Source organism: Dendrobium catenatum, unplaced genomic scaffold (assembly GCF_001605985.2).
Source record: "Dendrobium catenatum unplaced genomic scaffold, ASM160598v2 fragScaff_scaffold_128, whole genome shotgun sequence".
Taxonomy (NCBI): Eukaryota; Viridiplantae; Streptophyta; class Magnoliopsida; order Asparagales; family Orchidaceae; genus Dendrobium; species Dendrobium catenatum.
In genome coordinates this window covers 463,245-535,333 of record NW_021318590.1, presented here as the reverse complement: position 1 = coordinate 535,333, position 72,089 = coordinate 463,245, and the positions used below count along the sequence as shown (strand labels likewise).

The window sequence follows — 72,089 nt, the reverse complement described above, 5'->3', positions numbered from 1 at the left end:
CAAAAAAAAAAAGATTAAGAGGTAGTTTTAATTGGACTTTATACAGGAAAGACACAAAAAAACCGTCCAAAAATTGCTGAAATTCAAGTCAAAACGAAGTGGGTCATCTCGTACGATCGTGGATCGTCCCGTACGAACGTGGATCATCCTAGATGAATTTACTTAAATCAGTTGCATATGAACCTAATGTATATTGGTACAAATTGACTTCGTACACGAGCATCATCCCGTACGAAATATATTCGTCCCGGGACGAACGATTATTTCAAGGGTCAGATCATCAAACTGCAAGACATTGTCAAAGGTTTAAAGGACAAAATATTTTGTCCTGGGACAAACTGTGGTTCATCTGGATGAAAATTTTCCAGAGAGCATTTTGAACCATCTGGTTGAAAATTTTCTAGAGAGCATTTCATCCTGGGATGAAATGAATTTTGTCTGGACAAAATTTCTTCAGAGAGCATAATTTCGTCCTGGGATGAATTGAATTTTGGCTGGATGAAAATTTTCCAGAGAGCATTTCATCCTGGAACGAATAGGTGCTCGTCTAGATAAAAAATTTCCAAAGAGCAATTCGTCCTGGGATGAATAAACCTTCATTTGGATGATTAGAACTTAGAAAAATTATCTCATCCCTTATTCATTCCATTGCTCTAACGAGGGGATAACTGACTGATCGTCTCGTATGAACTAAGTTTATCATGTACGATCAGTATAAATTTTTAATGATCTGCCCAAGTGTATGTGTGTGTGTGTGCTTATTTACTCAATTACAATCACTCCCTCTCAAACTCAATACAATGAAAAAGTACAAGCTTCAATTTACAAACTATCTCATGCTGAATTTGATTTGAAGTCTTCATTAGACTAGAGTTCGATTTTCTTGAAATATTAGTTCACACAAGAGCAAAAATAATTTTTTCTAAAAAGTGTTAGGAGAAAATAAAACTTAAAACAATAATATTTTGAATAATTAAAACTATATAAGTTGTAAGAATGTAAAACGTGCAAATAGTAACTCTCTTAACACTATCTACCTTAATTTTGGAAGATTGATAGAATTACAAATATTAGCCTAGGACTTGCTACTCAATAGCTCTATCATTTTGAAGTTATTGAGCACTATGTTCTTTAAAACATAAATGTATACAACTTCAACAATCAAAACACCCTTAGAATAAATGAAAAACCCCTAAAACACTTAAAATTAAATTCAAATCAACCTTTAATGACCTTAAACAAGTAAATTAATTATAAACAATTTATTCAATATGACTAGGACCTACTTGTGGACAAATTTAAAGTCCAAAATGCAATGTCAAATAAAATTTACTTTTAAATTTATATTTTGGATTTCATTAATCAAATATGTAGAGATGAATGTTATACCATCCTTAATGGTAGATTAATGTTTCACTATTAGTTTTAGATGAGAAACTTTCCATTCAAGATTAAATGCTATTTAGGGAACATTCAAATAGCTCCAAAAGATAAAATAAACACTCACCTATCATTTTAGTTATGAAATTATTCTATTATTTAAATCTTAGGCCTTCATTCCAAAAATCTTTCCCCTACCTTAGAAATAAACTAAGATAGGGTTTATTTTATTATGAGTTATAGACTCCATAAGGGGCAAGCTCCTATAGTTAACTATATCTCCTAAAAGAATACTCTCGTTTAAAGTGAAGACTATAGATTTCTAAAGACATATGGATATAAGGAAATATTTGAGCTAACAAGATTTAATGTATAAGATTTAGATTATAAAATCCTTAATTTTCCATAGAATTTAGATTTAGACTTTTTTTTATTTTAAATGAATTGAGTAGAAATGTACAAAGAATGAAGAGGTCTTTACAATCTAGACTTAAACTTGCTTGGATTGAGTTGCAAGTTAACAATCCTAATACCAAATCAATTTCCTTAGATGTAATGCATGATAGACTAAGCTCTACCCTAAGAGATCAAAGGATGAATCATACTTTAAAATTTACGACTTAAGATGAGTAATTTTAATTTTGAGTTTAAATGAAACTAACAAGATGACTCACTAAAAGGCTACATTTTATCTTATTTAATTAGCCTAACTAAATTTTCTAACTTCCAATATTTTAAAGAAATTTTGTCAGAATGATGACCTTATACCAAATTTAAAGTAATAAAATCCTCTGGATGAATGAGGACCCCTCTACCTTGCCCTCGTTGGCATAAGTTTTTCTTAACATAAGTTGAAAAAATATAATTCGTGCATGTATTCATGTATAAGTAAATGTATTGGCATATATGACACCAAGTACGTACTGTATCAACATATAACTAGTATACATGATCCAACAAAATATGGAACCTATATACTGAAAGAAACCTAAAAAATGTTCTACCCACTAAAGCAATCAACTACCCATTTGAATGTAATGCATGGAGTAATGTAATAAATTAAAAGCTTAATATAAAAATCAATTTCTTTATTCATTGATTTAGTAATTTGCAGCATACTCAAACTCTGTAGAAAGAAAGGTGGCTAGGCTCTACCACAATAAACCTTGATTTCTAATCCGACCATATATATAGATTAAAAAAAAACTTGCTTATGATATTTAAGCTCTATGTCTTCTATGTAATTCCAGAAGAGAGTAACCACCAAAGGAAATGATATATTCTTTTGGAGCATGTATATATATATATATATATATATATATATATAAGCATGTATATTTGATTCTTCTATAACTTAAGATGTTATACAACTCAATCTATATAAATTTTACTTTTTCAATGACTTATACATTTATACATCCTTCTTAGGCATATTATACTTTGACTCTTGTAGGAATTTAAAAAAAAATATGAAGCATATAAAAGCATGTGAAAGTGTAAAGAAGTTTTGTAATGAGCTAATACTTCTAATACAATCCTTAAAGAGCTTTAGTACACAAATAGAAATTTAAAATATAAGAAATTTAAATTATTGAAAATAAATAAACATACTCAAAGTACTCTCTAAGCAAAGCACTTAGTAAGGAAATGAAAATAGTAGTGTAGCCTATGTTGCAATCCAAGATCCATAGCTTGTAATTTTGATAATAACAAATATTATTGATTGAATATTTTATTTTTCTTAGTGTGAACACTAGATGTTGTGTTTTTTATGTGTGTGCTAATATTTTAGGAAAAAACATACACCGCTCAAGACTACTGAAGACTCAAGCTTAGGTAGAATAGTGTGTCAAGTTAAAGAGTTGGCAATTTTAATTTTTTTAATATTTTCTATTTATTTAGTCTAGCTACATAAGGGAGCATACAGTTAGTAACCATGCACACACACACACACACAAGGGGAGTGAAGAAAACCTCAGATGTTTTTTTACATAATTATATTGTATGACTAACAATCATACTATATGATTAGTAACTCAAAAAAAAATTTATCAGCTAATTAAATAATTAATGGTATTGAACTAATCATACTATATGATGCGTATCATACTGTATAATTTATTTTGATTTGTAAACCCTAAAAACTAGATAAATTATGTAATAAATTCAAAAATAAATTTTTTGACCTAGTCATGCTATATAATTCTAATCTTGCTATAAGAAATGTTGTAATCTTACTTATAATTTCTCCTACAAATAGCCAGTCAATCATGGTTTAATTAACGATAGAAATTTGTATTGTATGATCTTAATTATACATTAAGATCTTAATTGTACCATATGATTAACAGAGATGAAATTTGGTCCTCCCTAATATCAAACGAAATGAATCCATAATTTCTGAACTAATTGTATTGTACAATATTTACATCAGATTGGTTGGCCCTTTTGAAATTAACTAATTTTATTATACAATGAGACTAGTACAAAATGATTGATAGAAATAATTTTCTATCATCCCATAGATCATCCCTTATAAATGTAAAGAAATTAAATAGATAATAAATACGAGATGAGCTCATGATCATATTATACAATGTGTTCAAAAATTTGAATAGTTCGTCTGAATGACTATTTGTATCATACTAGATTGGTCTAGTTTTTTTGAACTTTTCATACTAGATGAATTTCGATCATATTATACAAATAAATATGACCAACTTAAATTTTTAGGGTTTCTTGAAGCCTAATACTTATGTAATGCTTGAAAAATCTCTTGGTAAAAGAGAGAGGAGTATATGACTAGGAAATTTGAGAGAGAATAATTTCTTGAGAACTCTTTGGTGAGTGAGAAAGAAGAGGGTGAGGTTGAGCATGAGGAAGAAGTAGTGTGAAAGGATCACATGGTTTCTCCAGGCTTACCTGCATTTGATTCTTCATGTGGCTTTGTGAGTCCTTGATGTTTCTCTTGGGAGAGAGGCTTTAAAGTTAAATCCTGTGGGTTCTCTTCCTTCTCAATGAGGGAGAAAAAGAAGTTGAGGTTCTCTGCTTTCTCTAAGAGGGAGAAAAAGGAGCTGAGGTAATATGCATCTCCAGTAAAGAGAAAGTGATTGAAGGTTTGCTGCCATCTTTAGGAGGGTGACATAGCTTTGGGCACTTCATCGCACCACAGTTTGGTGAAAGGGATTTTTTAAAGGCTTATCCACCTTGCTATGGGGGAAAATGGAGAGTCACTTATTTCTAGTGCAATACACAAAGTAGAGGACTCCGGGGAGAGGACATAGGCCAAGGTTGACCGAACTACTATAAAAAATTTGGTGTATTTTTTCCTTTTCACCCTTTTACTTTTTTTTTTTAATTTTTATTTTTTTAGAACTTCTCTGGAAAATTGGTGATTTTTTTTTTTTTTGAAATTCAGAATATCATCATAGTTAATTTAATATATTTGAAAAAAATCATTCATTTCTGCATTCAACTAAAATATGTTATTATCAATTTTTGAAATTTTTATTTCAAAAATATTATTATTATTATTTTGAAGTAAGAATTTTTTTTAATTACCAATTCACCTCCTCTTGATATTCCTCTGGCTAGTTCTTTGAGGTCTATCAACCTCCACTAACTTCCAACCTAGGCTAGAGTTTGTTATCCTAGCAATCCATCTAATTATATGTATAATGGTTGTGTGGCTTGGATAGTTCCTAGGCTTTATTAGTTTATACTTGTTTATAAATGAGTTTATTTATTCAGATTCTTTAAATGATAGATTGAATTTAAATTTTAATGATTTAGAGGTTTTAAAATTTTTCTTAAAGTTGTTTGATTATTGAAGTTATTTATCATTAGGTTTTAAAGAACAAAACATTCAACAACTTCTAAGTGCTAGAAGCTATTGATTAGTATATCCTGTACTAAATATTGTAATACTACCAATGCTTTAAGATTTTAATAGATTGATAGCATGGAGTCTTCTATTTTAATTATATATTTTGATCCTTAAAGCTTCCCAAGTCAATACACCTTTTCAATGCTAAAAGGAAGCAAGCACAAGGGTATAAAACCTATAAAGTCTAAGTATTTTATTAATAATTTTTAAATTAATTTAATTTAATTTATTACTAATTTATAAAGTTTATAATTTTCAAATTTACATTCTATCAAATTTGTTTGTAGTGTTATCACAATGGGAACATGTACCAAAGCCTCCTTAGTACACCTAACCCTATATTTCGAGGTAGTCCATCATAAAAAAATTCAATGAGAGGAATGTTGGTTATTTATTTAATTTTGTTTTACTAATTTATTTGAATGAATTGATGATTTAATGATTTTTTATATTTTAATAAAAAATTTAATAAATTTTACGTGGGGTCCATTTCTTGCCAATTTGATTTTCATTATTTTTCTAAAATTTTAATATTTTTATAAGTACTAAACCTTGAGATGAGTCTAATGCCTTTGAGTTTACTAAATTAATAATTTTTTGGAATTAGTTATGGATTTTATAGGTTTGATGTATTAAGTTTGACCCAAATGTTGACTATTTTGATTTATTATAAATTTTGAAGTTTGAATTTTTATTAAATAAATATTAGATTCAGAGATGAGTCAAATGCTTTTGGGTTTGATCAATTCCAAAATTAGTTATTAAATATTAAAGTTTAATGTATTTTGTAATTAATTAATTAATTAATTATAGTCATTTTCTTATCTTGCACTAAATAAATTTCAGAACTCCTAAAATCTTCCCTAAATAAATTAAATGACCTCTAGGGATGATTTCAAGTGTTTAAATTATTTTAGTAATTTATATATTTATTTGTTTATTTATTATAATTAAAGAGTTAATTTCTTTGGTTATTAAATTAAAATTTATGCCGAATGTATTTTAAAGAGTTTTAATTTTGCTTTTTTAAGCTTCCAATTCTGAGCATTTTTATATAATATATGTAATTTTTTTGAGTTAAAAAGTTTTACTATGAATTTTTAAAGGTCCTAGGTCCAATTTTTACATGAGTCTTAGGTTGGCTAAATGATAGACCAAATGACCTCCAAATGCAGTGAAATTTAAAACATAGTTGAAAAGATACATGTACAGCAAACCCACCAATTTTGGGCTCATTGAAGCCTCCCTATGTTGAAAAAATAATCAGTAAAGCTAAAATCTTTTATAGCCTTGGTGATATATTGTAGGAGTTACAGTTACTAGAATTGGGTGAAATTAGTGGCAAACTAAATCTGGCATACATATAAACACACAATAGACAAATGAAAACTTAGTTCTTAATATATGTATAGTTATGAATTTTAAAAGTTATGGGTCCAAAATGGACCCATAAACTTGAAAATTCAAATTTAACTAATGGATCTTAAGAAATTCAAGAAAATTAGAATTAAAATATTTGTGTTTAATTCAAGATCCAATGATCGAACACTCTAAGGATTATTTTTTAAAACCAAATAGAGATCAATAGCTTTCCAACAAGCCCAAGAACACTAAATTTGGATTTATAAAGAAGTTTCAATTCTTATTAAAGTTTTTGAGAAATTATTTACTTTTTAAATTCAATTTTATTGAATTTAAAATGGCACTGACTTTCTCTGGGGTTACACATGTTGGGACACGTGGAAGAACGATTGTGCTTTGTAAAATGTTACTTAACAAAGTCAGTACCATATCGGTGCCATTTGATCCTCCGCAAAGTGAATGGACACAACATATGGATCCATGTCATTGTTATACAAACCAAAAAATATATGTTCAATTCCATGGAACTTCTATGCTATTTAGTTCTTTTGATGTGGCTTATTTGGGTTTTCTGATTATGCTGAATGCCCCATTTCTTATTGGGTTGAACATACATGCATATGAATGCACTAGAGAACCAATTTAATTCAAAATGGGCTAAAATCTTTAGTTTCTCATAATTTTTTTATCTAACCATTGAAATTGGATAAAATTTGAAATATATGATCATGATGATCTAATCATTAAATCCCTAGAGTTTTGATACTCAATGCACTAAGATCTGGGATAATTTTGAGATTGATCTTAAAACTTTAAATAGGAAATTAAGACTAACTAGTGGATGGATTTTACTGATCTTGGGCTTATTTTAATGGTCATGAGCTCATCTTTAATCTTTAAGAATACCTCAAGAGTTAGATCTAGCTAGATTAGAAGATGCATATGGATTATTTTTTCTCTCTCTCTTTCTCTCTCTTCCTTGTTTTTGGTTTTCTTGAAGTAAGGAAGGTTCATAAAGATTTGGAGGAGGCTAGGGCTAGGAGTCTAGGGAAACTACTTGAGTAAACCTTAAGCCTTTGTAAAAATTTGAAAATGAACCAACCATTAAGTTGGCCACATGCATGCCATGTCACTTATCCAAGGCAACTTGGGACTGAGCTATATGAGCCAATGGATCATTATGGAAAGTATTAGCTCATCAGTCCAAGTGGCAAGGATGTTAAGCTTGAACCCATGATATGAAAGTGGTTATTTTAGATGGTTAGGGAGCCTTAGTAAACCTTGTGGATTGAGAGGGTTTATACATGTTCAATGAAGCTTTTAGAACCCACCCATGTGTTGGCTTAAGCCATTTTGGGCTAGGTTGGCATGGAGGTCCATTTAATGGGTTTTGAGAAGCTTGGTTCAACTCAGTTGTTGACCCATCAAATTTAAGGGATGGGTCTACTGGGTCATTTTCCTGGAGTATTTTAAGAGCTGACCAAAGTAATGGTTCAGGCCAGATTGGTTTAGGTAGATATTGTTCTTAAAAATGTTATGTTGGACCTCTTGGTACATCTCAATTGGTTGACTCTGGTCAAACCAGGGCTTGGGCTTCATAGGTTAGGTGTATGGGACCATTGGGCACCTACTAGAGTAATAGAAAATTTTAATTATGCAAGGGTTGACTTTTGACACATTTACTAAATTAGGTGGACCCATAGGTTGAAACTTTTTTAGTAGGTTCTTGGTGATCCAATGCATAGTCCCCAAGAGTTTGGTTCTATTGTGAATCCTAAATCATGATTTTTAAATTTATAAAGTGTATAAGGCATATTTTGGTCAACCATGTTGCAAATCTATTTTCATGACTTATGTTTTGATGATTGACAAACACTATTTCTCTTAGACTGCTTGTTGCTTCTAACTTTTCAGGAATCGAAGATCGGACGAACAAGACAAAGCCAGTTCAAGATTGCGTAGGTTTAAGATTGAGTCAGTCTGTACTTTTGTCTTTCAATTTTTGAGTCTACTTGTAATGGTCAAAGAGACTGATGCTAAGTAACCCTACACACACACACACTTGAGAGACTTAAAATTTTTGTTTTTACTCATATCAGCTAGGACGATTTTTTTATCAGCCTGGACGATTAGGCTTAAAACAGAAAGTCTAAATAAAAATTCTTAATTAAGGCAGCCGTCATTAACATATCGGCCTGGACGATACGTGTATCGGCCAGGACGATATGCTCAAAACAGAAAGAAGTTGCCTCCATAGACAATTAAGGTATACTGTATTTTTAAATTATCGGCCAGGACGATCCTTGATCGACCTGGACGAAATTATCAAATTATGCCTTAATTGATCAGGAAATCAAGGGAAGTAAATATAAGGATGATTGATACGATCATATTGTCCTGGACAATCGCAGGATCGGCCGAGCGAGTCCAGTCAAAAAACTTAAGTTACTTCAGGACGATAAATACGGCAGCTCGTATCCAGGGCTATTCTCAGGACGATTTTCCTCTAATTTGAATTGATCGGCCAAGACGATCATGATATCGGCCTGGACGATCAAGCCAAATTTTCAATCGATCCAGAAGTGTATCCAGGGCGATGCTCTGGCCGATCTTCTGAGTTTTATACTGGTCGGCCAGGCCGATGTCCAGTTGGCAACTTGTAATTAATGAGCTCCTTTGAAGCTCTTCTATTTAAGAGCTCATGTTCAACATTTTTGGAAAACCTTTGGCTGCTGCCTTGACCTGAAAGACCTTGAGGAGAGAAGAGAGAGAGGAGAGAGAGAGGATCTTGTGAGGGGGAGCTTGTGAGGGGATTCACAAGGGTTGCTTCAAGGATCGCTCTGATTGTTCTTCATCTAGAGTTTCTCGTTCCGTGGAAAGGTTGGTAGGAGGTAAGGAGTTAGCTTTTGGTCGTGGTTCTCTGCCAGCTTCAGGAGGAAGCAAAAGGAGATAGGTTCTCTGCCTTGCCGGGGTGTCAAAAAAGGAGGTTCTTGTGAGGCTCTCCGCCTAGCCTTGGGGGCTAAAGGAGAGTCACGTTTTGTAGTGAAATACTTGGGAGTGCCTCCAAGGAGTGGACGTAGGTTTGAGTTGACCGAACCACTATAAATTCTGTGTTCTTATTTCTTGCTTCCGCACTTTTAATTCCGCATTTATTTTTGTGGTGTGATTTTGGTTTATGGCAATTTTTATTCTTTGTGAAAAGAATTTTTTTTAAAATTACCAATTACCCCCCCCCCCCCCCCGTCTTGGTTAGCTTGGGACTAAGAATACATGTGCTTTAGACCCACTAAATTTGGGTTCATGAAAGTCTCCCTACATTAAAAAATCAATCACCATGTTAAATATATCTATAACTTTCATGATTTACTGTAAGATATAAACTAATTAGTATTGGATGAAATTAGTGGATAGCTAACCCTAATATACATTTAAACATGACATGGATAAATGAAATTTTAATTCTAAGTGTATGAAAAGTTATGAAATTTCAAAATGATGGGTCCAAAATGGACCCATAAACTTGAAAATTCAAATAATAGAAAATATAATTAAATCTTGATCTAAGAAAATTAGGGTATCTCAGGGATGCACCCTCATATTTACCATCCATATTGGAGGAAAATTTTGGCCATTGGATCATGAGATATACAACAAAATTAGAAAATAATCAAATTGCATTATCACAGTATGCACATTTCGAAGCTCTTGAAAATATTTTTAATAAAGAGTAGAGGCTAAGAGATTTCCAACAAGTCCAAGAACACTAAATATGGATGAATTATTTTTTTAATTTTTAGATGTTATAAGAAATTATTATTTTTATTTAATTTAAAAGAATTAATCGTGGGTGCCCAATCATTGCCTTTAATTAGAAATGAGTATGAATGCTATAATATGCCACTATAGTAACTTATCTGATTTAGCAATGCTAAGGGCTTTCATATTGCACAAAGTTTAGATAGAGTTCTAGGATGTGACAAAGTAGCTCGCTAGTAGGATTAAAGTGTCTTGTTTGAATTCTTTTGAATGAAAATTTTCTTTGATGTATTATCTTATCAGCCGATCAAATTACTTGGATTGATTGAAGGACTTGAACTCATTTTAAACTTGAACTTTAATTTCTTAAATCATTCGATCAAACCATCCAAACATAATGGAATTTTAAATGTAGGATAATGGAAATCTAATCTTACAATGAATAGAGTTTAGAGGCTCCATGCATTAAGATCAATGAGAAAATGAAAATTAAATATCAAACTTTAAATTAAGATATCTCATTAATCCGTGATTAGATTTTCTTGTTCTTGAACTCTATGGAAAACTGGAGAGATCATCTTCAACTTCCTTGAAGGCTCCAAGGGCTTGATTCCATTGCATCTAATGTTGGATTTCAATTACCCTTCTCTCTCTTTCTTTCTCTCACATTTTAGTTTGGGGTTTTCTTGAACTATAGAAGGGATGGAAAGGCTATGAGAGAGTTGTGGAGGTTCCTACAAGGCTAGAAAATTATGATCAACCTCAAACTCTTGGGAACTAGGGATATTTATAGAAGACATATATATAAATTAAGGATTAAGATATTGCCGCCTTAGCTATGGTTAGTGGCTATTTTAGTAAAGGACTTGCCAATTATACCAAAGGGAAGGTTTTAGAGAGTTAGATAGCACATAGGTTGTTGGGTAAGTCATTATTGAAACAATCATTGGAGAGAGGTAGATTTAGGGAATCCTACCACCTCAGATGCTTACATGCAAAGGGAATGACATGGATTGATGTTTCAATGTTCTAGATTATATTCAATGCATTGGTTGGGTCCAAGTTGGGTTGGGTACATCTAGGATCCAAAAATATAGGTTTTTTAGCATGGTTCAACACTTACTTTTAAACTAGGTAAAATTATGGTTTTAGATTCTTGAGATGTGTGGATAAGGTTCATACACATATACAATTGCAATTTTCAATTTTTTTTTTGCAAATGGTAGATATTTAAATAAATAAAACCCTATTTTTCACACTTAGTTCGACCATATTGTTCATACCATGAGAAAATTTATCAGGAGACTCATGTGTCCCCATGATTTCGGGTTAATAATAAGGCCAAAATCATAAGAATTAAAATTTTGAAGTGTGTATGTCATGTTTATGTCAACCATGGTTGACTTGGTCAACACACTTTGACCAACAATTTTAAATCTCTACTAATTAAAAGTGATATTTTGGACATATTGGAAGTGGTCCCAAGGTTTAATAGGTTTATTCAATTAAAAATTCTTGTTTAAGGGAACAATGTTCTTTTGGTCAGCTTAGTCTGACTTGGCCAACCAAGGGTTGGAATCTAGATTTTTTTTAGTATATATATTTTTGATGGATGAAACATAGTTCAATGCATTTTAAATAATGTTTATGGTTTTTTGGAAATTATCAAAAGGTTTGGTTAGTTCTCCATGCTTGTAATGTAGTTTAAAGGGTTTAAAGAGCAATTTGGTTAACCTAGGTTGATTTGGTCAACTAGGGTTCACCAAAGTTTGGGATTTGATTCAAAGAATTCCAAATCACATTTTGGATATGTTTGTGAAAGTCTGAGATGTGCCAAGAAGGGGGGTGAATTGGATATTTTAAATCTTTTTAATGAAAAAAATTCTTTTTATAACTTAATGCAGAAGCGAATTTCATTCACATTAAAAAGATAAATTATCAATTTCACCTATGCAGTCAATCGAAATAAAAATAAATGTGAAAATAAAGGGCATAAATAATAAAAGAAAGAACACACCAGATTTATAGTGGTTCGATCAAACCTTGAGTTACGTCTACTCCCCGGAGGCAAGGTTTAATTCTACTTCCTTAAGACTAAGTTATTATACTCGTAGGCCTGAGTTACCCAGTTTGACTGATTTAATTTAGTTGGTTGAGAGTTAAGCATTAATGAATTTTAATTAAAATGATTAGTTATTCTTTAAATAATTAAACTAGAATTTTATGAAATTTTAGGATAATTATTGAATTTTAAAATTTTTTGAATTATTTTTAAATCATTTCTTAAACTGTCAAAATTTGACTTTCAAATTAAAATGATTTCTAGAAATTTAATATTTTTCTTAAATATTAGACCCTAAGATGACTAACTAGACTCTAAGTTTTTTAAATTTTGATTTTTTTACGTTAAGTTATGAATTTTTAAGTTTTGATGAGGATTTGAACCATGATGAACTGTAAAGTTAATTTTTGACTTTAATTGAATTTTGAATGTTTAACTTTTTTAGAAAATACTAAACCTAAATGTAGTTGGATGGATTTTAGTTTGGCCAATTTAGAATTTTCTAAAATTAATTATGATTTTTCAAAGTTTGGGTATTTAAAGGTTCTTCTAAATTGATTAATTAAGAAGGTTTTTAATGTTTTGATCCAAACTCATTCCAAGATACATGGAATTACTCACAAAGGTTACGGATAAACCATGAGAGTGTTTTCATGTATTTGGATATCATTCAAATTTTAAATAATTTTTAATTAATTATTAATTTTCCCTAAAATTTAAATTAAGCTAAAACTAAGGGTCTAGGCAAGGGGATTTTATTTTTCTTGAGTATAGGATTAAATTTTGGTTAGTTTAAAATATTTTTTTTAATTTAATCATTTAATTTGCATTTATTAAGACTTATTGCATTTTTGGCTTTATTAAGGGTTAAATTGGCTTAGTTAAATTTTAAGCTTAATGGATTCTAAAATAAGCAAACTTCCGATCCATGATAGGTAGTATCACATGTTTAAAAGTTTTTATTCTCATCTCTATGGTGTGTATATTTTAATTTCAATGACTTAACTAATATTTCTAAAATTGGCCTTAATTTTTGTCCTTACATGTGTCTAAGCTGTAGGGATTTGTAATTGAAATTCTCAAATCTTTAACACATGTACATCAAGACACAACATGCAAATTCTAGGTGCATAAGAATTAGCGAGTCTCCAAATATTTGGGTTAAACTTTGACTCGTACACTTGAAAGCTCACCCATTTAACCCACTTTGTTAACATTAAGATGTTAAAACAAGCTGGACACTTACAATATCATATTAAGTTAAAACCAAATGCAAATTTAAATGACTAATTGAATATCCTGAAAATTAAGGTGAGGTCTGACATACATATGACCCAGATTTACAATCAATGTGATTAATACCATTCACAAAACACTAAGCTCTTTTTAAAACTTAAATTTGGAAGTTTGATTGAATGGGATCAAGCCACAATAAACTCACAAGGGATTTTAAAAGTTAAGCCTAAGTATAACTCAAATCAACATAAAATTAAACAACACTTTAAAATAAGGGTTAAAATTTACTGGAGAAATTCTCTAAAATTCAATGATTCCCTAAAAAGAAACCAACCAAAAGATCATGACATTTGGGATTATACTTAATAAAATATTGATTAAAAACAATTTAGAGTGCATTTTAAATTACTTAACATTTATGAGAGGCCTATATCTAATTCTAATTTTAAATGAAAGTATATTTAATTCTAAATCCATAGACTCCAAAATCATAAAATCCATTAAAAATGAATTTGCTATGATTTTTTGAAGTTAAGTACACTTAAAAAACATATTTTTGAAATTAAAGTCAAATGCTATCGAAGGAGGTGACAGCGGGCCACTTGTTGCTCTCTAGATGTTTAGATAGAAGAAATGGAGATGGGATAGCCACACAATGCTCTCGGAGCCGCAGTGTCGGTATGCAATCATTACTAATACATCATCATAATCATTGGCAATCATTGTGCGACGCAACACTGTGTGTTATTTATCTGAGTCAACACTAGATCAGGTTTGCTCACCAACATGTGGTTTGGATGTGTGTCAATATCTAATCAGAAAAATGGTAGAATTATGAGATCAAATTTGTGGTTTGATTAAATTAATAAACAATAAAATTAAGATTGTTGATTGTTTGATAAATAGTCTAAAAATTGTACAAATTCATGCACACTACTGCTAACCCTAAGATTAAGGAAATCACTTTGTTCTCAAAATATACACAATTAAATGACATAAAATTTTAAGCAGAGCTTCATTTCATGAAGATAAGTTGTGGGAATTTGTTCATTTTTTGTAAAAATCACTTTATAGAAAGTTATTTTTAACCAATATTATAAAGCAAGGTTTAAGGTTTTACCTTGATCCAACTGATGGATTTAGGTTATCTTGGGTTTATTGAGCTTGTGGAGTGTTCTTGTACAAATCTCTAGAAGGAAACCTTGGCTAAAAATTTCTGGATTGGAAGCAATGAACCTTGGAAAGACTAAGGCTTTTCTCACTAGAATCTCACCACTGTCACCTATTGACCAATCTTTTTGGACTTGGGAAGTGGAGAGGAGTCTTTGGAAAGTTGAAATGAAATGAGGAAGAGCTCTGGGGAGGCTTGGAGGCTGGGTCTTGAGTGAATGAGTGATATGAGGTGTTTTTCTTTGTTTAATCACTAGGGTTTAAGATCAATGGCCCTGATGCATCAGAGCTTTTCATTAAGTGCCCTACACCTATCCCAAGACATTGGGATGACTAGGGGAAGGATAGAATAATCTCATTTCTATTGGGTGCTTGGGTAGGTAGGGGTGTAAAACCTACATCTTAAGGCTAAACCAAAAATTTAGCTTAGTTAATGAGTCTTTAGAAGAGCTTTGGTGTTTAAATTGGGTCTTAGGACCAGCTAATTTGAAGGAGGGAGAGAGCATGAGGGAGTTTGAACATTTGAATAGGTTTTATTCTTAAGTTGACTAGTTTGACCAGTTAAAAGGATAAAGGATGGTGAGTTTGTGATGGGAGGATAATTATTTACTCGCCAAGTGTATTCCAAAATCTTGAAACAATACACTTGAATCTTAGATGAAAGATTGACCATGAAAAGCTTTTCTTAAGCTTAAATTTACTAGTTGACAAGTCAAATTAATGAGGTTCACTAAGATGAAGTATGAGGAGGTGTATGCAACCTGTTTGAGTGAGTTGGAAGGAATGTGAGGCCATATGTAGGGAGTTTAAATGAATAGCCAAGTGCATGGAGAGGTTTGACCAAGTTTTAGGTTTTCTTTGGTCAAACCTAAGGATGTATTACTTGCATTAAAGTTGGGAAATATTCAAACCATAAAATAGAATTGAATTAAGGGTTTGGTATGGCTTAATTAGATTCTTGAAGAAGTTTGATCAATGGCATAAGAATTTTACCTATTCTAAATAGTTGACTTGGTCATACTTACCAAGGTCTGCCTCAAGGTGAGATGGCTGGGCTCATACTTCATATTTAAATGCACTTTAGGGTTTGATATTATTTTATTCAATGTAAAAAGGACTTCACTCAAATATGAGGAATTTGACCAAACTAAAAAAGGTTAACTTTGTCAAACTCTCAAGATTTGAGTTATGATGGATTTGAATGCACTTAAACTAAGACTTGGAGTAGGATTGATGGTTTGAGAAGGTTGATTTGATCAAATGAGAAGATTTTACCCAAATAAGACAAGTTTGACCCAACATGGGTTCAATTGACCATGCTAAATACTACCGGGGTCCATGTGGCTATTTAGGTCAAAGTCACTAGGATAGGTGGTCAGAAAGTTTGAAGAGATTGAGTCATAATTTGAAGTAGGAATGAGTGCAAAATAGGGTTTATGGTTGATTTGGAAACCATTATTGACTTGGTCAACCAGGTAAAACCAAAGCCTGGATTTGGGTCCAATGAACTCCTAATAATGTTTAGAATGTATTGGAGTATGTTTCAAGGTATGATGTGGTTGAGCCATGTTGAGTTTTAGGGAAAAGTCAAAAAAAAATCTCATTAAAGGGTATTTTATTTTTTGTCATTTTGACCCCTGTTCAAGGATGGATTAAAATAAATCCAACATATGTGAATTACTGGACAAAATGTCCTTGAAAGAGTCATTGATAAGGTGAGGGGTTTTGAAAAAGCCCCAAGGTCAAATTCCACAAGGTGGGAGGGCCTAGTGTCATAGGCTATAACTATTTGAAGGTACTGTAGCATATGGAAATAAATTTAGTTTTTAGGATTAAAGTTGTAAGATTGAGCTAAAATTTGGATGGTTTACCCTCAAAACAAGAATGATCAATATGCAACTGATAGATCATAAATTAGAAGTAATTTTATTTGTTTTCAAGGGGACTAAAAAATCACCTAGAAATGGTTTCAGGACTTGGGTCCTTAACCTTGGGATTTTGTCAAAGGACTCTTGATTTAGATTTGATTTTTGGTTTGAATGATTTAATTTGAATTATCCATCTTAATCCCAATCAAATAAATAACTAAAATTGATTGTATGGGATTTAATGTTTGACTAAAAGTTGGTTTGAAGTCTATAACAAAAGACTGGGATTTGAGTTTAGATTAAAGGATGGATTAAAATATAATAGCGATATATATGATTGGCAAGTGGACACTCTTCTATCATTAGATAACTAAAAAGGAGTGTAGGTAGGTTCTAATGGCCTCATATAAAAATGAGGAGAATAAATAGACCTGCAATATGGTAGTATAATAAGTAGTCCATATTAAAAGAAATCTAATTTGGAGTTTTAATTCTAAAGGATAGCATCACCCTTTAAAGGAAATTGATAGAGAACTTATTCCTAATAGACAGGTTTGAATTGAAGTTTAGGGAAAGGCATCACCTGTCCTTAGGTTTAAAGGATGCCGAGAGTGGACGTATTCCTAATATTTAGATTTAAGTTGAATTCAACTTAAGGCATCACCTAACCTCGAGTCTAGAGGATGTTGATAATGGGCATACACCTAATAGTTAGATTAAAGTTGAATTCTAATGAAGTCATCACGTAAACTTAGGCCTATAGGATTCCAATAAAGGACTTATACCAAATAGACAGATTAAAGTTAAATTCTAAGAAAAGCACCATGTAACCTCAGGTATATAGGATCCTGAGAGAGGACTTAAATTGAATAAATAGATTAAATTTATATTCTCATGAAGGAATTACCTAACCTTGGGTCTGCAAGATGCTGATATAGGGCTTACATCTAATAGACATATTAAAGTTGATACTAGGATGGTGTCTAAAATGGCTTATTCAATCACTAATAGATTCTAACCCCAGGGAAAGGGAAAATCTATTACTAAGGAAAAGAAAATTGAATTTAAGATTTAAGGATTAAATGAGAACAATTTTAATTGATTCAAAACATGTAAATATTTTTATTAATTTATAAGTCAAGCTACATCAAGCATAGTATTTCTTAAGGAATCGCTCATTGCCAGGTAACATTAGGTGATTTTCTTTACAATCAACTAACTGATATGAGCCCCCTTTGTAAACTATAACATGATGAAGTGTCCCTCCCAAATTGGTTAAACTTCCCATCAATCTTTTTATGAGCTAAGGTTGTCCTCAAAAGAACCAAGGCCAAATATCCTACTTAGAAGGTTTTAGGTCACACTAACTTATCATAAGATTGAACCGTTCAGGTCTTATACAATTCTAGACTTTACTGAGCTTGGAGATGATGCTCTTTGAGGACGTCAAGCTCTTCTAATCAAAGATGTGTATTATTTTTAATTATGATTTGATTTTGGATCGAAACTTTCAGCTAGGGAATATGTACTTCATGGTGGTGTACATCCTCATACCTATACACTAATGTGGATGGAGTGGATTTGGCCAAGGTCCTATAAGTGATCTGATAAACCGACAAGGCTTCCACGAACCTCTCATCCTATTAACATTTAATTTCATAGAGGGTATTTTTTATTATCTGCACTAGAGATTTCTTGAAGGCCTCAGCCAACCCATTAACTCAATGGGTAATATATTATTAAGTATCTCCAATCAATATTATGGTGCTTTGCAAAATTATGGATTTTTGTGCAGTTGAATGTAGACCAAATAGCTTCATAAAAAGTGATTGAAGGAATGCTAAACACTAGAAACTATGAGGTGGTGACTAAGTTTACTTTGTAATAATATAAACCAAAATCACTTTTTTAGAGAGAGAATTTCTTCCTCGGGTTCGAATTGAATTTTTCCCGCATTTCTCCACAGCAGTTGGCGCGGCCATTGAAGGATGATCGGAGATCTTTGCAGTTGATATGGCTGCTCTACGACCTCTAGTGTCGCTACGCACTGGTGGTAGAGGCGGTAAAGGGGTGGTGATCAGAGAAGGGATGAGACCTCCGTCTCGTCTATCGGTGGTTGAAGAAAAAGGCAAGAAGGTGATAGTGGAAGATGAAGCTATTACGAGGAATGAGGCACCGGTGATGCCAGGTACACTGAATCTTGATTTTTCGAAATCTGGATATGATTCTTGTTTGAACGGTCAAGAACGGGATGCGGTTCTTGATTATGTTAAAGATTCTGGAAGGGATTCAAAGATAGAAGGTATGGTGACGGAGGTTACAAATAAACAAGAAAGCTTGAATGAGATTGGTAATGCATGGACTAAGCCGAAGCACATCAAAATCGATTGGAATAGTGAGAAAATTGAATTATCAGAGGATGGGGTCGCTGTTATGCTAAATTCAGAGATGGAGGAGAAAAATAAGAATGTCTTAAGGCATTCTGTGGTGATCAAAGTTTTGGGTAGCGATGTGTCATTCCCTATGTGCAGCTTGGAGTTGAGAAAATAGTGGAGCAAGTATGGCAGATTTCATTTAACCTCAATTGGTATGGATTGGATCCTCTGTTCATTTAGAACGGAGGAGGCCGTAGAGGAAATACTCAATGGTGGACCGTGGTTTATCGGTGGACACATTGTTGGAATGGATCGGTGGACTCCTACTTTTGATCCTTACTCCTTCAAGGGGGTCACGACTCCCATTTGGATTCGATTCCCCTGTTTTCCGCTTTACTGTTGGGATGAAGACAACATAGCGAGAATTGCATCTCGATTTGGGACGCCGATGTACATTGATGGGAATACCTTTCGGTGCGGGAAGAGGGCGTTCGCCCGAGTATGTGTCAAAATTGACCTGGAGAAGAAGTTACCAAACGGAGTCTGGGTGGAAGGATCAGCAGGCAGGTTCTTTCAGCGGGTGGAATATGAGAAGGTGGATTTGTTGTGTTGTCATTGTGGTCGTGTGGGTCACAACAAGATGGAATGCCCTGAGAAGGTTGTTCATGGGATTACTGATCAGGCCATTTCCAAATCGGATGCAGATGAGTCCAGCAAGACTTTTCCTGAAGCCAATTCCGGGATGATCAAGTCAGAATACGGACTGTGGATACATGTACATTTCAAAAATAAATGCTTTGGTAATGCGTTTGGTGCTGGAAGAAAAATGACTGAATGACAGATTAATAAGATGGATAATATGGGGTTCAAACCTGTGCAGAAAGCTAATGCTACTGAGATAAAGAAGGTGGATAATGTAAGTAATCCGAACTTACTGTCTGATAAAATGCTAGATCAGAAGAAGGATGTTATGGGGCAGTAGAATATTGTAAGAGATACTCAGCCAATTGCGGTCAGTAACAGATTTTATGCTCTGTTGGATGAGTCTGGAGATGAACCCGTGAAGCACAGTGTGGATGTGGATAAGTTTGAGGCCTTGGTTATTCAAGGCACTGAGGAAATTAATGGGGTTGGAAATAATGTTGTGAAATTGAATGATGTAGATTTAATGCAGGCTGGTTTGGGATCTCAAAGTGGGAGCACCAAGGTTAAACTTGCCAAAGATCTAAGATCTTTGGGTCCTCTTGAAACAGGTTATAAAAAGAAGAGAAGGGATGGGAGGGTGAACTCCATGTGTGGGGAGGATTCCCCAAACAAATATTAAATGTCTACACTTCTTTTCTGGAATTGCAAGGGGGTTAGGAAGAGGGAGGCCGCCTTGTATCTAAAGGAGATGGTTAGAGAGCAGGATGTATTTTTTGTTGGTCTTCTGGAAACTAAGATGACTTGTATTGGTAGGAGGGAGGTTGATTATCTCATTGGGAATGATTGGGACTTTTATCATATTCCAGCCGTTGGCTTGTCAAGGGGAATGCTGGTGATATGGAACATAAAGTTTGTGTCATTTCTGGTCAAGGTTACTTCTTCACAAGTGATCTTGGGGGATCTTCTGATCCCAAGTATGGGCTTATGGAAGATTGCCACGGTTTATGGAAGTCGTTGTTGCAAAGAAAGGGAGGATCTTTGGAGGCAGCTTGAAGAGGGATTGAAAGAGCATTATCCCTTTATCATTGGTGGGGATTTTAACTGTATTTTGATCAAGGAGGAGAAGAGAGGAGGTAAGAAATTTGTATTTTCTAAAGGGCCGAGGGAGATGAAACAATTTATGACAAATTCAAATTTTCATGATGTAAGGAGTATTGGACCAAGGTACACTTGGTGCAACAACAAAGAAGGAGCATCTCAAATTTGGGAAAGATTGGATAGGTGTTTGGTGAACTCGATTGTTCTTCAGTGAGTTCCATCGGCTATGACTAGACACTTAGTAAGAGTGGCTACGGATCATAGTCCAATTGCCTTCAAATTGGATGAGAAGATCCAGGTCAAGAGGAAGAATATCAAATTTGAGGATACATGGAGGTCATATCCAGCGGCTAGAAGCATTGTGTATCATTCTTGGAAGAAGAATGATTTCGGTGATCCTAGTGAATTCCTTCAAAGGAAGACTTGTAGAACAATGAAGGCATTATTTTTTTGGAGCAAAAGAAAGTGTAAAAATCTGAATACTCTCAAAGAAGAGCTGAAAAAGGATATTATTGAACTCCAAAACATAGAGGCTGTTGGAATAGATTGGACTAATGAGGATCTCCTTTTTCTTAGAAGTAAAGTACACGAGCTTAATATAACTTTGAACCGGCTAGCTACATGGTGGAATCAAAGGTCAAAGGCTAGATGGCATGAAGAAGGTGACAGCAATTCAAAGATGTTCCATAACATTGCCTCGGCTAGAAGGAATGGGAATAGGGTGGTTCAAATTAGAGATGTGAATAACATATCTCAGGTTGATGATGATGAAATCGAGAAGGTGTTCACTCATTTCTTTGAAGCTAAATGGAAGAACATAACTTGTGAATTAACAGGATGGCCTGTTGTTTTGGAAAAATAGAAGTTGAGCCAGGGAGCTGTTGATGAATTATGTTTCGAATTTACTTTGGCTGAATTTCAGGCTTTAGTTTTTCAACAGGGTAACAATAGAGCTCCAGGTATGGATGGAGTTACCTCATCTTTTTAAAAATGCTATTGGGATATTGTGTGGAAATCCTTATGGGAAGCTATTAAGAGCTTCCTTAATTCCGGTCAAATGAATAGGACTTGGAAGGATACTCTAATTGTCTTGATTGCTAAAATCAAATGCCCTTTAACTCCCTATGACTACAAGCCGATCAGTTTATGTCAGACTAACTATAAAATTGCAGCCACTATTCTAGTTAACAGATTGAAGAAATGCATTTCCAATTTGATCACTGAAGAGCAAATGGCCTTTATGCCGGGAGGGAAGGTCTATTTCTGAACATTGCTTGTTGGCCCAAGAGGTATTTCACAAATTTAAATTCTCCAAGAACAAGAAGGGATTGATGGCTTTGAAGTTACATATGGAACAAGCGTATGATAGCATGGGATGGCCTGCAGTTGATCAAATCCTTAAAGGGTATGGATTCCCTTGTATGTTTTCTAAACTTCTCATGGATTGTGTTGTAGGTGTAAGATTCTCAATCATTATTAATGGAAGGAATTCTGAGTGGATTGATGCTCATAGTGGCTTCCGTCAAGGATGCCCACTATCTCCTTATCTCTTCATTATGTGCTTCCAGTTGTTTTCTAACTCTATTGAGTAGAAGGGTCAGGACCTTGGCATTGGAGTCTCTCCTAGAGGCCCTAGGATTACTCATCTTTTGTATGCAGATGATGTGCTACTCTTCTCCCATGTATCCATCTTTTTAGCCAAATCATTAAAGAAGATTGTTCAAGATTTTTGCAATTGGACGGGCCAAAGGATAAATGTTAATAAATCTCATATTCTATTTGGAAAGGCAGTTGGGTACCCAATTAAGAAGAAGGTTATCAGGTTGTTTGGCAACAAAAATATGAAGGAGATGAACTACCTTGGGATCAAGTTGTCCTTAAATAGATTGAAGTTGGCTGATTTTCAAGATATGTTAAGCAAAGTTATGGATAAGCTTAATACATGGGGCAAGAAGATATTATCATTGGGAGGTAAGATTACTCTTATCTCTAGTTCTTTGTTATCTATGCCAAACTTTTTAGTAACTCACTCCTTAGTTCCTAAGAAGTTGTTATATGAGATGGAGAAACTCTGTAGAAAATTTCTATGGCATAAATCGGGCAGAGAGCATAGTATGCACTATGTGGCTTGGGAAGAATTGTGCAAACCGAGAAGTTTGGGAGGAATGGGACTTCATTCTCCTTTGTTGAGGGTGAGCTCTTTGAGATCCAAACTAGCTTGGGACTTTTATCAGAAAACTGAATCTGTTTGTTTTAAAACCATCATGCACAAGTATGGAGAGGACTTGATGAATGGAACACAGAAGAAGATAACTTCAAATGCATGGAAAATTTTAATTGATGGGGGAAGATAGCTGCAGAACATTACCAAATGGGTTGTGGGAAGTGGCAATAATATAAACGTTTTAGATGATATCTGGGTGCTGGACAAGAGCATTAACAGATGGCCTACTCTAGTGGATTGTGTAGCTTTGGAAGGGATGAATGTCAGCCAACTGTTATCTAGTGAAGGTCATTGGAATTATGCACTGCTTGAGGAAGTTTTTCATCCTGATTTTATCATGTTGATCAACAATATTCAGATCTTTTCTTGGATGGAGGATCGGAGAGAGCTGCTGAGGATGTTTTCGGGTAAGTCTAACTCGGCAATGTCCTATGAATTTATGATGAACTGCACTTACAATTTGGATTGTGAGGATTACTACTCATGGCTGTTTAAGCTCAAGCTCAACAAGAAAGTCAAAATTTTCTGGTGAAGGCTCGAAATATCTGCTGTTCCCACAAATGTTTTTCTGCACTACCATAGGCTTGTTATGGATAAAGCTTGTGTTAGAGGATGTAATAATAATGAAAGTTATGAGCACATTATGGTACATTGCAAATATTTGATTGAAGTCATGAAACAGATGCAAGATTGGGGCATCTATACTCCAATTTTTCAGTCTCTTAACTGCTGTCTGCAGGAATTGAGGAGAATGACCACCCGTAATCTCGATACTGTGAGGATTTACTGCACTATTGTTTATTTGTCTTGGAGGAATAGAAACTGTGTGAAGCATGGGAAACCTGCATTGTCTTCTTCTGTGATTGCTTCTAATGCTTTGGCATTGGCTAGTAATAAAGATAGTCCTTATCTTTCAAACTGGGGAACCAATCTCCTTAGGGAGTCTTGTGAGTCTTGGTGCCCTCCTCCGAAAGACTGGATGAAGATAAATGTTGATGCTTCATTGCTTAGATCCAACTGAGCTGGAGTTGGGGGAATCTTTAGAGACCATAAGGGGAGGTTTATCCTTGCTTTTGGGGAGAAGAAGATTCATTGGGACATTACTAAACTTGAAATGGAGGTTGTTTACTCGGTTAGAGAGTATATTAGGAGTTGGATGCTTGAGTACAAAGGGGTGATTATTGAGAGTGACAACATTAATGTCATAAGATTCATTCAGGACTCTTCCAAGAAGAATAAAAAGATCGCTGACAGGTGGCCTTTGGAGGATATGCTCTTTGTCAATGATTTTCATAAAGTGGTCTTTAATCATGTTCATAGGAATTGTAATAAGGTGGCCAACTTATGTGCTACCATGGCTCTTAATAGTAGCTTCTTCTTTGATAGTTTTACTTTTGGCAACATTCCTTCCTTGCTTTTATGTTCTATCAAGGAGGAATGTGATACTTTTCATTCTTTTAAAGTGTAATTAGCTTTACTTTGCTTTCTTAATGCAAATGATGCATGTTTTCAAAAAAAAAAAGAAGAATGTAGACCAAATAATGGATATGATTCTATTGGGTATGTTGAATCAATATATGATATGATCATGAAAGAACTTTATGACATGGTGTGATGTTATGTTTCATAGGGGAACTGCTTCCTCCCTCTTGGAAAAATAATCAATCGCTGCTAAAAAAAAAGCGATGACCCTTCGAGCAAGGAGGGTTAATAGGCCCAATAAAATATGTGCCCAAACTCTCAAAGAAACACAAAACTATCATGGGATGCAACTTATTAGGTGGTCAATGTAAGACCCCACTATATTTAGCTTTGAGGATAAGGTTTTGCAACATTCAAGAAATCTTCAATCATTATAGACCAGTAGTATCAAAGTCATTTAATTTTCATTTTCTTCTTAGGATTTAAATGATGAGCACCATATAATCTAGAGGGAACCACATTGATGATATCTAGGGCCTCTCATTTGTCTAAAGAACATAGCCACATCTTATCAAATGTTTCGTGGTATAGTGTATTATTCACATGTGCATATAAGATTGCATAATTTTTTATTTGAAAGGTAAGGATTTTTTTTTGATTTTTTTTTTCTTCTTGAAGGTAGTCAATGAATGGTTATCTCCAATCGCCTTCTTCATTAGTTGTTAAAGAAACATCAAGGACCTAGGAAGACTACTTATTGATGTGCTCCAAATCTCTAAGAGATAGGACTTCATGACCTTGAATCTCTATAAGAATTTAGGCTTCTTCTAGATATGTGAATTTCTTTTTGATCTTCACTAAGGCATCTGCCGCATAATTGCTTCCATGAGAAATTCTATACAAAGTTACAATAGGAATTTGCTCGAGCAGGTGGTAGGTGTATTTGTGATATTTGAGGCATTTCTGATTTAAAACCTTATAGGTTCCTACAATATGGTTGATCACTAGTTCAGAATCACAAAATATTTTAATCTATTTATTCTCCATCAGAGTTATATGATTCATAGTACTTATTAGAGCTTTATGAAAGTTTGTTAAGGATGTTAAGCCCTATAGAACTGGCCCAAGGCTAACCAAGAGGGTGGGGGGGTGAATTGGTATTTAAAAAATTCTTTAGGAAAAGCACTAATACAAACCAAATCACCAAAAAAAAAGTGCGAAAGAAAATAAATGCGAAAGCAGTAGAAAATAAAAACACAAGGGTTTATAGTGATTCGGTCAACTCGACCTACGTCCACTCCCTGAGGCGCCCTCCGAGTATTGCACTACAATCATGACTCTCCTTTAGCCCCCACAGCTAGGCGGAGAAGCCTTTACAAACACCTCTTTTTGCCACACCTGGCAAGGCAGAGAACCTTCCTCCTTTTGCTTCCTCCTGAAGCAGGCAGAGAACCTCGATCGCTTGCTGGAACTTACCTCTCCCAACCCTTCCAAGGACAAGAGACTCTAGGGAAGAAGAAGTGGAACAATGCTTGGAGCAACCCTTGTGAATCCCCTCACAAGCTCCCCCTCACAAGATCCTCTCTCTCTCTCCCTCTCTCTCTCCTTTAAGTTTTCTCAGGTCAAGATAGCAGCCAAGGATGTTCAAAAACGTTGAACAAGAGCTCTTAAATAGAAGAGCTTCAAAGGAGCTAATTAATTGCAAGTTGCCGACTATATCGTCCAGGATGATATGGACATCGTCTTGGCCGATCAGTACAAATCCCATGAGATCGGCTAAGGCATCGCCCTAAATATAAACTGGATGATTAAAAATTGGCTTGATTATCCAGGATGATCACATGATCGTCCAGGCCTATCAGTTCAAATCAGAGGAGAATCGTCTAGAGCATCTTCCTGAATTTGTGCTGACCGATATTTATCGTCCAGAAGAAACTAAAGTTTTTGAATAGATCGTCCTGGCCGATTCTGCGATTGTCCAGGACGATGTGATCATATCAATCATCCTTAATTACTTTCTTGATTTTTCTGATTAATTAAGGCATAATTGTGAATATTGTCCAGGCCGATCCAAGATCGTCCTGGCCGATTGCCAAAATTACAGAATACCTTAATTGTTTATGGCGGCAATTTCTTTCTATTTTGATCCTATCGTCCTGGCCGATACAAGTATCGTCCAAGCCGATTTGCTAGTGACGACTGCCTTAATTAAGAACCCTTGATTAGATTTACTATTTTAAGCTCGATCGTCCAGGACGATGTAAATAACATCTTGGCAGATTTGAGTAAAAACAGAAATTTTAAGTCTCTCAAGTGTTTGTGTATAGGGTTACTTTGCATTAGTCACACCAAAGATTACAATTGACTCAAAAAGGGAAAAATAAAATTACAGTCTGACTCAACCATAATATACCCCATCTTTAGCTGATTCTGATTTCCGTTCGATCTTTGAGTCCTGAAAAGTCAGTAGAAAAAAGCAGTCATAGTGAAGCAAGATTTGTTTGTTATCATCAAAATCATAATCTAAAAACATGTTTGTAACAATCTACCCCTTTTTGATGATGGCAAACATATCAAAAATTAATTTCTAACTAAACAAGCTTTTACCAGAACAAGTACAAACATACTAATCAAGAGAGCAAGTACAAACACACTACTCCCCCTTTTGACATTTAAAAAAGAGGAGGAAACAAAAAAAATTGAAGAAAAAAACATAATACAAAAAAAGGAAGCAATCCACAGAAAACAGAAACTACAACTAAAAAAACGAGGGATCCTGATCATCAGATGGAGGTGGAGGTGGTGGAGCTTGCTGAAAGTAGCTGGCTAGCGTAGTAAACTGAGCATTGAACCAGGCTATGTCCTGGTCGTGTTGCTGCTGCTGGTGAGTAATGTAGCTGTCAAAATGGGCTAAGTCCTCTATGCGGTGCTGCTCATAGCGGGTAATGTCCTCAGAATATTGCTGCTCCTGTGCAGCAACGTAAGCATCAAAATGGGTCTCCCAATGATCAAATCTCTCCACTAACTAGTCAAGCTGTGAGTGCTATCGAAGAGGAGTAGGATCAGGAACAGGAGCGGGAGCAGGAGCCTCCTCCTCCTCAGCCCCCTGAGGTTCCTCATCCCCTAGGTGGAGACGAGTACTGTGAAGGATATTGAAGGAACTGTTTGAGTAGAAGAGAGTTGGGAGGTTGGGAGGAGCAAGATATTGAAGTTAATATTTTGTTTTAAGGACATAGGCTATGAGGTGTCCTAAAGCCATATTGGGTTTCCTCTTATGACCTGGATCGCGGATTGTGGTTAAATGATCTATGTACCAAAAAATTAAGCCTGCAGTATTAAATTCTCTATATGCCATGATGTAAAAAGTAGTCAGAGAAAGTAGAGGAGTGATGTGGATTCGGTCCCTAGCTTTTAGAATAATGGAGGTTCGAAGGACATGTTGAATTGTCCTAGCATCTTTGACTAAAGAGCTAGTCTCTCCAACATGAAAAGGTGCATTGGTGTGGCGAATGAAATGATTTTCCGTGGACCAGTTAAAGTCAGGATATGAGATGATTATATGCAGCTTATCCCCGTTGGTGGATAGTTGCACTAGTTCAGCACAGTCCTAATATGTGATTTCGACCGGGCGTCGATTCAAATAGGAGGTTAGGGTTGTGAAAGTAGGATTTAAGCAAAGATTTGTGAAGAATTCACGAATAAGCTCATAATGAAAGGGGACAACGAGAGAAAGAATGAAATAAAGAGAAGTGTGAGCGAAGAGATCCATTACCAGATACGAAAGGTGGTCAGGATTGATGACTCTGGAGACAGTTATCCCACATTCTTTATATCGATGGTAAGCAGCTTCATCTTCTGCCTCCCTAAAATGAGGGTCAATCCTAACCCTCGAAGAACTCCCAGAAGTTTGTCGGACTCGCTTCCCACAAGCCATAGCAAGAAACTAGTAAGAAAACATAAGAGAAGAAGAAGGTTGAGGCGAAAATAATGGCTGGAATGGCCTGAATTTAAAGAAACGGCCATATCGTCCAGGACGATCACAGAATCGTCCAGGACGATTTAGATCAATTATTTTGTACAGGCCGATTGGTCAAAAAGGCAGTCTGATCGGTCGGGGCGATCAGATATCGGCCAGGACGATTAGACACAGGCAATCGTCCCGAGGAGTCAGGAGTCAAGCCAGACGACCTTTGAAAAAGCAGATAGTCCGGGCTGATTAGGTGTATCGTCCAGGACGATACACAATAATTGATCGTACTAGACGAAGTTAAAACATTTTAAATCTGTGCCATGTGTATCGTCCAGGACGAACAGTGGATCGGCCAGGACGATTGTCCAATAATGGATCGTCTGGGGCTGATTTTAAGGATTTAAACGTGCTGACACGTGGATCATCCAGGACGATCTAGTGTATCGGGCAGGACGATTATCATAAGTGCATCATCTAAGACAAAAGTTATATCGGCCAAGACGATCAAAAGAGATTATAATTGAGTTCGATCATATCGTCTAGGATGATACGGGATCGTCCGGGATGATGAGTTACAGAAAGCTCAAAAAAGATTTAGCAGATGGAATTTTGAAGAGAATTTGTCATATCGTCCAGGACGATATAAGAATCGGCCAGGACGATGTGACAAGAAATTTGAATCTAAGGAAAAGGTGTTGATAATCAAATCCCTCAAAAATAAATGACTCACAATACAAAGCTAGAAACAACAATAAAAAAGGCCAAAAAAACTAGAAAGAAAAAGAAAAATGAAAGAAAGGAAAAATTTTCTTGTTTTTTGTTTTAATTTTTTTTTAATTTAGTTTAGCAAAGTATCCATATGACAAATTTCTCAAACAATTAAATTTTAGAGATTCAAAAGATCAAAGAGTTAACAAGTCAAAATCTTAAAAAGGTATAATATCCGATCTTATTAATCCCTAGCTCCGACTTCTTTCAGGGCAATAATTGTCTTTTTAAAAGCAAAAGGTCTAACTGAGAAAAACTCTACTTGGTAAAAAGAAGATCCAATCAAAACTTGGTTACAAAGAAAATATCTTATAAATAATATAACAAAGTAATTTGTCTCAATCATGGAATTTGAAATCAAGCCTTTGAAAGCATCAAATAACCAATGAGTTCTCTAAGTTTAAAGAGTTCAGAAAAGAGATAATAGCTTGTATTTAGTGGGCTCATTTTATGCCTCTTGTATCTTTGATTTGGCTCTTTGAGCATCTTGATTTTTTATACACATTTGTATATATATATTTTTCATTTCAAATTTGCATCTTTTCCACTTTTCCTCTTATTTTTTTCAAGCTAAATTCTCTTTAACAAAAACACCTAAAAAGAACCTTAGTTGTGAGTATATCCTCCAAATATTATAGAATAGGAGCTCTCTCTCTAACATAGGGAAGAACAACCCACAAAACAAAATCATAATCATGTGATAAATGCAATGGCAAGATTTCTATTAACTTGAAAGATATATAAGAACAAGCTGAATAATGAAGTCTGAGAGAGCAGTAAAAAGCTTCTCCAAATCCCAGCCATTAGAAGAAATAAAAGTTAACCTTCACCATAGCAATGGAATACGTGTTTAATAAAGAATCAATCGACTAGCCATTAAGCCACCAATCTTGCCAAAAAGAAAATATTGCCATTACTAAGACCCCAAACTAAAGAAGGCTCCACCTTCCATTTAACTTAGCAGAGCCTATGCCAAACGTTAGAGTGGCCTTTAAAAAAGCTACACATGGAAGGATGTCTCCCCTCATAATACTTGGCCATCTTAAAATTGGCCCAAAGGCTCATATTAGACCTAAGGTTATACCATAGCTTAAAAGAGAAAGTAGAGGCCAGATTAAACATAGTCTTATAACATAAAGCCCCTTCTTACAGAGTACCACAAAAACTACCCTAAGACTTCCAATGAATCATAGAATTATTCCCGTTACCTATCCAAAAAATTTTATTAATAATTCTATCACTTTTATGGCACACATTCTTTGTAGGAAAAAGAGTTTGAAAACTATAGAGCGGAATAGAGCAAAGAACACGTCAAATGAGAGTAAGATGACCACCAAAGCTTAAAAAGTTAGAGTCCCAAGAAGACAAGTTGTTCTGAACCACAAAAATTAAATTATTAAAAAGAAAGGACTTCTTTCTGCCCTTAAAGAGAGGAATACCAAGATATTTTAAAGGCAAATCACCTTGAGTAAAACTAGTAAGATTCTTAGATCAGGAGAAACATTCTTAGAAATATTTAAATATATGCTTATTAAAAGCCAAACCACTAACATATCCAAGCTGATCAAAAAACCTCAAAATTTTATCAGTCCTATTATAATCCCAAATTTTATTTTTACATTACACATCTTTTATTTTTTCTTTCAATCCTTTTATTTGTAAGATTATCTTCCAAATAAAAGAGAAGCATAACTCACTCCTCTTATATAGGGAGGAATAATCTACAAAGAAAACTCAAGCTTTTCTAATATGAATAAAAGCATGATATTGAAAAATAATGAATTTCATTTGTCAAATTTGTAGAATATATCCATGATATAAAAACATGTAGTAGAGTAAATAAGATTTCATTTCAACAATATTAATTCTAATTTAATTTAGATTTTTAAAGCATACACAAGGAATTATCAGGCAAAGAAAATAAAATGGGATATGTAAATTCATGAATTTTGATCCTATTAGTTTAAAAATTGTTAGTAATTACTTATTTAAACCTTTTAAGTAATATTAGAGGTATGTTTACACAATTAGAAAAAGCACAGTTCATGCCAAATCAAGTCATATAGTATGATTTTTGGTAAGAATAGACTTTGGCTTAAATTGAAAAGACTTAAGCAAGTTTTGAATTGGTGGAATCATAATATTTTTAAGGATATTTTCTCTAATATTTTAATTACTGAAGACAGGGTTAATTTGTTTGAAGATCTTTGTCAGTACACAATACGCCCAGATAAAAGATGTGTTATGATTCAAACTGCACAATGACACCAAAAGTAAAAGATGCATTAAGTGTATCAAAAATAAAATGTGTAATGTTCCCATAAAACTTTTAAAAGAGGCACAAAATGAGCCTAACCTAAATTAGCTTATCTTTTTGGTAAATCTTAAAGTCTTAGAAAATTTTGATATTTCATAATATGTTTAATACTTCATTATGGAAAATCTTAGTTCTTTATTCAACACTTTTACAATAATATTCTATTTGATATATTTCATACAAGCAGTCTAAAAAGGCTAAGTTCCTCTGTCAAATTATAATTCTTGAATTAGATTTTTTGTTCAAACAAAAGATTATAGCTTGTGAAGTTGATAAACTGGATGTGCAAACTCTGGAATATGAATCCTTCAGTTGCAAGATAGTCAACACCTCTCTTATTTGTCCTTTTTATGTGTAGAGTAAGTTTATTATATTCTAAAAATGTCCATGCAAGTTAATAAAGGTTTTATATTTTATGTTGTTAGTCTTTTGCATTTGTTTGTTTCCTAGTTTTATTTCTATTTCTATTCTTGCATCTATTTCTATTCTTCTCTTTTTTTCTATTGTTTCCCTCTTGTGATGTCAAAAGGGGAGTAGTATTTTGTTGTTTATTGTTATTGTTGTTTGTAACTATTGTTGTTGTTTCTTTTTACACTCCTTGTAGTTGAAATTTATTTTCATCAAAAGCAAAGACTTGTGGTTATTGATTATTTCTTTATTTTGGATTCCTATATTTTATAAAGGGGAAATTTAGAAGAAATAAGTTTCTATAAAAAACCTAAACAATAATGATTTCTATCGTAAAAAAGGGGGAGTTTATTACAGATTTGATCAAAGCACTGTATTTGTGTTTTTATGTTAACAAGTATTATTGTGTCTAATACCACTTTCTACTATTTCTATGATGTTGTGTTTTGTTCTGTGTGTACTAACATTTCAAAAAATCAGTCCACTATTCTTGCAATTTTGATCAGCTCGATACTGGGTATACTAGTGTTACAGTCTATTATTTTCAATTTATTCTATTTTGTTTTCTTAAGTCATATCATGTATTTGGATGGATATCATTGCTAAGCAATATTGCACACACAGAAGATGAGAGATAATTATTAGTTTTTAAATAGTTTTACTTTTTAATTAATTAATATTGTATGATTTTTCTTTGTATTATACGATACATGTATCATATTGTATACTTTTAAGTAATACCATATAATCTGTTGTGCTATGCCAAACCCTAATTTAAATTTTTCTTAATTAATCCTATGATATCAGTCAATCAAATCAAGGACAATTATTATAATTGACCATACTATATGAAATAGTTCTTATTGTATGATTACCTATGTACAAAATTGCTCATCCCTTGGATCATACCAAATGAAATCCAAGATTTTTGACTGATCATACCATACAAATTCCAGAGTGATGGATGATCCCCCATATACAAAGTTGGCCATCCCAAGGATCATCCCAAACTAATAGAAAGAATTTCTACATATCATACTATACGACTTGTAATCTTATTGTACGATGTATTATAAAAGTTGAATAGTTCATCTGAATTATATTATTGGATGAATCTGAATTGAACTGATCATAATGTATGATATGTGTATCATACTATACAAATAGAAGATGGATAACTTGTAATATAAAAGTTTAATAGTTCATCTTGTTGGATGGTTAGCCTCATGATTAGTTCTTTAGGGTTTAACACCCCTCGTGAACTATCACATGAAAAAATTATGATCATAATAAGAAATAGACTGCAAGAATTATAAAGATGAGAGCCAAAATTATAGGCCTTAAAAAACCTAGCTCATGTTCTATATTCTTAGAAGCCTTCTTTTTCTTTTGGAAATCAGCAATAATGTCAAGGCACATGAATTTTTCCAAAATATCCAAATCTTATTGGTACAGTTACCAAAAGCCAAATCAAAACCCAAATTGGAACTCATCGAATCAATAAAAGAGGAGGAAATTAAAGGCTCATTTAAAATAAGTAGGTGAATATTATGGATCATACATAAGTTTCTCACCCTATCCTTAGATAAGGAAGCCCCCACCCCATTGACTTTCCAAATGAGAGCCTTAACCATTAGAATCAGCAAAAATATTTGAAGCTCTTGTTGTCATAGATGTACTACCACCACCATTTTTGTTATTCCTAGTTTTCTTTTTGGAAGCTTTAACAAAATCATCTTGAGAAATCTTTTTGTTCTTCTCATTCTCTTTAGTAGTTAAAACCACGTCTTACTTATCCATAAGAGACTCATTCTCTTGAGCAGGAATATCACCTTCCTCATTATTATCCTAACCATTTATACCATTAAAATCATGCCCGACCCATCTAATAATGGAAGTATTTTACATATTTACATTGAGACTAATCAAGGGTTCAGTTTCATTATTGTCATCAACAAATATATATACTAATGATCAAATTCTAAGATCTCACCAATAGCCTATTTATCACTATCATTTACACCATGAAGAACCTTCAAATTAGCTTCTTTATCCTCTTCCCCAGTGTTACGTTCTGCCGCAATATTAGAACTTTTTTTTTTTTTTAAGTTTTGGATGAAGCACGAAGCATTAATTGATTGAATGTTCGTTGACCTTACAATGATTACAAAAATCAAGAACATTTTTAAATTCAACTTTTTTAAGATAACTATAAGTTTTCAAACCAAGCCAATTCTCCTCAGAATTCTTCTTGGCAATGTCCAAATTTAATAATATCTTAGCTACAGAAGGCCTCGAGCGCGAAGTTGTAGCTTAATCGAATTGCAACGGCCTACCAAAAATGGAACCCAAAGTATAGAGAACATAAGAGTTAAAAAAAATGTAATTGTAAATTAGGGAAAGAAATAAAAATAGGCACAATAGGATAATCTTCTGTAACATCAAAATATGGTGTCCATTTGAGTAATCTTATTTGACAGTTATTGATGTAGTAAGATTTCCTAGAAAATTCACGACTATAATCGAAGTCATTTCTTTGTTGGATCACAACATGTCTTGCATTAAGAAGAATAACCAAAATAATATCGGATAATTTCAAATTCACAAAAAAATAATAAATCACATCTAAATTAGGTCTACGTACAAAAAAATTTCCCACAAGCATAAAATTATAAGGACTATCAAGTTTAATAATGTCTTCATCAATCATTAAAATAACAGGAACACCTTTCCAAAATGATTTATTGAAAGAAAAAAATGGATCAATAGATGAAGAAGCACCAGCAACCACATCACAAAAGGAATGGGATTTAATAGAGTTATCAAAACTATTAGAATTAAGAAAACCTTTTGATGAAATAGAATCTCTAGTCGAACGCACCCCACGGGTTTGGGTGTATGATAAAGGATTTGCTACCATCTAGTAAATGCAACGAGACCATAAAGCTGAAAGACCTTGGGTAAAATATCTAAAAACCACTAATAGGTAGAGATCTTAGTAAATAAACCAAAAAACTTGAATTATGACACCTATCCAATAGTATATGCCTCAATCACTAGAGCCATGGAGCATAATAATGAGAGAGAATATATACGTTTGAATTAGGGACACGATCATTTTTTCCTTTTTTATTTTATTTTTATTTATTTTTTATTTTTTTTATGATCAAGATGGAGTGGCATGGCCATTTGAAGATGTTTCATGATGGTGTAAGTGTAGAAAATATTAATAATAAAAATTTTATTGTAATTTAAAATTAATTTTTTATGACCTTACTTAACAAGATTTGTTCTATAGGATCGTACAACTCCATCTTTAACGATCATTTGTTTTCCTTTTTTTTTTTGGGAAAATGGACGGAGAGCCTATGTGTTAATTAAAAATAAGGATTACAAGTTCCTTAAAGGGGATCTTCAGCTCACTAATTCTCTAAAGATCTACAAAAAATCCCCAAAAAAAAACTTAAGAGCCTATAGTCCCCAAAGCTATAAGAAACAAAAAAACTTAGTAACATTCTAGGGCCGCTAGAGAAGAACACCAAAAAAAGAAAGACAAATAAGTAAGGACTAAGCGCAAACTTTCTCCAAAAATTAAAAAAAATCTCCATCAACTTCATATTTCCAAAAACCTGCAAGAACAACCAATAAAAAAAGAAAACCCAACAATGCAAAAAAAGAGTATAATATAAAGTAGAACATTAGATAAGATATTATACCCAAGAAACTTAGCAAACAAGTAAATAGAGATACTCCCATCATCATAGTTGCTGATAGTGCCATAGTACCCAACCATAAAAACACAAAGGATAACAATTAACATGCTACAAACCAAATTAAAAGCCACCCAAGCATAGCAAAAAAAAATAGCAGGCCAACAGAACAAATGGCAGAGTCCACAATCAAAGGAGAAGCCTAAACTGAGGCTAGTCAAGTAACCAAAAATAATAATAAAACTAAAACAATCTAAAAGAAGTGTGATAATGGTAGCAAAGAAATCAGGGCCAACAAAGCTCAGGAAGATAGACCTGCCATAAACATCATAATTATAATCCCAATGATGCTCAATTCTAATCCCATACTCATTCTAGCAAGAGGAGATGCAGCTTAAAAGAGTAAAGGATCCAATAGGCTAACACAACTAAAATGGTAGTAAATGAAACCTTCCAGAACCAAGGTGACATTTAATAATTTAAGGAAGAAAGAAGGAAACAAATAAAAATAAACAAAAGTAAAACAAAATAAAGTGGCTAACCCATAAAGTAGCCAACATCAAACCCCTAGAGAATCCACTGGTAGTGACAATCCATCCAACACCCCCTCAACAACAAGCAAAAGAAATCCAAAAGTCTTTAGAAATACAACCAATTAGGCTCAACTGTCCAACATGCCTTCAACAATAACTAGGATAGATAGGTCGACAAAAGGCACCTGGGAAAAGAAGAGAAACAAAGGGGCTAATAATTCGAGAAAGAAAAAATACAATCATTGCTTAAGCCCCAATTTATAAGCCATAACATCCAAAAAAGGATAAAATCGAAGACCTCAAAACCAACCAACATCACGACAGGAAAAACCACAAAGAGAAAACAAGGGAAAAATAGCAGAAAAACACCTAAAATCTAATATACATTAATCCCATTTTATTTAACTTAATCATTCCTTTGAGAAGATTAGGTAGATTATTAATAGAAAAGTCAATTATAACATCCAAATTGCACCCCAAATTAGCTAGAAAATTAGCACATGAGTTCCCTTCCCTAAAAACATGAGTGATAGTAAAGTTAAAAAAGATTAATAACTGGTTAATCTCTTGGAAGATGTCAAAAACATTTGATTACAAGTACTCTCTATTTGCTTCATCAGATAATGGATACTAGACAAAGCATCCACCTCAATCAAAATATTAGTAATACCAAGAAAAATACAAGCTTTAAGACCATAAAAAATAATAGCTAGTTTAGCCACAACCACCAAGAACTTCTCCAAAGGGGAAGCAAAGGCCAAAACCAAGTTCCCTTGCTCATCCCTAATAATCCCATCACACCCATAAGAGTTATTCTTCACTGCCTCATCAATGTTTAACTTATACATATTCTAGGAGAGTTTGATCCACTACACCAGCTTAGGATCCTCTAAAGTGCTTTTATGATGCAAAGATATGCCAAAACTTTAAGCCATGAAAAAGTAATTCTTAAAATTCTTGGAAGATAAAAGGTTGACATTAAAGAGCTTGCACACCTCATCTTTAACACTCCTAATAATATGGTGAGAATCTATCTTATAGTTATTAAAAATAGAATTATTTCTATAAGCCACAAAATCCATAATATAGGAAAAGGAATAACATTTCTAGTATGCCCTTTAGAGTTAATAAACTAATCATCAAGTAAAGTATTAATAGAAATATGAGTGCTAAACTTGTTTAACTTGAAAATATCTTCAAAATAAGACCAAGTTTAAATAACAATAGGACCAAAGATAAAGGTATGATGCATATTTCTTCATGAAAGCAACATTGGCAATTGGAAATAATAATAAAACCTCACTTTCTAAAATTGTCATAAGAAGGAATATAATTATGCATGATTCTCTAAACAAACACAGAGATAATTTAAAGTATACTCTTATGCCAAATCATGGAAAAAAAAAATTTAACACCAAGCTTCTCCCTGAAATCATGTCAGTCTTCTTTCAAAGAGAACATATTATTATATGATAAATCACTTAATAAGTAATCCTCAGCATCAAAATTAATAGTCAAATTCAAAATTCTAACAAAAACATTATTCGGTATAAATTCAGTTGTTTTATTGTAATCCCACATATTATCAGAAATAAAAGCATCAACTTTAGTGGCAGATGTGAAAGATGAATAAAACAAGGAATCAATGGACCGGCCATTCAGCCACTGGTCTTGCCTAAAAAAAAGGTTTGCTTTGCCCAAACCCTATTTTACATGTTGTTTAGTATACCACTTAATATTGCACATCCTTTTCCAAACCTTAGAATCACCTTTCTTATAAAAACACATAGTGGGGTGCTTACCAACACAATATTTATCAATCATAAAATTAATCCAAAGAGAAGGATTGGACAAAAATTAAACCAAAATTTATAAGAGAAAGCATAAGATAAATCCCACATAGTATTACAACTCAAAGCCCCTTCTTCCAACATACCACAACATTTGTGCCAAGAGAACCAAATCACTTTGCAATTTACATTGAAACCATGCCAAAAAAAAAACTTATTAATATGCTTCTCAATCATGTTACACACAGCATGGGTAGGTTGCAAAGTTTGGAAAATATACACAGGTAATGAACACAAAACACTTTTAATAAGGATAAGTCTATAGCAAAAGCTAAGGAAATTTGAATTCCCCTGGTTAAGCTTTAATGTGAATATTATGAATAAGATCATCAAAAAGAAAAGTCATTTTCCTACCCTTGTAAATAGGCACCCCAAGGTACTTAATAGGAAAAAAAGCATTGGTAAAACCTATACAATTCTTAACAGCAAGCATTCTATCATAGGAGACTTTATTAGAGATAAAAAAATAGCTCTTGTGTTTATTAATAGAGAGACCACTCAAATTTTTGCAAGATCATGAGTCTTTTAACCCTATTAAGCGAAGCATTTGAAAATATAATGAAATCATCCACAAAATAAAGGTGAGAAATAGGAAAACCCCCCAAAGTTTTGTAATAGTTTCTAGGATAATTCTCAAAGAGTTTGGAAATACCTCTAGATAAGAAATCCAAAGAAATAATAAAAAGAGCATGAGAGAGAGGATCACCTTGTCTCAACCCATGGGAAGACTTCAACAAACAGTTACTTTACCATTAATGATAATAGAGAAAAAATAATTTTCAATAGAATTTTTAATTAGGTTCATGAAAACATTATTAAAGCCAAAAATGCTCAAAACATGGTGAAGGAAAATCTAGTTGATGTTATCATAAGCTTTGGTAATATCTAACTTAAAAATAATATTACCCAAAGGCACCTTGACATCTAAATCATACACAAGCTCCTTGGCAAGAAGAATGTTATCTGAAATGGATCTACCTTGGATAAAGCCAACTTGGATTGTCGTAATAATTTTAGGAAGAAAATGAGAAAATTTGTTCAAAAGAATCTTGGAGATCAGCTTGCTAAAGAATGTGCAAAGACTGACAGGTCTGAAATCATTCTAATTACAAGCACTAGTGATTTTAGGAGAATGCACAATAGAGGTAGAAGAAAAGAATTTAGGAATAAAATTCCCATCAAAGAAATCATAAATAACATTAAACAGGTCATTGTGAATAATACCCCAAGTGTTTTTTAAAAAATTTTGTAGTAAAGCCATCCAGAGCAGCAACAGACTCAGTATTTAAATCAAAGACAATATTCTTAACTTCCCCCAAAGTAGGAAGCATAGTAAGAGCCATATTATCTTCTTGGTTAATAAGGTGAGGAATAATGTTGGGAGTTTCAATAGGAGCAGGAATAAAAGATTTATTAAATAACCCTTTAAAGAATTCCACACCTGATAAGCAATCTCCTCAGCATCCTTAGTGGAGGAACCATCAGCAAAGTTTATTTTATGGATCCAACTTCAGGCCCTGTTCCTCTTAATAAGAGCATGGAAATACTTAGTGTTATTGTCACCATCATTAAGATGCTTCGAGGCAGCTTTTTGTTTCCAATAAGTTTCTTCCTGGGCTTGCAAATTAAAAAGAGAGTTTTTAGCTTATTACAACTAGGAAAAATTATCATCATAAGTAGATAATTGACATAAGATATCTAAAGCATTAACCTTCTCATGAGCCTTAATAATATTAATAAAAAATTTTAAAAAAAACAATCCTATTCCACCAATTGATTTTATATTTTAACCTTTTAAATTTAAGCCAAAAATGATTCATGCCAAAAATAAAATTGTTCAGGTGAAGAGGGGCTTTCCAGTTATCTTAAACCATATAATTAAAGGAAGAATCAAGAAGCAAATATTCTAAATTCAAAAAATTTCTTCATTTGAAGGAAATTCTTAAAAAGGAAATTTTGGAGTAATAGTTGGAGGAATCTTCATTAGGTGGCTTACCTTATGATAAATTGTTTCTTCTTAAATCAAAGGTTCATGAATTAAATATTACTCTTTCTTGCTTGAGTACTTGGTGGAGACATAGAAATGGTAAAATGAATGGAAGATAGAGTTTCTAATTCTATATTTTTTTTCATGCTTTTGCAAGTGCTAGAAGGAATGGAAATTGGATTCATCAAATCAAGGATGTCAATGGAGGTACTGTTGAAGATCAGGTTGGAATTGAAGGAATTCTATTTAATTTTTTTAAGAATAAGTGGAAGCATAGGAATTATTATTTTCTTTATTGGCCCCCTCTACCTTATGTTATTAATTAAGATGATAGAGTTTTGTAGGTAACCTTATTCTCAAAGGAAGAAGTTTTTTTTTTTTAAGTGATTAAATATTTAGGCAATAATAAGTCTCCTAATATTTATGGTATCACTAACTTTTTTATTAAAAATTATAGGACCATTATAAAGAATGATGTTTAAAAGGCAATAAATAAATTTTTTATTTTTGGAGAAATGTGTGCTGATTGGAAGGATACTTTAATTGTTCTCATTCCTAAAGTTCAAATTCCTTCTTTTCCGACTAATTGTAGGCCAATTAGTCTTTAGATGTCTATTTATTAAATAATGGCTAGAATTTAATTAAATAGATAAAAACATGTGATATCCAAACTTATTTATGAAGATTAAGTTGCTTCTGTGAAGGGTTGTTCCTTACTTTATCATATTTTACTTGCTCAAAAAATCTTTAACAAATTCAAATTTTCTAAATCAAAAAAGGTCTTGTAGTAGACAAGATTGATATGGAGCAAGCATACGATAGCATGGGTTGCCCTACATTAAGGAAAATGTTTGAATATTTTATGTTTCCAAATAAATATTCTGAACTTATCTTGGAATGTCTTTTGTATCTAACATAATCAGTTTTGGTTATTGAAATAAATTCCAAATGGATTGAAGCCAAAAGTGGATTTAGACAAAATTGTACATTATCTCATTACCTATTTATATTGTGTTCACAATTACTATTTAATGCTTTTAAGAAAAAAGGTGAGAAGGTTAGAATCAAAATCACTCCCAATGCTCAAAGGATATCTTTTTTGCTATATGCAGATGATATTCTTATTTTTTATTATGCCAAGACTATAAGTTTGAAGAAGGTGAAGAGAAATTTGAATCAGTATTGCAAATGGTTTGGTCAAAAAGTTAAATTGGAGAAATCATTTATATAATTTTAGAAATTTGATAGAAAGAAGAATAAAAAATAGATTTCTTAGACTGTTGGTTTAAAGTCTTCAAATGAAATGAACTATCTACGGATCAACCACATTTTAAGAAGAGTTATTCACTTTGATTTTTAGAAGTTGATTAAGAATGCATTAAATAAGCTGAATGCTTGGGGTGCAAGGTTCGTATCTTAAGCTGTGAGATTTGTACTTGTCAAGTATACGTTCCTATCTCTTCCAGTTTTTCTATCTACACACTCTTTAGTTCCAACGGGATTAATGAACGATCTTGATAAGAAGTGAAAAAAAAAATTTGGCATAAAACAAATGGTATTTTTGGCATTCATTATGTAGCTTGGAATGTTCTTTGTAAGGGAAAAAAATCATGGTGGTCATGGTCTACATTCAGCTGCTAATAGAGTTGGTCTTTTCAGCGTGGAATTTTATTTAAAATCCTAATTCTCTTCTTAACATAAATATGTCTGAAAAATATGGAAATAATGTTTGGAATTCTATATTGAAAAGAGGATGTTCATCTACACAGAAAATCATTGTTAATGGAGCTAAATTCCTTCAACCTATTATGAAATGGAAAATTGCTACAGGTTCTTCTATTAATATATTTAAAGATGCATGGATTTTAGATAAAAGCATTATCAAATGGCCTACATTTATTTTTAATACTGTAGATATGGAATTATTTTTTGATAAACTTATATCAGATAGAGAATGGAAGGTGGAAGAATTGCGGCTACGATTCGGTGATTACCTGGTGAACATTATTTAGTAAATTCAGATCTATCTTGAGGTATTGACTTATCAAATGAAACTAAAATCCAAGATTTCTGGTAGATCCATTACTTCGTTGGCTTATGATGCAATTGTCAAAGAATATACATAAGAGAAATTAGGGAAATGGTTAAAGAAAATCAGAGTAAAACATCGGGTGGAAGTTTTTTGGGGTCATATTTATTGAAAGGCAAATCCTACTAACGAGTATCTCAGGAACAAAAGATTATTGGATAATAATTTTTGTCCTAGAGGATGTCAAGAAATTAAAATGATAGATCATATAGCAGCTCAATGTGTAAAGTTTATTAAAGCTAATTAGAATCTAAATAAATGTGGAATTATTATCCCAATTTTCATCTCTTTTATGGAATGTTGTGATAATTTGGATAGGTTAGTAGAGGAAAGTTGCTTTATGCTAATATGTATTGTAATGTTGTATTCTTTTTATGGAAATATAGAAATAAAGTAAAGCATGGAGGTAATGAAGATAGTTTGGTTAGAATAACTTCTAATGCTATCAGCTATGTTATTTCATCTCAAATATATTTCAAACAGGAAAACTAGGGTGTTAATCAACATAATCAGCTATTTAACAAATTTTGGCACCCTCCTCCTCCTGATGGGATAAAAGCTAAAATTGAAGAATCATTATTAAGATAACAAAAAGATGGTATTTGAGGAGTACTTAGAGATCATATGGGAATATTTTAGTCAGTGTTTGGGTTCAGCTGCTTACATTGGGACACAACTCAATTGGAATTAATGGTTGTTCAATCATTAAAGGGAATTATGTAAGGATGGATGTTTCAATACAATGTTTTCAACTTGAATAAGGAGCCATCTAAAATTTCCTAATCTATTTATGGCTCATCTCAAGATAACTCAATGAGAGATCAGGGTGTTCATGCTTCCAATTTGTAGAGATCTGATGGATGTGAAGAATGAGAAATCCTTCCTTCCTATCCTAATGATATTTTTAATAATGAACCTAATGTTCTTAGTTTTAAAAAGTCAAGTCGATGACATTTTGGTCTATGTGTCCACTTCTAATAATGATAATGGTAACACAGTTGATGAAGATGGTTTTACTAAGGTTGGTAAAAGAAAGAAATAGAGCTAATAAACTAATTCCCTTACCTACTTCTTAATCTACCATGTCTCAAACTATTTTGAATTATCATAAAGGTTAATGGTCTCATTTGGAATTTTAGGGGGTGGGATTTTAGACTCTAAAAGTATAACTGTTCAGATATAGACCAAAAGTCTTATGATTTTGTTGATAATAAATATAATTGGATTTCTCACTATGCTATCTCTTAATAATTGAATTTATTTCATATTTGTTTTTCCTCTACTAACTAACATTTTTGGATCACATCTCACTTGCAAACTCGATCAGCTCAAGACTAGCTAGACTATGATTAAACTCTATATTTTTAGTCTTTTGTACTTTTTACCTTTCTTATATCAATTATGTACTCTGGTGGATCCTCAAGCTAAGTAACCTTACATACGTACACTCAAGGGAGTGAGTTATTGAGTTAGAAAATTTTTTATTTTTGAACTAATCATATAGTATGATTTATATTGTACTGAACGATCAGTTAAACAAAAAACAACAATCAGGGCACCCTTTATTAATTAAGATTGCTTAAACTAATTATACTAGACGATCCTTATCATATAGGATGATCAATTATAATAATGATATTCAACCATAGATCACAATTTAGGCAATATTTTAATATTCAGATTTATATCTAATCATATCATACGATATGCATCGTACCGTATGATATATGGTAATTATGCCTAAATTAATCCTTTGATTAAGGGAATAATTATAGTTAATTTTTTTTATCAAATCATGCAGGATTATTTGATCGATCATATTATACGACCAGATTCTTACATGGAAAGATAATTAATCACTACCCATCATACTGAATGATTATCCATGTTATTTATACTAATTGAATAGGTTGATTCAACCAATCAAGCTATATGTCCAGATTCTTGCATGGTATAAAAATTAATTTCCGTCCATCATAGTGGACGATTATCCATGTTATTTATACTAATCGTACTGAATGATGCTCTAAGTCATATTGGATGTTCAATTCACTTCCATGATCTTATCGTACATAGTTTATCACCTTATAAAGTACTAATAGGAGTACTTTGGACTAATCATGTAGGATGATCTTAGATCATACTAGACGATCAGTATATGTGGATTTAAATTTAGGACTTTTTGAGAGGCTCTCCATTTAAGCTTTCACATAGTCTTATTCAAGAATTTTGCTGGTAGTGTTTTAAGTGGGATCAAAGAGGTGCTTAAGAGAGTTTTAGGAGAGAGAAGTGAGGCAAAGTTTTTGTAAGAAAGATTTGTAAAGGATTTATAAGTTTGCTCTAACAAGGTTGTTCCTCATCTTCTTCAAGTTTCTGCCTTGATCCATTGGAGGCTCAAGGAAGACATTCTATAGAACTAGGTCTTGGTTCTCTACCATCTCTAGGAGGGAGAAAAATGTTTCCAAGTTCTCTGCATTCATTAAGAGGGTGAAAAAGAGTAAGGACCTCTGCCACATCGCGTTGGTGGAAGAGATTTTGAAAGGGCTTCTCATCCTTACTGTGTGGGGAAATGGATAGTCACTCTTATTAGTGCAATACCTCGAAAAGGAGGTTTTTGTGGAGGGACGTAGGACATGTTAGATTAAACTACTAAAAATTCTTGTGTGTTTTTCTTATAATTTTCTGCACTTTTTTCTGTGTCTTACTATGTTGTTTGAAAACTCTAATTTTTTGTTATTTATGAAATTATTCCACTTCCATATTGGGGATTAAGGTATTATTTTTTAGCTTTTAAAAGGCTATAAAAAAGACTTTCTTTTTGTTAAAGATTTTTTAAAAAATAACTAGTTAAATCCCTTCTTGGTTAGCATAAGGCTGGTTATTTGAGGTCTCATGACCTCCTCAAACTTTTACGTGGTATTAGAGCTGGATTCAAAAACTAAGTTCTAGAAAACTTTTGAAAAATGATCCATTGTAATTTTGTTTATCATAATACTACATAAGGGTATTCAATCACATGACTACCTTTGTTTGATAATATTTCTTTTGATTTTTAGAAAATTCACATGTCTACTTTCTTGAAATCTATAGACTATTGGATATGGATTTTAATCCAGGAAGAATATTTTGCACCTTCACTCTTTATGAATGGCATTTAAAATGAATTACCTTTTTCTGAATGGAGCATAGAGGATAGAGATTTAGCCCATTAAATGCAAAATGATTAATTTGCTTTTTCTATGAATTAAAATCTAAAGAGTAAATGCGTGTATCTACATCCATATATGGTAAAAAAAAATTTGGATAAACTCTGCATAACCTATGAAGGAATAAATGAAGTAAAACAATCTAGCTTGAACGTTCTGCTCCATGATTATGGAGTATTTTGCATAAAACCTAGTGAGACTATTTCTGAAATGTATACTAGGTTCACACAAATTGTTACTTGAATGCGTTAGGTTAAAAACTCACAAATTTTGAAAAAGTTAAAAATATTCTACACTGTCTACCTAGTTCTTATGATGCCAAAATAACTTCTATTACTAAATCCAAGGACCTAAATGTTTATTCAATTGATAATTTACTTAAATCACTCATTGCTTATGAGCATGGAGTGAGTCAAGGTCAAATTGATGTATGTGAGAAAAGAAAATAAAAAAAAATATAGCCTTAAAGGCTGATGATTATGATAGTTATAATTCCAATCCTAAAGATGATGATGATATTACATAGATGATATAGAAATTTAAATGCTTTTGGAAGAAAAAGCAAAAGCATCGTCAACAGTGGAATAAAGGTATACATAATAAAAAATTCTAAGGTTTCTTCTGATGTCATCTACTTTAAATGCAGGGAAGCCAAGGCACATGAGGACTGACTACCAAATATAAAAGCTCACCCAATTAAGGAGAAGAGTGAAGAAAAAGCCAAATTCAAGAAGAAAAGCAACAGACTTAGAAGGCTTGTTTGGTGCACTCTGCTACAGACTCATCTAAGATAGAAGCTGAATAGGAGGTAACCAACTTTTGCTTAATGCTAGATTATCATCTTGATCATCTAATTAAAAGGAGTTATGTGAGCTTTCTTATGATGAATTATTTGAAGTTATGAAAAAATCAATAATGTATATATAAAGCTCAATAAAATGTATGCAAGCCTTAATTCTGACTTTTCAAACTTGCCAAAACAGCATGAATGTCTTAAGAAAGATCACTCTATATTATATAAAAATCATATGATCTTGCTTGATTAATTTGATTCATTAAATAAGAAGCATCTTGATTTAACTCATGAGAATGGTTACTTAAAGCATCTCATGTTGATTTAGAAAATTCATTTAAAGATTTAAAGGCATGTTCAGATGAAGCTGATGATAGGGAGCATGCATTAAAATCGACAATTCAACTCTCAAAAGTGCAAATGAATTTTTGCAAGAGAAAATAACTACTTTTAAATAAAACAAATCATCACCTACACTTGCAAAATTTCACAAATCATTATCATAGTAAACATTATTTAAACCTAAGAAGATGCACCATAACCCACACAGATTAGTAAATATATTACCTGGAGTTAGATGCTTTTCTTATGGCATGCTAGTACATATATCTTGCACTTGCACTATCCATTGTAGAACACACTTAGTGTGGAGGCCAACAATACATAAATCACAGCATATCATGCAAGCATTTCATCCATAAATTAAAGTAGGAACCCAAACTTTTGGGTTCCGAAAACTAATTGTTGTTGACATTGAAGGAACGCTCTCCCAAAAGGCTCTTTGAGAGCATGTGGTACATGTTGAGATAGTTGCTACTTAGTTTTGCATGTTTGATATTGTTATAACTTGTATGTTTTTAATGATTCCAAATACTATTGATTTGATTATTATTTCTCTTAATATATTTTAGAAGAATTGTTTTTCTCTTGTGTGTACTAACATTTCAGGGAAATCATACTCTGGATTATTGATGACTTCAAATTAAGATCAGTTTAGATTTTATTGTAATTAAAGTATGTATCTTTCATTTTATTGAGTCTGAGAGAGTGTGATTGTAATTGAGTAACTGAGCACACACACACACACTAGGAGAGAGCGTAAAATTCATATTTTTAAATTGATCGTACTGTACGATATCACTTCGTATGGGATGACCTGGTTAGTTATTTTTTCTAACAAGCAGTCGAACAAACAGAAATGAAAATATTTTTTCTAAGCATAGATCATACGAGAAGATCAAAAATTTTGTACAGGGACAAATGCCTCTATTTTGTTCTCGTACAAAGAATGTACGGGGTGATCAAAATTTTTGAATAGGGATGAACACCTCTATTTTATTCTCGGATAAAGATCGTATAAGATGATAAAAAATTTTGTACAAGGAAGAAAACATCTATTTTGTTCTCAAACAAAGATCATACATGATGAGCAAAATTTTCATATAGGGATGAACCCCTCTATTTTATTATCGGATAAAGATCATACGGGACGATCAAAAATTTCATACAGGGACGAATGCCTCTGTTTTATTCTTACATGAAGATCATACGGGATGATAAAAATTTTCATACAGGAATGAAAGCTTCTATTTTGTTCTCGCTCATTTCATCCTCATGTTTCATACAGATGAAAATTAAATTTTCTAACTGTTCATCTTGGACGAACATAGTTCATACCGGATGATGATCGCATACGAAATGATTTTATACCAACTCATAACACATTCATATGCAACAATATTTAAACTTTTTGTACGTATGAACTTACGATTGTATAGTACAATCGTACATGTTCAAAAATGAAAAATTCAGTTTTCTATATGGTTTTTCATGTCTTTTGTATAAAAGGTCCATTATAGACTGACGTTAAAAATCTTTTCTTCACGATTTTTCAAGGGAATTTGAAGGAGAGTGTGAGAGAGTGTTTGGGAGAGATTTCTTGCTAGTGGAGTGTGACTCAAAGGTAAGGATCTCTATATGTGATTTGTAATTTTCACTCTTCCACTTTTCTTTCTAGATTGCTCGTGAGAAGATCTTTGAAGAAGATCTGGTTCTCTGTCAACACTTGAAGAGTGTGAGAAGCCGATGGTTCTCTATAGACACTTGGAGGGTGTGAAAGGATAAAGGTTCTCTGCCTATACTTGGAGGGTGGGAAAGGATGAAGGTACTCTTCCTACACTTGGAGGGTGTGAAAAGACGAAGGTTCTCTACCTATATTTGGAGGGTATGAAAGGATGAAGGTACTCTTCCTGCACTTGGAGGGTGTGAAAGAATGAAGGTTCTCTACCTACACTTCGAAGGTGTAAAAGGATGATGGTTCTCTGTCACACCGAGGATTAGTGGAAGAGAGTTTTGTAAAGGCTTCTCCATCTTGCTGTGGTGGAAAAAGGAGAGTCACTTTCATAATAGTGCAATACCTGAAGTGGGAGGCTTGAAGGAGTGGATGTAGATCGTGTTTGATTGAAACACTATAAATCTTTGTGTTATTTTAATTTCTGCTTCTTACTTACTGCAATTTTAATTTCGTGGTTGAAAATTTTGCTTTCGAATAATTTCAATCAAATTGCTATGAATCGTTAATTGGTTTCAAAATTTTAAAATCCAAGAAGATAATTTTTAAATTACCAATTCACCCCCCTCTTGGTTAGCCTTGGGACATTAGTTTAGGTTTAATAACCTATTCTAGATTCAACAAGAATCAACAAGTGGTATTAGAGTTTTATTTCTAAATCAAGTGTAGACTATTTTTTGAAAAACAAGCATGGATACTTTTGGAAACCGGAACACGCCTAAAGGGTATTCGATCAATAGACCTCCTTTATTTGATAACAACCCTTTCGATTTTTGGAAAACATGCATGTCTACATTTTTAGAGTCACTTGATTATCGTATGTTGATTTTAGTTCAAGAGGGTATAAAAATTTAACTAGACTAATTAATGGTATTAGTGGAATTGCTCAGATGGCACTAGAAAGTTCATTAGGGATGTTAAGCCTTATAGAACTAACCCAAGGCTAACAAAGAGAGAGGTGAATTGGATAACTTTAAAACCAAAGATAAAACTCAAACCAAAATCACCACAAAGAAAACCAAATGCGGAAATTAAATGCGGAAGCAAGTAATAAGAAAGAACACACCGAATTTATAATGGTTCGGTCAAATCTTGACCTACGTCCACTCCTTAGAGGCACCCTTCAAGTATTGCACTAAAACAAGTGTCTCTCCTTTAGCCCCCACAGCTAGGCGGAGAAGCCCTTACAAAATCACTTCCACCTTCCCCGGTGTGGTGAGTTACCGGGTCCTTTGACACCAAAGTGAACTTCTTCTTTGGTGAACTTCCCTCGAGACAAGCCTTGAATCCGACGGTATTAAGATGCAAGCCTGCCGGAGCAACCATGTGGAATCCCCTCCACACTCCCTTGAGTCTCCCCCTCACAGGATCTTCTCCATATCAGACTTCACCCGTTCCTCACTCCTTTTCAAGCTCTCTCTTCAAGTCTCCCCCATAAGAACGAATCTACAATGGCTACCAAAGACACTTACAAAGTGTCATGCCAAGCTTAAATAGAAAAGCTCAAAATGAGCTCATTGATGCAAGTTACCGACATTATCATCCAGGATGATAGGTATATCATCTTGGTCGATCAGTACAAATTTAGCTCATCAGCCCGGGACGATTTGGGACAATCAGAAGAAAATTGGTTACATTGTCCTGGCCAATAACATGATCGTCCAGGCCGATTAATTTAAAACCGATTTCAATCGTCCTGATCATCGCCCTGAATTCGAGCTGTCTGATGTAGATCGTCCAGGACATCATCCCGGCCGATCCGGCGATCATCCCAGATGATGTGATCGTATCAATCAACCATTAATGCTTTCCAAAGATACCAGATCAATTTAGGCATAATTGAGTTAGATCGACCTGGACGATATAAATATCGTCCTGGCCGATTTCCTAAAATAAAGAATTCCTAAACTGATTATGGCGGTTGATTCTTTCTGAATTGAGACTATCATCCTGGCCGATACAGGTATAGTCCAGGCCAATCAGCTAATGTCGGCTGCCTTAATGAGGATGCCCTAATTAGGGTTTTTATTTTTGGACAGATCGTCCAGGATGATATAAATATCATCCTGGATGATGTTATCAAAAATAGAAATCTTTAGGGTACAATAGAACATCTTCCAAGATTATAAATCATCTAGTACCACACCAAATACAACTGACTCAAGAAAGGAAAAAAGAGTACAAATTGACTTAGACCTAGTCTACCCAATCTTGAGCTAATTCCAAATTGCAATCCAATCGTGTGAACCTGAAATGTCAGTATATAAGGCAGTCATAGAGAAATAAGAATGCTTGCTATCATCAAAATCATAAGACATAGATCCACAACAATTAGAGTTGAAACACCCTTTGCAGATTGGACTGTAGAAGAACATAACTTAACACAACTTAATGTAAAATATTTAAACTACTTCTTTTGTGTACTTAAGTCAAAAGAGTACATGCAGGTTTTCACTTGCCAAAGTGGAAAGGATATATGTGATATACTTTGTATTACTTATGAAGGGACTAACGAAGTAAAGCAATCTAGATTAAACATCTTATTACATGACTATGAATTATTTTGTATTAAATCCAATGAACTTATTTCTTATATGTATATAAGATTCACTTAGATTGTCACTTCTTTGCATGTATTAGGTAGGGATAACAAATGCTGAAATGGTTAATAAAATTCTTCATTATTTACCTACAGCTTATGATGAAAAAATAATTACTATTATAGAGTCAAAAGATTTAAATGTTTACTCTATTGACAATCTTCTTGGATCACTAATTGCTTACGAGCAAGGAGTGAGTCAAAGAAAGGTTGATGTATGAGAACAACGAAAGGAGAAGAATATTGTACTGAAAGTGGAGGAGCCAGAGAGTGATCTATTATAACCTAAGGATGAGGATGACATTGCCTTGATGACTAGGCAATTAAGGAGCTTTCATAAAAGGAAGCAGAGGGGACTCCAACAATGGAACAGAGGTAAATTTAATAAGAATATTAAGGTTTCTAATGATGTGATTTGCTATGAATGCAGGAAACCCAGATATATAAAATCAGATTGCCCAAACCTAAAAGCCACTCCTAGCAAGAAGAAGGTAGAGGAGAAACCAAATGAGAAGAAGGGTAAGAGGAGATTCCAAAGAGCTTTTTGGGCAGACTCGACTTCAAATTCATCAGAAATTAAAAAGGAGGAGGAAGACACCAATTTGTGCTTTATGGCCGATAATCTTGATCAATCAAATCAAGAAGAGGTATGTGAGTTAACCTATGATGAACTGTTAGAAATTTCTTAGAGGATTCTTGATGCATATAGGAAGCTAAAAAAAATGCATGCTAGTTTGAATTTTGAATTACAAGAAATGCAAATAGTACACAAAATTCTTAGAAAAGATCATGCATTGATAGGAAACAACCACATGAGCTTACTTGATAATTTTGATGACTTGAATAAGAAGAATGAAATTTTAAAATCATCCTATGCTCAATTGGAAAAAGATTTTAAAAAATTTAAGGATGAATTAGAAAATAGAGAGCATTATTTGAATTTTGATAAACATGTACTAGATGATTTGAACATTTTTTTGAAATAGGAACTGCAAGCACTCGAGGAAAATAGGAAACCACCAACACTTGAAGATTTTACTAATCCTATTTTGTATCCAAAATTTTTATAACTCAGAAAAAGATAGAGTAATTATAGAAAATTAAGAAACCCATTTTGTGGAATTAAATGTTATTCTTGTGGCATGTTTGGACATATGGCACACACCTATACTTTGGATAGGAAAACTCATTTAATGTGAAAACCTAAGATGCAAAAACTTAGACATATCATACATGCATCTACTTTTAATTTTCTAAAAGGAGAACCCAAACTAGTTTGGGTTCCCAGGTCTAATATTTGATAGTCTTATTGGAACGCTCTCACATAAGGCCTCATGTGAGCATTTGGTACCTAGATAGTGGTTGCTCAAAGCATATGACTAGAGAAACTAAGGAATTTATATCGTTGGAATCCATAAGTGGAGGCAAGGTTACACTTAGAGATAACACCACTAGGAAAGTGGTTGGATCAGGTATGATTGGAAACTTGCAAAATTTTTTCATTGAAAATGTGCTACTTGTAGAAGGCTTAAAGCACAATTTTTTGAGTATACCCAGCTATATGATAAAGGATACAGTATAAAATTTTTTCTACTAGCTACATATTAAGCCTAAATGGTAATAATGTTTTGCAAGGATTAAGGGTAAACAATACTTATATGCTAGATTTAAATTGTATTAAAACTCCTAAAGCTTTCTATTTGAAAGCTATTTCTGATGAATCATGATTATGCATAGAAGACTTTGTACTCTAGCATGAAAAACCTTAGGAAAATTACCAAAAAGGATTTGGTTAGAGGTATACCAAAACTAGACTTTACTAAGGATCACCTCTGCGATGCATGTCAATTAGGAAAACAGGTGAAGTCCTCCTTCCAGTCCAATAAGGATCTTAGAACTAGTAAACCTTTGGAGATTTTACGTATGGATCTTTTTGGACCGGTTGGAACTATAAGTCTAGGAGAGAATGTATATGGATTTCTGATTGTAGATGATTTTTCTAGATTCACTTCGGTTAAATTCTTATATCATAAGAGTGAATTATTTGAGGAGTTTAGAGATTTTTTCCTTAGATTTAGAGGAAACTAGGATGTGAGATTCTAACAATCCAAAGTGATCATGTCAGTGAACTTGAAAATGAGATATTTGAGGATTTTTGTAAGGAAAAAGGAATTGATCACAATTTTTTTGCACCTAGAACCCCTTAGCATAATGGGGTAGTCGAAAGAAAGAACATAATATTAATAGAAGCCACTCGAGCCATATTGGAAGAATATTCACTTCCTAATTTTTTTTTTTGGCTTAAGCGGTTATCACTATATGTTATGTTCTGAGTAGGGTGAATATCAAATCAAAATTAAATAAAACACCCTACGAGCTTCTTAAAAGGAGAACACCTAATTTGTCATATTTGTATGTTTTTGGATTTAAGGTGTTCATACATAAAAATGGAAAATCTGCCTTAGGAAAATTTGATCTAAAATCAGATGAAGGAATTTTTCTTGGATATTCTAGTATTCAAAAAATCTTATAGATTATTTAACAAAAGAACTTTGATAATTGAGGAGACCACACATGTTGTATTTGATGAATCTAAAATTTTGGAAGAGCCAATTTTAAAAGAGGATGAAATAGAAAATAACTACCAAAGGATTGAGAAAGTTAATTTGGAAGAAAATCTGAAGTTAGAAAACCCGATGCCTAGAGATTGAGATTTTCTAAAAACCAAACAAAGGAATTGATTTTAGGTGAACATGTTAGGACTAGGCGTAGTATAAGTAAAGAAGTCAATTATTCTGCCTTTATTTCAGTGATAGAACCCACAAATGTAAATCAAATACTTTCATATGAATTTTGGATTTTGACAATTCAAGAAGAATTAAATCAATCTGTGAGAAATTATGTTTGTAAATTAATTCCCAAGCCAAAGGATCAAAGTGTACTTGGAACAAAGTGGGTATTTAAAAACAAAATGAATGCCTTAGGGGATATCGTTAGAAATAAAGCTAGATTGGTTGCTAAGGCTTGATTTTGAGGAGACTTTTGCCCCTGTAGCTAGACTTGAAGCAATTAGGGTTTTGTTAGCCTTTGCCTATTTTTGAGGATTCAAATTATTTTAAATGGATGTTAAAAATGCCTTTTTAAATGAGGTAATTCAAGAGGATGTTTATGTCGAACAACCTCCAGTATTGAAAATTCAAAATACCCAAATCATGTTTTAAAATTGAAAAAGGCATTATATGGATTGAAACAGACACCTAGGGCTTGGTATGAGAGGTTAAGCACCTTCCTACTTGAGAGATCTTTTAGAAAAGGAAGTGTGGACAGCACTCTCTTTTTGAAGAAATTTAGAGAAGATATACTCATTGTACAAATTTAAGTTGATGATATCATCTTTGCATCTATAATTAAGAATCTTTGTGATGATTTTTTTAAAACAATGAGTAGTGATTTTGAGATGAGTCTAATGAGAGATTTGAGTTACATTCTAGGTTTTAGCATTAAGCAAATTAAGGAAGGAATATTTCTTAGTTAGTCAAAGTATATTAAGGACATCCTCAAAAAGTATGAAATGGATAATGCTAAATCTATTAGTGTACTTATGAGTTCTTCAATTCAGTTGGATAAGGACCTAAAAAGAAAATCTGTTGATCAAAATAAATTTAGGGGAATTGTTGGATCTTTGCTTTGCATGGCTGCTAGCAAACTAAATATTATGTTCAGTGTTTGTTTGTGTGCTAGATTTTAATCAAATCCAAAAGAATCACATTTGACAGTAATAAAAAATATTTTGAGATATCTCTTAGGATCCAAGAACTTAAGGATTTAGTATCCTAAGTTTAGCTCTCCATTTAAAATAATTGGATATTCAAATTTTGCCTTTACAAGTTGTAGGGTTGATAGAAAGAGTACTTCTAGAACTTGTCGATTCATAAGAAATTCTTTAGTTTCTTGGTCCAGTAGAAAATAGAATTCTTTAGCCCTATGTACTGTTAAAGATGAATACATTACCTTAAAAAGTTGTGTGGCACAAGTTCTTTGGATGAGACGACAGTTGATTAACTTAGGATTTACAATAGGCACAATTCCTATTTATTATGATAATACTATTGCCATTTGCATTTCAAATAATCCTATTCAACATTCTAGAACCTAGCATATAGACATAAGACATCATTTCATAAGGGATCATGTATCCAAAGGAGAAATTAAACTAAATAATGTTTCAAATGAAAATTAACTTGTAGATATTTTTACAAAACCACTGACCTTTGATACTTTTAGCACATTAAGAGCAAGGCTTGGTGTGATTGACCACAACGCTTAATTAAATTTTTTTGCAAAATTGATAAGTGTTTTTGTTTTTGATTTTCTATTTTTGTGTTTTTGATTTTTTTTGTTTTGCTTGATTTTGAAATGTTTTCACATTAAATTTCATGTTTCTGATCGTTCATGCAAATTTTTCTAAGTGCTATATTCATACTGTACGAAATTATTTTCTTCACGTACAAATTCAATAGCATGTTGATCATTATTTTAAACTAATTGCGTAATGTTTTTATTTTCCAATACATTTTGTGTTGTACAATCTCTATATCATCTCGAATGATGTGTATTCATTTGTATGTATGCACCAAAACAGTTATCCAGGAAGAACTAGTTATTATAACTGATCGTACATACGAACCCCTTGTTCATATGTACGAACCACGTGTCATTCAATGTGGGGGATGAATGTAACCATCATTAAAATGATCTTAAATAACTGATTGTCTCAGACGAACACCTATTTGTCTATATGATTGTATGGTCAAAAAGCCTATACGAAAGGATGCCTCATAACTTACGTGATTATGAAAAGTCATTTCATTTCAAACATATTCATTCATACATACGAAATTTATTTTCGTACGTATGAACCCATGAATCGTATTGTAAGAATCTCTTTTCATACGTATGAAAGTTCATTTTTCTTTAAATAGGAGGGATTTGGAATTCATTTCCATTCACTTCAATAGCCTTTTCCAATCCTTCAAATTTTAGCAATGGCCAGTTCTAGTAAGAGGGGTAGACTCATTAAGGGTTTGTCTTCCCAGGGAGGAGACGACAACTTTCTATCCAGGGCTAACGTGGAATCTTTTCTTAGGTTTGGTTTTGCAAAAATTATGCCCTATTGAATCTTACTTCAAGATAGTATCCATTTTCAAGTGATGCCCCTTTTCACTACCACCCAATTTGCATTTATTTTGATCCTGATTCACGCCTATAACAAAGAGACCTTCCACTACTTTTTATCAAACATTTCTTTTAGTGAGGATGTGAGTAGGTGAGTAGGCTCGGATCTCTTGTACTGAAGAAAAAGGTAGAAATAACTAAGGAAGATTTGGGAACCTTTTATTCTTAAGAACCCAAGGAGTTAGAGCCCTCACTTTGACCTATACATCTAATTTTGACTGAACTAAAATAAATAAAGTTATTAGAGGGATTGAATAAGTATGTCATTTGCCTAAGGTCTCTACTTTGAACCAAAATATAAGGATCATCTAGCATGTCCTTAGAACCTTCATAAATCTTAATGCTGGTGAACGTATTAATATTACTCCTCTTCTGTCCACTGTCACTTATCTTATCATGACTAAATAACAAATTGATGAAGCCCAACTTATTATTGATTATATTCACGGACTTTATGAAATTGGACATGTCTCATATAAGAGGAAGAAGAAGATTGCTTTAGGAAACATAGTGACCTATATCCTTGAGAAGAAGTACAATCTTGTTCATCATGATCCTCTACTTGAATTACCTATCTACTTCACTGTTGCTTCATTTTGAAGAGTTTTTGGGAGAGATGATACACGTGAGAATTTTGAGGGAGAACGGGGAGCACCTGCACCTGCGCCTGCTGATGGGCCTAATTTTCATGAGATGATCCAGCACTTTGACTGACTAGAGAATCTTTTTTATCAGCACTTTGATCAAATTCAAACTCACCTACACTAGCAAGATGCACAATACCAGCTGGACATGGGTTAGATTCGAGGTAAGTTTGAATCCGTGAACACCAATGTGGATATGATGAATAGTTATTTTTCTATCTTCAACCAACCACCTCCTCCAGACCAGGGCCCCTTAGAGTTATAAATATACTTCTTATGTGTTGTCTTTGTTAGTCTTTTAAGATGCCATGTGATGCTTTCTGTGTTTTATGTTTGAAGTGTTTGCTGTAGTTTTTATTTTGGATGTTATGTTATTTTATTTTGAGATAGATGATCTTGATATCAAATACGCTTTATTGTACTACATATTCAAATTGATATCAATAAAAAAAAATTGTTTAGTTGTTTTTGTCCTTTGTTTGAAATGTTAGTTTCCTATATAATAATCCTAACTTAATTGATCTAAAAAATATTATGTTTTGAAAAGCAATACAAAAAATTAATTTCATTAGGAAATCTAATTTTTCAAAAATATAAGTTAATTTAAACTCGATCAAGTGAAGATTATCAATCCCATGTTCTTTTTAGGCATACATAATTTTAATATTATTATTGCAATTTTGATGTCTTATTATTTTTTTTTTATCTTTTCAATATAATAATTTTTGTACATAGAGAAGTTTGCGCATTTAGATTATTAATATTGGAAAGATCAATTAAAAAAATGGAGAAATATACAAATGTACAAAAATCAAAAGAATGCACAATGGTTCGCAAATTGAAAAAAGACATAAAATTAGCCCAAATACAAAAAGATACATAAAGTGTGCCACAAATATTTGAAAAGATGCGCAATGTTGTCAAATAAGTGTATTGATAATGTTCTTTTCTCTATCCTTTAATTTTCAATTTCAAATCAATCTAATATTCAATTATATTTTATATTGAAATTTGACTTTAATTAATCTTCATTTTATCACTTTTGTAATAATTCTCCTTATCTAATTGTCTAGATTATTTCATGACCTTGATATGTTTATCTTGTATATGTTATATTTAAGCTTAAATATTTTGAATCTTTATTTTTCTCTGATGAACATTAATCTTATTATTCCATTTATAATTCAATCTCTTTCAAGATCAATTATCAAAGGTTTTTCATATGACTTCTTTCATTTCTTGTGTTTTTCCTCTTCATTCTTTTTATCGTTGTCAAAAAAGGGGGAGAAATATTGTTTGTGTGTTTATTTTTATTTGATTTTTAGTGTTTGTTAGAGTTGTTTTAATTTTCTATTTTGTCTGTTTGAAGTGTTTTTTTGTGACTGTTTGGAGCATTTTGTGGTTTTATGAAAAATTTAAATATATATATATATATATATATATATTTGTATTTAACTGAAATTCCTCTTATATTCACATGCTTATTTATTTAGAGGGAGTTAAGAAGAAATTTAAGATTTTAAATTTTATTCAAACAATAATTATTTTACCATCATCAAAAAGGGGGAGATTATTGAGATAGTTGCTACTTAGTTTTTCATGTTTGATATTCTTGCAATTTGTATGTTTTTAATGATTTCAAATACTATTGATTTGATAATTATTTCTCCTAACATATTTGGGAAAAATTGTTTTGCTCTTATGTGTACTAACATTTCAAACAAATCATACTCCAGATTGTTGAAGACTTCAAATCAAGCTCAATTTAGAGTTTATTGTAATTGAAGTCTATATTTTCCATTTTATTGAGTCTAAGAGTGTATCATTGTAATTGAGTAACTGAGCACACATACACTGAGAGAGAGTTTAAAATTCATATTTTTAAACTAATCGTACTATACGATATCACTTCATAAGGGACAATCTGGTAAGTTATTTTCTCCAACGAGCAGTCGAATGAATAGAAATGAAAATATTTTTTCTAAGTATAAATCATACGGGACGATCAAAAATTTTGTATAGGGATGAACTCCTCTGTTTTGTTCTTAGACGAAGATCATATGGGACAGTCAAAATTTTCATACAGGGATGAATGCCTCTATTTTGTTCTCAGACGAAGATCTAACGGGATGATAAAAAATTTTGTACAATGATGAATGCCTCTATTTTGTTCTCGGATAAAGGTCGTACGGGATGAACAAAATTTTCGTACAGGGACGAACGCCTCTATTTTGTTTTCAGACGAAGATCATACGAGACAATCAAAATTTTCATATAGGGACAAATGCTTCTGTTTTGTTCTTGCACGAAGATCATATGAGATGATCAAAATTTTTTACAAGGATGAAATCCTCTATTTTGTTCTTGCTCATTTTGTCCTGACATTTTGTACAAATAAAAATTGAATTTTCTAACCGTTCATCCGGGATGAACATGGTTCGTACAGGATGATGATCACATATGAAATGATTCCATAGTGATTCATAACCGGTTCGAACGCAATAGTATTTAAACTATTTATACGTATGAACTTTCGATTGTACAGTACAATCGTACACGCTCAAAATTGAAAATTTTAATTTTTTTTTGTGCCTTTTGTATAAATGGTCCATTAAAGACTAACATTAAAAATCTTTGCTTCATGATTTTTCAAGAGCATTTGAAGGAGAAAGTATGAGAGAGTGTTTGAGATAGATTTCTTGCTAAAAGATTATGAAGGGTTCACAAGGTTACTCAAAGGTAAGGATCTCTATGTATGATTTATATTTTTCACTCTTCCACTTAACTTTCTAGATTGTTTGAGAGAAGATCTTTGAAAAAGATTTGGTTCTCTGCCGACAATTGGAGAGTGTGAACAGCCGATGGTTCTCTGCCGACGCTTGGAGGGTGTGAAAGGATAAAGGTTCTCTGCCTACACTTGGAAAGAGTGAAAGAATGAAGGTACTCTTCCTATACTTGGAGGGTGTAAAAGGATGAAGGTTCTCTGCCAACACTTAGAGGGTGTGAAAGGGTGGGAAGGTACTCTGCCTACACTTGGAGGGTGTGAAAGGATAATGGTTCTCTGCCTACACTTGGAGGGTGTGAAAGGATAAAGGTTTTATGCCTACACTTTGAGGGTGTGAAAGGACGACGGTTCTCTACCGCACTAGGGATTGGTGGAAGAGAGTTTTGTAAAGGCTTCTCCCCCTTTCTGTGGGGGAAAAAGGAGAAGAACATTGGTATAGCGCAATACCTGAAGTGGGAGGCTTTGGGGAGTGTATATAGGTCATGTTTGATAGAACCACTATAAATCTTTGTGTCATTTTAATTTTTGCTGCTTACTTACTGCAATTTTAATTTCATGGTTGAAAATTTTACTTTCATATATTTTAAATTAAATTTCTATGAATCATTAATTGGTTTTAAAATTTTAAAATCCAAGAAGAGAATTTTAAATTACCAATTCACCCCCCTTTTGGTTAGCCTTGGCACATTAGTTTAGGTTTAACAACCTATCTAGATTCAATAAGAATCAACTGTACATGGACAATAGATGATCTTGGCACATTATTAGAGATATAAAGTAATTCATCATGTTGGAGGCCAAGGCAGGGGTAAGGTAACACTTGGGGATAACACCACTATGAAGGTGGTTGGTTCAAGTATAATTAGTAACTCAAAAAATTTCATGACTAAAAATATTTTACTGTAGATGGCTTAAAGAATAATTTGCTCAACATTAGCCAACTCTGTAATAAAGGCTTTCGAATAAATTTTTTATCTACCAGCTGCATGATTAGCTTAAATAGAAATACTATTTTCCAAGGAAAAAGAATTAATAATGTTTACATGCTTAATTTGAATTACATTAATTATGCTAATTCTCTTTGCCTAAAAATTATTATTGATTGATCCTGGTTATGGCTTTGGAAACTGTGTCATGAAAGCATAAAATTTTTTAGAAAAATCAATAAAAAAGACTTAGAGAGAGGCATACCCAAATAACATTTCACCAAAAATCACCTCTGTAATGCATGTCAGTTAGGAAAACAAGTCAAATCATCCTTCCACTCACTTAAGGACTTTAACACTAGCAAACCATAAGAAGTCCTTCACGTGGATTTCTTTGGACCCGTTAGCATTGCAAGTCTAGTAGGGAAATTATTTAGGTATGTGATTATTGATGATTACTTGAGGTTTACTTTGGTTAAATTTTTAAAAGTGATTCATTCAAGAAAATTTGGACATTCTCCACTTGGATTTAGAGAAAGCTAGGTTGTGAAATTCTAACCATTCACAGAGATCATGGTGGAGAATTTGAGAATGAAAATTTTGAATCTTACTATAAGAAGCAAGGGATAGATTATAATCGTTTTGCTCGTAGAACCCCTCAGTAGAATAGGATAGCTGAAAGAAAGAATTGGGCCTTGGTAGAAGCTGCTAGAGCCATACTAGCTAAATACTCACTTCTTGAATACTTCTGGGTAGAATTGGTAAATAATGTATGTTATGTTTTAAATAGGGTTAATATTAGATCCAAGCTAAATAAGATACCCTATAAAATCCTTAAGGGTAGAATACCCAACAACTCTCACATTCACGTCTTTGGATGTAAAGTGTTCATTCTAAATAATGGAAAATCTCTATTATGAAAGTTTAACCCCAAATATGATAAAGGAGTTTTCTTAGGATACTAAAATTTTGGAAAATTATTTTGAACTTTTAATAAAAGAAAATTGGTGGTAGAGAAGATCATTCATGTAGTTTTTGATGAATCTGATAATTCTACAGGGTCTAGGGTAGAAGAAGAAGTAGTAGTTACAGTCACCTAAGGAGTATAATATATAAATATAGAAGAAAGGGTAGAACCTAAAAATTTACTTCCTAGAGAATGAAGATATTCTTTGAGTCATCATAAAGAACTAATCTTAGAAGACCCATATGAAGGAGTTAGAACTAGGCATGAACTTAGGAAAGAAGTTAATCATTGTGCCTTTATCTAAATGATTGAACTCACAAAAATAAATCAAGAACTATCTTATGAATTCTTGATCCTAGCCATGGAATAAGAGCTAAATCAATTTACTAGAAATAATGTTTCAGAGCTAGTTGAAAGACCTAAGGAGACCTGAGTATTATTGGAACAAAAAGGGTTTTCAAAAATAAAATGGATGATTCTATTGTAGCGGTTAAAAACAAAGCAATAATAGTGGCTATGGGGTATAATTATATAGAAGGGATTGACTTTGAAGAGACTTGTGCGCCTATAGCTAGACTAAAAGTAATAAGGGTGCTACTAGCTTTTGTCTACTTTAAGGTATTCTAACTGTGTCAAATGAATGTTAAAACTGACTTTCTAAATGACATAAAGAAGAATATGTGTATGTTGAACAACACCCAGGATTTAAAAATAAATAATTTTCTAAAAATGTGTTCAAATAAAAAAAGCTTTATATGGACTGAAATAAGCACATAAAACATGGTATGAAAGGCTAAGCACATTCCTACTTGATAGAACCTTTCTTAAGGGGATCACAGACACCACCCTATTTCTCAAAAAGGTAGGAGAAGAACTACTTATTGTCCAAATCTATATTGATGATATTTTTTTTTTTTTATTCTCTGATAAAGACCAGGGTGATGAATTTTCTAAAATAATGAGTAAGTAGGTTGATATGAGTATGATGGGAGAACTAAATTATTTTCTTAGATTTAGTATAGGGTTAAAAGGTGATGGAATTTTACTTAGTTAATTAAAATATATTAAGGAAATCCTTAAGAAATATGAAATAGAAAAATTCAAGGTAATAAACACTCCCATGAGCTCTACAACTCAATTAGATAAGGATTCAAATAGAAAATTAGTTGATTAAAAGAAATACAAAGGATTAATTGGATCACTTCCTTATTTGATTGCTAGCAGACCTAATATTATGTTTAGTTTATATCTATGCTATGTTTCAGGTTGATCTAAAAGAATCTCATTTGACTACTATTAAAAGAATCCATAGGTATCTCTTATGAACCCAAAACATAGAAATTTGGTACCCTGAGCAGAACACTTCCTATGAAATCATAGTATATTTTGATTCAGACTTTGCAGGATGTAAGGTTTATTGCAAATGCACTTCTAGAACCCGCAAATCCATAGGATAATCTTTTATCTCCTAGTCCAGTAGAAAATAAAACTCAGTGGCCCTATCCACTACAGAAGTTGAGTATATAGCTTTAGAAAGTTGTGTGGCACACGTCCTTTGGTTAAAGCAATAATTTTTTTATTTAAGACTACCTTTAACACAAAGACATAAGGCACCAATTCATTAGGGACCATGTCACCAAAGGAGACATAGAGCTACATTATGTAGCCACTAAAAATTAGCTTGCAAATACCTTTACAAAATCACTAGCTTTTGAAATATTTAGCACCTTAAGAACCATATAAGGTGTTATAGATATTCATGCTTGAAACTTAATACTTTGAAGATCTGATATATGATTATTATATTTTCTTGTTTTGTTTTTCAATGGTTTATGTTTTTCTTTATGCATGCATTTTTTTAGTTCTTTAAAAATTTAAGAATCTAATCACTAATAATTTTAGAAGTTAAACTTCTCTTTAAATTGAACTCTTACCTATTTTTGTAAGCAGTAATTGACTCCTCTATAATAGTTAAGGGAAGAAAAATTAGTAATTATCTCTCTTCCTCTAACCTCTTTAGTGGCAATTTTTTTTTTTTGGATCAAAATCTATTTCATATTAAACATTGGACCATGAAATAGAGATCTATTTCATCTTACTAAAGTTTTCTATCACATATGAATATTTTTCCAAATTAATAAATTTATTTATAATTTTTTAATCAAGTTGATTGTCTATATCAGATGGATCAGGTCTTAGTATATAGTTTGCTTTTCCTTTTATACTAGAGTGAGTTCTTCTTTTCTCATATTTAGAAGATAATTTCATAACTAAGAGTTTTTAACGACTTAGAAATGAAAAAAAAAATTATAAAAACAAAAAAGAGGAACAAAATGAGCCCAAAAGTTAAGAATATGCGCAATGTATGCCAAAGTTTGAAACATGCTTAAAGTGTATAAAAAATCAAAAGATATGCAAAGTGCACCAAACACTAATTAAAGAAGCACAAAATGAGTCCATAATGAGTTATCTTCCCTTGCTTTCAAATCATTAAATCTTAAATAAATCCATGTGCAAATTGATATCATCTACACCTGAGTTTGAAAATCATGATTTCTGGTTTATCACTTTGCAATGATATTCTCCTTGATACTTTTTTTTTTTTTTTTTGAAAAGATCACATTTTCTTTCTTATTTATTTTTTTAATTAAATTTTTGTATAAAAAGGACTTTAACTTATAAGGGGCCTGAGCTAGGGTTGAAAAAATTTAAATTTCTAACCTTTATGGATCTTAATATTATCAATGCATTTCTTATTGAGTTTTTGTTCTAATCATAAGATAAAATTTTCATTTATGCATCTGATTGATTTTTTAAAAAAAAAACTATATTTGATGTTTTATGTGTATTTTTTCTTGATTGCCTTATTTATGTTATATTTTGGTTTTTTTTATTATGATTTTTCTTTATTTTCTTTCCTGAAGATTTCCTGGTCATTCATGCCCATATCTAATTTTTCCTCACATCGTATTATACGATCTTCACAAATATCATCGCATATCATATCATAGTGCATCCAATATCACATATTCCATAATTGTTAGTGATCGTACTATATGATCACCACCTTTTAAAAGTTCGTGAAGGTTGTTAAACCTTAAAGAACTAGCCTGAGCCTCACTAAGATGAAAGTAATACTATTACTTGATGTGAAAGCTAATACACTTATCAAAAGTTATAAAGATTATGATGATAGTATAATCAATACAATATAATATCAATCACATATTTTTTACCAAGCAGTTATATCAAGAAATATATTGTAAAAAAATAAAGATCTGAAAGTAAAAATTAGAATGAGCACACTAGATTTATAGTGGTTTGGTTAAACTATGACCAACGTTCACTCCCCGGAGTCCTCTCCGAGAATTTAAACTAAAATAAAGTGACTTTCCTTTTGCTTCCTAAGTAAGATGAAGAAGCCCTTACAAACTCTCTTCCACCAACCTAATGGGGCAGAGGACCGTACTCCTTTCACATCCAGAGAACTTGGACTCCTTTTCACCGTCCAAGTGAGGTATAGAACCTTTACTCCTTTTCACCTTCCTAGTGAGGTATATAACATGGAATCACTTTCACCTTCCCTAGTGCAGCAGAGTAGCCAGATCTTTTTCCACCAAATAGGTTTTCTTCCCAAAGCTTCTCTCAAGACTAACATTGACCCTTGGAGGAACTCAAGTTCAAGTTCGTCCGAGAAACTGTGTGAAAACCCTCTCTCATATTGGCTTTAAGCCCCCAAGGATTTATCCCTCTTATAAACTCCACCCTTTCTCTCCCTAGACAAAAGCTATCTCTTCAAGCTTTCCCAAGAAGAAAACAACTCTAATAATACTCAAAAAACTTACATAGTCATATGAGAAAGCTTAAATAGAGGACTTCAAAAAATACTAAAAATTTAATTCAGCCATTAAAGATCGTACAATATGATTGTAGGATTGTACAATATGATTGCAGGATTGTCTAGAATGATTTATAGAATTTGACCTATTATTGTCTGATCACTAGTTCATACAGTATGATAAGTTCAAATTTTCCTATTAGTATTGTATGATCATCAGTATGAATGACCAATCATACAGTATGATTAATTCAACTAAAATATAGTTCATCCAAGATGAATCAAGGGATAACCAAATATCATCTCTGTTGAACATATATTATAATCCAGTTAGTATAATATGATCAAAATATAAAAATTAAATATATTTGATTGATTAATTGTAGGATTAAATTTGGCAATATTTTAAACATTGTTCAGTAGGATTAGGTTTTTATAGTACGATAGAATAAATTTTCCAATTCTATTGTTTGCCTAATTTAATGGTCGGTGAGGTTTCTAATTATAACAGATCATCCAGTATGATGTGGTGCTTGTATTGTACAAATAGTTATATTTTAAAATTATTTTTTAGAAAAAATAATTTTTTTTATAAACACCATATCTATAGTACAATCTATATTATACAGTACGATTTATAAAAAAATTAGTTTTGCTCCCCTTGTGTGTGTGTGCACAATCTTTAGGCTAGCATACACCGTTACAAGACTTGACTTAAGAAATTAAATAAAATAAATGAAAATTATAGACACTTTTAGTATAACCTATTCTACCCCATCTTGAGCCCTGAATCTTCAAATAATGTTATATGTTGTGCCTGAAATGTTAGTTAACACACAAACCAGTATGTACTACAAATATTAAAATAAATAAAGAGGTAATCAATAATATTTATTATTATGAAAATCATAAATTTGGGAGTCCGAGTTATAATAATCTCCCCCTTTTTTAAGATGGTAAATATTATTAGTTGAATTTTTAAACTAAAAATATTTTCTCCTAATCTCCCCCGTACTAAAGGTATTATATTAAAAAATAGGGAAAGTATTTTTTTTAAGGCATACATTTTTTAAAACTAAATAACAAAAAATTTTAAAAACTAAACCACAAATACTACCAACCACAATACATTCTCTTCCTTTGATATTATCAAAAACAAGAGATAAAACAACACCTAAAATTAAAATACATACAAAAATATAACAACATACATAAAGAAAATAAAATATTAAATTATGCTTAAAATACAATAAAAATATACACATAAAATAGGTAAACAGTAACACAAAACACATAAACAAACTTTAACATACTTATACCTAGTCGGAATTAATAATTGAATCCTTGACTACTTAGCATAAGTTTGTTACCTCATCATCTTGTTCCTATTCTAATGATGCAGAAGCTAGGTCTACCCATGAAATCTTTTATTTCTTTTCATTTCCCCTTATTATAATTGGCTTATCCTTTCCCTTTTTCTTTATAGGGTGTTTTTAAAGATTGGGGCATTCATATTTAAAATGTTTAGGTTTCTTACACCCAAAGCAAATAATGTTAAAAGCAAGCTTACAAATTTACCATTTTACCTTTACTCCAGATCTGTTCATTCTTATGTTTGTGTTTCAGCAAACTTTTAAAATGGCATGTTATCTCCTCATTCTCATCATTTCATATGCCATTTTCATATGTGTCTTCTACCTTTAGCATTAAAGCCTTTTCATCACCTGCATCCAAAAGTATTTGACTCACAGTTTGCTCGTAGGCAATGAGTGAGCTAATTAGATTGACAATGAAATAAGCATTCAAATGTTTTTATTCGTATATAGCAATGTCTTTGGCATCAAATTCATTAAATAAACAACGCAAAATTTTGTTAACCTTTTCAAAGTTTAGAAGTTCTCTACCTAAATCTGAAAAAGATGTCACTATCTGAAAAAATTTAATATACATGTCTGAGATAGTCTCATAAGGTTTCATATTGAAAAGTTCATAGTCATGTAGTAATAAATTTAACCTAGATTGTTTGATTTCACTAGTACCTTCATATGTAATATATTGTCTATCCCAAATATCTTTGCCAATTGTATAGGTCAAACACTCATATAATCTTTAAACGTTAAAGCATAGAAAATGTAATTCAAAGATTTTGCATTCAATTGAGCATAAATTTTTTCTTCTCAACTCCATTTAAAATATGGAATATTTGATTTTATTCTTTTAATAATTCATGATGGTATATAATAGCCAATTTGAATCTTATGCTACATTTGAAAATCTATTGATTGCATAAAAGTTGACATGTTGATTTTCTAAAAATTAAATTAAATATTAGCAAATAAAGGAGGACGAGTAATTGAGTAACCTTCTATAGTGTTCCTATTTCCAAAGTGTTCCATTAATCATTTTTTTCAAAAGTTTTCTAAAACCTTATTTTCAGAATCCCACTCTAATACCAAATGAAAGTTCATGAAGGTTGTTAAACCTTATGGAACTAGCTTGAGGATCACTGAGCGAAAGCAATACTATTACTTGATGTGGAATCTAGATCAAAGATTTTTAACCAAGCATTTATATCAAGAAATATAATACAAAAAAATAAAGTGCGTAAAGTAAAAAATTAGAATGAGTACACCATATTTATATTGGTTCGGTCAAACCTTGACCTATGTCCACTCCATGAAGTCCTCCTCTCTAAGAATTTGCACAAAATAAAGTGACTCTCCTTTTTCATAGAAATCAAGATTTCTTTTTTGAAGAAATGCGAAATGCATTAAAATTAAACCAAAAGAAAGCCTAGGTACAAACTAGTGAGAGTTATTTAATTTATCACATTCCTCCTTTACAAGATGAACAAAAGAAGAAGGAAGTGAAATCTCACAAAAGAAATCCTAAATAAAACCAAAAGAAAAAGCAAGGTTAGCACAATAATCAGCTACCTTGTTACATTTTCTACCAACATAAAGAAAAATTACATTATTCCAATTATTTAAGAATGAGAAATCACCATGTACTATGCTTCCACCTACTTCCTTCTCTTTTCTATACAATTCTTGAAGGAATAGGATCACATTATTATTATCTCCTTCCAAAATAATACCTTTAGCATTGAGTAAACAATCCTTCAAAACCTCCTTAAGAGAGCTGAATGCTAAGAGTTCTACCTGTGATATATCCCAATGCATTCCTTGAAAGCCAAATGCCAATATAAATATTCCCTTGAAGTCTCGGACAATGCCTCCAATACTTGCTCCAAAGTCATTCTTTAATGCAGCATCTACATTAATTTTGTATAACTCGGGTGGAGGAGGACGCCAGAATTCAAAAGACAGTCCCATGGACCGATCAACATCGCAGTAATCCGAGATATCCTTGCTCACTTTGTTCATACTCACAAAGCTAATCACATTTGCTGCAATGATAGAAACACTATCTTCAACCTTCCCATGTTTTTTTCATATTTATGTTATTCCAAGAAAACCAAAGCAAAGCAAAATATAACTTGACCAACAAATAATTATCTTCATACAATAATTTGAATTCAGTTAAACATTGCTGAAAAGAACATAAAATCAGAATAGGAAACCCCCAATTCCTTAACTTAAGGATAACTTCAACTAGCTTTGGGCATTTAGTAGTAACATGATCTATATCTTCCACCTCTCCGCAGCCTCTAGGACAGAGGTTACAGCTGCTTAACTTTCTTTTCTTCAAAAAATTTGCTGTTGGAACTGCTTCTTTGCTCAATCTCCAAATGAAGAACTCAATCCTGGCATTCATTTTCACCTTGTGAATCCAAGATTGGGATCCACCACAGCTACCTCCTTCACAACTTCTTCTCTTAACATAAACGAAATTGATTTCCCAAAAAATTTCCTTTTCAGTTCCATATAATCTGTCTCTGAATCTTGACCAATCAGAATGTTGTTGATTAGTTTCACCAGTTCTATCCCAAAACACTGCAGCAGCTTCTCCTTATTCCACCTACCATCTTGAATAAAGCAATTAAGAGTTGTATTATCATCTTCAAAAATAGCCACAAAAATAGGCCATTTAATCAAGCATTTGTCCAAGATACATATATCCTTCAATACATTTATGCTTCTTCCATTTATTACTTTCCATCTTATAAAGCTTTTCAAAGCCTTCCAACCACTAGCTATAATCTTCCAGGTAGAAGAACCACCCTTCGAGGTTTCATTCCTCCAACAATCATTTCCATATCTAGCCAGTAGAATTCTATTCAACAATGAATTAGGATTCAGTACTAGATTCCAAGCAAACTTTGCTCTCATTGGTTCCAAACTGGATATAACCGAGTGAAGCCCCCAACCACCCATTGATCTATGTTTGCAAAGTTCTTCCCAAGCCACAAAATGCATCCCTTGGCTACCATCAAATTTATTCCAAATAAAATTTCTGGAAAGTTTCTCAAATTCCCTCAAAATACTTGTAAAAATAAGAGAATGAGACAAAAGAAATAATGGAAGATTGCAAAAAACATATTTTATCAAAACCAATCTTCCAACTAGAGATATGTATCTATTTCCCCAAGCACTAAGAGTCTTCAAAGATTTATCCAAAAGAATTGTGAAATCAGCCTTTCTTAATCTCCTGAGAACAAACATGGTTCCCAAGTACTCCATTTCTTCTACTTATTTTATCTCCATCGTCCTTACAATCTTCTTCCTCCTTCTTCTATCAATAGAATTGCTTAAAATCATAACTAATTTTTGAGTATTCAATCTCAGTCCAGTTCAAGCACAATAATTACATAAAATATTTTTTACTTTATTAATACTTTTTAATTTTGCATCAGAAAATAAGAGGACATCTTCAGCATAAAGCAAATGAGATATCTTTTGAATATTTATAGCAATTCTAATGCCTAAATCCTTGCCTTCACTGAAAAAGTCATTAGAAAGAAGTTGGGAGCAAATAATAAAACGACAAGGAGAGAGTGGAAAACCTTGACGAAACCACTCTTCCCCTCAATCCATTTAGAGAATCAACCATTAATTGAGATAGCAAATCTAGGCTCCATAATGCACTCCATCACCAAATTCATAAACTTATTTGGGAAGCCCAAGATACCCATCATCTTGTGAAGAGTCTTCCAACACATGCTGTCGTAGACTTGTTCCATGTCCAACTTGATTGCTACCATACCATCAGCTGCTTTTGACATTCTGATCTTATTTAAAACTTCTTGAGCCAATAATAAGTGATCAGCTATGCTTCTACCTTTGACAAATGCAACCCTGAAATAATTTTTGGAATGACCACAAATAACCTGTTCAATAAAACTTTAACCACTATTTTATAAATAGAGTTACATAAGCTAATTGGGCGAAACACAGCAGGCATGATATGATTCTTCATTTTTGAAATAAGCACTACTAGAGAGTCCTTCCATTCCTGTACATTCTACCTGTAACAAAAAAATTCTTCACTGCTTTGCAAACATCACTCCCTACAATGCTCCAATAAGCCTTGAAGAACGAATAGGTAATGCCATCATAATTAGGAGCTTTATTGTTACCCACCACTCTGATTACTTCTATAATTTTCGAATTTGAAATATCAGCATCTAATCTTTTTCTATCATTTCCATCCAGAATTTTGTACGGTGCTGGCCAGTTATCTTCACAGCAGTCCCTCTCCTTCCATTTATCAAGGAAAACCCTAAAGAATGCTTCCTCCACTTCCTTAGGATCTTCGGTTAGCTCCCCATTACACTTCTTTACTTATGAAATATAGTTCCCACTCCTCCTAGCATTAGCAAAAGAATGAAAAAATTTGGTATTAGCAACCCCCTCCTTATACCATCTCACCTTTGCATTTTGTTTCCACCATGTATTTAACTGGCCAAGTGTCAAATTAAACTCCTTAACTTTAGATCTCAACAGCAAAAGCTTATCTTCACTCAACCAACCCACATTGTCTTCTTCCTCTTGAAGATGAAATATTTCCTCTTTCAATTTATCCTTCCCAATAGAGAACTCCTTGACTTTAGCCTTTCCCAAAAAATGCAAATCCTTTAAAGCTTTCTTACACTTTTTGTTAAGGATCTCCATATCATTGCCATGAAATCCTTTCCTACAAACTTTAGCTATAATGTGAGTCGTACCTCTATAGGATAACCATACATCCTCAAACTTGAGAAACCCTTTACTTCAAGATGATGAGTCAAAATTTTCAATACTATAGGACAATGATCTGAAGCAATTCTGGCTAAATGCCTCACCAATGCCACCTGAATAAAGTTGATAGCCAAAGTGTTAAGTAAATACCTATCCAACCTTTCAAGAATTCGGCCTCCTCCATTTTTATTATTGCACCAAGTGAACCTTGGTCCCACCACCCTTACATCATGCAAATCATTCTCATTCATGAAGTCCACCATCTCCTTTGGACCTTGAGAGAACACAAATTTCCTACCTCCTCTTTTCTCATCTTGAGAGATTATACAATTAAAATCTCCCCCAACAACCAAAGGGATCCTCATACTAGCCACTTCCTAAATACAACCCCATAAACTCCTCCTTTTCACCACTTCCTTGCTCCCATATACTGTAGCTATCATCCACGTCCCTTTGTTGAAAACATTAAGGTCTCCAATAAGACATTGATCTGACTCTTTTAGAACTGTAAAAGAAGCCATCTCCGATCTCCACAATAACAACATTCCTCCAGACAAGCCATCTGAAGGTACTAGAAAGAAGTCCCAATCAGGACCCAAAATTTTCTCAAGAAAAACTTTATCAAAATTACTTATTTTAGTTTCCACCAATCCCACAAAAAGAACTCCATGATCCATTATAAATTCCTTAAGATAGAGAGAAGCCACTTTTTCTCTTGGCTCCTCTACAATTCCAAAAGGCTAAGGAATTCATAATTTTATTCTAGGGG

The 72,089-nt window shown here is 32.7% G+C and overlaps 1 protein-coding gene across 1 annotated transcript; it reads left to right on the top strand.

The window, feature by feature from the left end:
- The first annotated feature begins 19,309 nt into the window (after positions 1-19,309).
- Positions 19,310-24,083, top strand: LOC114580578. Its single transcript, XM_028698539.1, has 10 exons — positions 19,310-19,870; positions 19,937-20,011; positions 20,099-20,377; positions 20,450-20,964; positions 21,073-21,619; positions 21,701-21,797; positions 22,630-22,809; positions 23,421-23,469; positions 23,645-23,708; positions 23,802-24,083. Exons 1-10 carry the CDS (start codon positions 19,310-19,312, stop codon positions 24,081-24,083), a joined length of 2,649 nt encoding a protein of 882 aa, XP_028554372.1.
- The last annotated feature ends 48,006 nt before the right edge of the window (positions 24,084-72,089 follow it).

What these genes read in the sequence shown, in the direction of transcription:
- LOC114580578 (XM_028698539.1), top strand. Translation starts at nt 19,310, where the DNA reads ATGGATTGGATCCTCTGTTCATTTAGAACGGAGGAGGCCGTAGAGGAA. An exon ending in AGAAGAGAAGGGATGGGAGG is followed by an intron (nt 20,378 to 20,449) that starts GTGAACTCCATG and finishes TGGAATTGCAAG; the next exon opens with GGGGTTAGGAAGAGGGAGGC. An exon ending in ATGATGATGAAATCGAGAAG is followed by an intron (nt 21,620 to 21,700) that starts GTGTTCACTCAT and finishes TTGGAAAAATAG; the next exon opens with AAGTTGAGCCAGGGAGCTGT.